Raw genomic sequence first — 72,089 nt, forward strand, 5'->3', positions numbered from 1 at the left:
CAGTAAGTTCTTCTCCCAGTCTGTGCTCCTGTCTGGGATTGCCCTGACCCAGGTCAGCACCCTGCACTTGGCCTTGTTGAACCTCATGAGGTTCACGTGGAGCCACTTCTCCAGCTTGCCCAGGTGCCTCTGGATGGCATCCCTTCCTTCTGGTGTATCAACTGCACCACCCGGCTTGGTGTCATCTGAGGGACACCACTCATCACCAGTCTCCACCTGGAGACCATTGACCACCACTCCCCAGGTGCGGCCATCAGGCAAATTCCTTATCCACTGGGTGGTCCACCCTTCAAATCCACACCTCTGATTTTGGGATTAGGATGTCGTGTGGGGCTGTGCCAAAGAGACGGACAGACAGACGGCGTCCCATTAGTGCTGCAGCCCTTGGTGCCGCAGTGCAGTGCTCCGCACCAACCCCCAGCAGCCTCTCCAGCTGTCCTGCTGCCAGCGCTGCCTCCTGCTGTCACCAGCCAGCCCCGGGAGGAACCCGCCCTGGTGTCCTGAGTGCCATCGGTCTGAAACCAGCCAGTGCGCCTCTGGAAAAGCGATGCATTCAGGTACAGAGCTGTACGTGGTGGCATTTGGGATCTCAGGCCATGCTGCGTACAACTGCCGGGCCGTGGTTGCCTGTAGTGAGATGACTGGTGTGGGTGACATTGTGTTCCTGTCACCTGCTCTGTGCAGCCACACAGCGCTTAGTTTTAATCTCCTGGTTCCTTCCAGGTGGTACAATTTGTATTCTCCCACGTGCCTGGTGACAGGATGAGGGGGAATGGGCTAAAGTTGCTCCAGGGGAGGTTTAGGTTGGATATTAGGAGGAACTTCTGTACTGAAAGGGTTGTTAGTCACTGGAATAGGCTGCCCAGGGAAGTGGTTGAGTCACCATCCCTGGAGGTCTTTAAAAGACGTTTAGATGTAGAGCTTAGGGATATGGTTTAGTGGAGGACTTGTTAGTGTCAGGTCAGAGGTTGGACTCGGTGATCTTGGAGGTCTCTTCCAACCTAGGTGATTCTGTAATATCTAACGGATGTGAGGACTGTAACAGTTTTACACAGTGATAGAGACGAGAGGCAGAATTTTTTACTATGCTTGATGGCCGATGTGAACCTGCACCTACAAAAAGGAGCGTGCTCCCCGAGTACCATGGGGCCGCCTGCGGGTTACCTGGGCGCAGGCAACGATGCGTGCTCGTGGCACGGGCTGCTGCTTTGTTTTACTGTGATTTACCAACCGGGTGCCCCAGGAGCACAGCCACTCTCAGAGTACACTTGCCAAAATAACAAAAATAAATAAAAAAAGGATTAACTTAATTACCTTAGTAATGTAAGCATGTGCATTGCTGGGTGATGTTTTTGGAAGTTCACTGAGGGGGTGGCTGACTAATAACATATGGTTTGTATTATGCATTAATACATAGAATACTACCATTATATATGTATAGTTGGAGCAGTTAAATGCATACTGTGTGTATTTTATTATGTCTGTCTTCTCCATTGTAAGTCACTTCAGATGAAAGCTCCGCTCATTGCAACCACTGGGACAGGTGCTGGGGTCTTCAGTGAGCGTCAGGTCAGGAACTTTCAGTCACAAAGCACTGCCTTTTCAGCTTAACTCCAGGCTTCTCCTTGACGAGTAGCAACTTCTTGGTGGAAAGTAAACAAACAAACCAAAATAAAAACCCACCACCAATAAAGAAAATCAAACCAATGTTATACCATTTCCAGATCAGATGTGTTTTTAAAGCAAATTGTGAACAGTTGTGTCTTGTCTTGTGTTACAGTTAAAGCCCTTCTTAGGAAGAGTTTATGAGTGTAGCAGGGGTGCCAGAGGCGCCTCTTGCCGAGGTGCACATTACTCCTCAGTCAGCACTCTGAGTTTTCCGGAGGTTGTGAATTTTCTCAGCATAGTGACAGAACTTATTTGGTGCTGCATGGTCTACTCTGCTGGAAACTGTTGCAACAGGAGCCCAAGCACTGCAATTGTTGATGTGTAAATTAGCTCTTGCCTCTATTAAGTTATGGCTGGCTTTATTGGTTGATGCAGTGTCTCAAAACTGAGGGTTTCAAGCTCTGGATCCTTTTCAAGAGGTGAAGAATTGGAGGCTGAGTGCTAGAGACAATGATTATCGGCAGCTTGTTTGTGCTGTTTGTGGCAGGATCAGAGATCGGGGCTTAAATTGCTGTGACTTCAAAGCCATCCTCACGTGTGTGTGTTCCCATTTGGCTTCTCTCTCGCCATCATTTCCATTTGTGCCTTGGCTTCTCTTAGTCTGTGACGAGACAACTGGGGGGCAATCTGGCCTGACACCTTTAAAAATGCAGGGTGAACTGATGGCCTCTTACAGTCGATGGAAAGAAATGCAGTATTAGTGCAGCAAAACTCTCCAAGAGGGAGCGCTGCTCATGGCAAGGTCTGTCGTCTGCTCCTACGGTGGGTGCCCCCTCAGCCGCTGGGTCAGGTGGCCTGTGGATAGCTTCCAGGTGCCTGTGCTGCAAACTGTGTGTTGGGAGGGGTTGCTGTTTTGTTGTTCTTGGGGGTTTTAAAGTCTACAGGCCCGCGAGTAGCTTGCTGTCCTGGCTGAGAGGCGACTTCTCAAAGCCTCGAATGTCTGCCTGCCCTCTGGGCAGGGCTGCCTCTGCACAGGGTTTCGGCTTGTGAGCCCCCCACTGCAGACCCCTTGTGCTGGGTGTCCTGATGGAGCCTGGGAGGGAGAACGGGCAGCAGAGCTCGCAGCTCCTGTCAGAGGAGGCTCTGCCCCACGCGGGAGCTGCCCTCCTGGCCCCGAGCTGTGAAAGATGGAAGAACTGGTGAGTAAATTCCAACTTCCAAGGGTTACTTTCTTCCCTCCCACTTGCTCTTCTCCTGAAGCATCTAGGAATCCCTGGCTATTTCTGATTTATGCGCCTCATAAAAATTAAAATAAAAGTTAGTGGCTCTAGGTTTAGTTTCTGCAACATTTCAGGAGTAATTGTATGAAAATTTGCCCAAGTTCCTTGGGTTTGGCTCCTGCAGCCATTTTTCTGTGTTGGGTTCCTCTCTGGTTTGGGTGGTTTGCTGCGTGCAATGGCATCAGCTGCATCGCTGCCATGCCCTGGGCTTGTGGCACAAACAGCCCGTGCAAATGAAGCTCAGGCTGAAGTCTTACTGCTGGCTCATAAGGCTATGAGAGCTGTAATTGTGCAATACTGGGGGAAGAGCTTGTCAAGTTCAGTGCTCTAGCTGATGTTTTCTCCCAGACTCTTCTCCTTTTGTGCAATTAGCTATTTGGGCTTTTTTCCCCAAGGGCTAGTGATTTGGTTTTTAATATTCATAGGTGCTCCGTTGATTATTTTGAAAGTTGCTGCTTCTAAGCACTCTTTAATTAGTGAAATTGGTTATTTAGTATTGTCCTTACCATTGTTCTCTTTTTAAATAAACTATTTATGGATATTATAACACTTGATAATAATGAAAAATCTTTTACAGAGCAGTTTCATCTCTAGGATGCAGAAGGTGCATGTTCACGGGGGGGCACCTTGGGACTCAACCTACTTGTTTTACCGATGGCACTGATGTGCCACGATGCCCAGGATGTGTCTCCTGCAGAAGATACAAATTTGTGATTTATATATTTTTAATTACTCTCAAGTGCAATGATCTCTTCATGGCAAAACTGAGTAAAAAGATTTCAAGGGGATCATACAAGCAGGATCCAGAAGGGCTTTAGCCACATAAACCAGACCAAAATGGATCTGGCGCCTCAAAATTTCAGTCCTAATGCGCCGCTGCTGCACCTGCCTTTTGTCCCCACCTCTGTCCCTTGTGTGCTGCGGGCCGGGCACCTCCAGAACTGTTTCCACCCTGGTGGTGCGGGGTCGCTCTGGTGCTCCTCAGGCTGAGGAGCCTCAGGCAAGCCCGATGCGGGCCAAAGCGCTGCAGGAGCAGCATCGTGCAACCAACGCAGGGGCCGGGTGCTCACCAGCTCATCCCCAGCTGCAGGAAACCAGCAGGGTGGCAAGGGGAGCCGCATGTCAGCCAGGAGCTGAAGAGCTCTTTCTGGCAATAGATGAAGTGGCAGTGCCTGCTGTTAGTGTGCCTGGAACAGTTCGTGGCTCCTGGCAGGTAGGTGGCCATCAGGCTGACTTACTTACAAATCAGGCAATTAATTTTTAATTAACTGCAGTCAGACTTGTTCAGGTTGGAAAGGACCCCTAAGATCATGAAGTCCACCTTAAATGAACACAGTCAGCTCCCTTACTTTCCTCTTCGAGACCATCTTTTCAGGTCTGTCTGTCTGCCCACCAGCCACCATCGCAGTGATCTTGACCCACGTGAGGTACCTGCACACTCACCAGGAGTGACAGACCCTTTCCTGCAGCTAACACGCCCGTCGTCTCGCTAACCCAGCTTTGCCAGACCAGCACCCAGGCAGCTCGTGCCTCCCAGTACTGGTCCTTCCTTTGAGGAGTTCTTGGCACCTCTGGACCTCACTCTCCCAGATGAATACCCTCACCAAGCCGCCTGTCCTGGCCTTAACTTCCACTCTTGCTCATCAAAGTGTTGCGTTCTTTTCCTAATCCCCCATGCCCAATTCCAGCACACACAGGAACAAGGCAGGGCCACCCATTGATATCTGTGGCAGCATCAGAGAAGGGCTACGAGGCTGGTGAAGGGCCTGGAGCATGAGTCCTGTGAGGAGCGGCTGAGGGAACTGGGGTTGTTTAGTCTGGAGAAGAGAAGGCTCAGGGGAGACCTTACTGGTCTCTACAGCTACCTGATAGGAAGGTGTGGGGAGCTGGGGGTCAGCCTCTTCTCACAGGTAACTAGTGACAGGACTAGAGGCAATGGCCTCAAGCTGCATGGGGGAGGTTCAGGTTGGAAATGAGACATTTCTTCTTAGAAAGAGCAGTCAGGCAGTGGGAGGGCTTGCCCAGGGAGGTGGTGGAGTCCCTGGGGGTGTTTATGGGAAGGTTGGACCTGGCGCTTAAGGATGTGGTATAATGGCTGACATTGGTGGCAGGGGGATGGTTGGACCAAATGAACATGGAGGTCTTTTCCAACCCTAATGATTCTATGATCACCCAGCCCAACAGCCAGAATCTAACAAAGCTGCTCTGAACAGCAGGCAGGCAGCCGCCTTCAAGGACAGGAGGCTCTTGCACAAGCCTTGTGACAGTGTCCGTGTGTACCTGGGGAGGTACCTCAGAAAGTATAGCAAGCATAGTCCCAGAAAGTAACGAGGTGCTTGCAACGAAGCTCTCACCCGAGGTAGGACATTGCGTGCTAGGTTTCCCAGGGCCTGTTTCTGCCAAGCTGTTTGCTCAGTGCTCCCAGCAGGCGTGTGGGACAGGTTTGAGTCCTGGCCTCGCCTGGCAAGAACCAGTGCCTGGAGTCACCACTGCGGCACCTCAGTACACAAACGTTTTGCCACATGCATTTATTTCTCTTGAGCTCGCAGCATTTTCAGGCAGACAAGGCAGGGTGAAGGCAGGCTAATTGAAAACAAAGAGGATGGAAGAGAAGGGGGAGCCCAGACAACACAAACAAGATTAAGTATGCACAGGTATAGAAGTAATAGCAATTAATTCTGCCTTCTGAATTAAACCACTTGAGCCAGAATCATTGAAGACCAAACACAGACGACTGCCAGCTTCGTGAAAAGAATTTATTAGAAAATGTTAAGCACTACACAAAACTAATTCTTAGAGTATTTTTTTCAGTAGACAGCACTCCAGCCTTCTGCTACAAACACCATACTGTGGGCTTCGGACAGCCACTGTGCTCCTAAGACACATCTTTAGGATGAGACATTAAAGCAGCATGCACAGTGAAACAGTGGAAGGAGTGCAAGGAAAATCCTTATAATTTGCATAAGTTCACAGAAAGTATACAGTTTTGTCATTATTACCTCAAGGCAATTTGGATCAAATGAATTACTGATACCCCAGGGGCAGCAGGTGCGCTGCACATTCCCATCACTTGCCTTCAGTACTAGTGCATGTAGTACAAGGAGTTTCAATAAATAGAAATACAGCTCTCACACTATTTTAACAAAAACATGACTACAAGGTTAAAGGACTTCTCGGGCAGCCACACCAGAGACCATACTGCTCTTCAGGAAAAATAGGAGAGTCTATGTATTAAGGCAATGCATTTTTTCATTTTTTTAATTCAGCATAGAAATTGAAATGAACTGCATATTTTATGGTATGTCTGAAGTATTTCAGTGACTTTATTTTTTACAATGATCACATTCTAATCTATCCCATATTCTTCATCAATGTTCTGAAATACAGTGGAGCATCACTACAGTCACTGCCCCAACAACACGGCAGCAAGCGACAGCTGATCAGCCAGGCAGGAGCAGCTCTCCCAGTTTACATGCTCCACCATTCCTTCCCACCCAAATTCCACCTCTCCTTTAAAAGTAAAACGAGACATGAACACTTATCCGGCTCCTGAAAGGAGCTTTATAGCAAGGCTCAACTGTATAGAGTAAAAAGATATAAAAAGTCATTAAAAATCCAAAAATTCGGAGAAGTAAAATGTAATAAAAATAAGTACGCACGGCGTGATAAACCAGGATAGACATAGCAATTTGCTACATTTTTCAAAAAGTGCTAACCAATTTTAGCTTAAAATAGTTCAAGAGATCATACAAATTGCTACCACAGTGTAAAACTGAATTATTTTGAAAAATCTAAAGCCTGTCTTGACTGTAGAAAATGTATTATAGCATTCTCTAGTTTACATAGCATTTTCGTTTAGGCACACAAAAATAAATATAGACAGTCAGATGCTTCGTTAAGTCTGCAGAAAGTTACAGTTAAAACCAAGTGATCAACTGCTGTGACAAACACCACATTTTTACAGATATCTCTCTATATAACCACGTCTGTGTACATGGGTGTCTATCCCTTAGCACATCCTCAGGCTTCTGTAGAAGCTGCTTAGCAGGTAAGACTGAGTTTTCTGTCTCAAAAAGTTAACTTGGGGAACTACGGGCTACTAGGAGAAAAAATATCAAAAAAACTCTATCAATACTTTGTGTCCCGATGTTTATTCATGCTTTTGGGCCAGGAGACCTTTGGCTGGGGCAGATGCCAGGCTGAGCCAACACCAAAGGTTGTTACCATGCAGCAGGACTGAGGGAGGAGCGCTGAAGTTTTCACAGCACCCTCAGAGAAAGGAAGCATCTTCCTATCCCAGAGTAAATCTCAAAGAACGGTTTCTTCCTTACTCAAGAGCTGGAAGGGTCCCAAGCTATTTTTCTCAAGAGGGGCTTGTATTTGTCTCAGTATTTCAGCAACTTCCCTGCTGTGATCTCAGTAGAACATGTTCTACATTAGGTGTAAGCATTCCTCTAGCACTTCTGATAACCCCGGATCTGCTTTTAAAATGCTTGTGGTACCTCTATGAACCTCTCTGTAGAAAAGTGGTTGGAGAAATATAAAAGCTGCTGCACTTGACTTCAGATTGTGCATTTTCAGTGACAGCAGTTTGGCAATCCACACTACGGTCCCTAGCCTACAAAGGCAAGTATTACGCAGCCAAGCCTGGCACAACTGTCAGCCTCTGATCAACTGGGAACCTGGAGACAAATTCCAGCTTCCTTGATCTTACGTGAAGTAACAAGAAACTAGTTTGTGCATCTGAACATCCAACACAGAGCAATTCCCTACACTGTTTCACTAGCTACGGGCAGGATTAGATAGGAACTGGGGTTGTCAGTGAGTAGTGACTGAGGGTCTTCAGCACATAAAAACTGATCAAGTTCATCCCCACTACCTTGAAACAAATTGAAAAACGTCACAAACAAAACCAAGCAGCATAACTTTTATTTGGTGTTACAACAGATGGCACAGTGCCCATGATTTTGGGCACTGAATTTTACTGTTTATGATTTTTCTTTTAAAAATCTAAACAGTTCTTCTGTTCGGAGAACTCCATGTGCCTTTTCATATACACATAGTGACCCCTGCATTCAGCCTGTCCAGTTAACGCTAGAAGTATTTGTCAAGGCAATACATTATTTTATCTTTGATATAATTAGGGAGAAATCAAAAGAAAAAAATTAATCTGACTGATTACATGTACTGTACATACCTGTTCCAAAACCAATGTACTTAAGACAGAAGTTTCTAATTTAATGCACTGTTATTCAAGTCAAAATGCTGTACACCTAAGTATCCACACAATCGTACATTCCTAATGATTCTTCTTTACACCTTTTACTTTTTTAGACATCTGTTTTTAAAAAGGAATAAAGAAGTTGCCCTGTAGGTCTATATCTCTTTAAACAAAACATTATATACTACATTGAAAAATAATTTTATCAAAAGCAGATTTAAATCACTGTCATGTACAAATTTCAGTTAACGGTTCATGTTGAAATTGCACTTTGCAGATAGAATAACGTTAAAAACTGAAAACGTGTTCTATTTCCTGTCACAGGAGACTGCCTCTTCTGGATTTTTCTTCCGAGAATGTTTGTATTTGTCTACATACGCTTTCACTAGATTGGCCACTTTTGCAGAATTAACTTCTCCGCTCTTGCTATGACAAACCTACAAGTTTTAAAGAAAAATATGGTTGAAATCTGTTGATTTGCTGTTGCTTCATATTTATGTTCCCAATACCCCAGGTTTCTACATTTCAGAGTAACTTTGAAAATCATCAAAACTTCCCAAATACTTCCCAATTCCCATTCAACTCTTTTCAACAATCAACTACTCAACAAGCTGGAAGAGCTCTTGTGGATGAAGACAGACAAAGGTATTTTTGCTTTTCCTGTTCCCCCTCCCAGCAACTACCAGTAGTTCCCACGTGGTCAGAAAACCCACCCCAAGTCTACCTCAATTGAAACATACACATTTCAGATTTTGTTAATAGATCAACTTACTTTATCTACAGCTTTCCGCACAATTTCTTTATACTCTTCCTTAGTGATGTCTTTATTTTGGTAGAAAGGCTTAATAGCTAGTTTGACCTCTTGTGCTGCTTTTTCTTGAATTAACAATTTCTGATAAAGAAAAACAAAACTGGAGTATTATTTTTAATGCCTGCGTAAGTAATCTTACCACCAATCACAAATTAAAACTTAACAGATAAAAATCACTATAGAAGGCTAGAAAACTATGCTCCCCTTTCTCAAATTCCAGCACTTGTGAGAGCTGCCATTAAGAACGTAATGCTGTCCCACAGCAATTACAGTAATATTCGTAACAGTTCTGCTTTAAGAACTACTACATTAAAAAGATGCAATTGCCAGTTTGTTATAGCCTGGAGCTGTCACAGAGATGACAGCATTACAGGATACACACAGAAGAGGTACTTTTTAGTATCTCAAAATGTGTGTGTGGGGACACTCTCAACTTTGAACTTGCCTGGTCCTTCTTTGAGCTATCTGCGCTGGCTTCCACTGTCACACTTGCTTTGTTTTCTCCTGGTTTTACAGGTGGATTAGAGCTTTTGACATGACTCGAAGACGTTGCATTACCAGAAGTTGGTCCCTGAACCATTCCCACGTTTCCCAGGACTGCTGTTGGAGCAGGCAAGGCTGGAGCACTCATGTTATTACTCACATGAGCAGCATTTTGCATACCCTGTTTTAAAAAGTTATCAGGAGTTAATATATTGGCCTTCAGTATGACAAGATATCTTTCTACATGTTTCAGCAGCTACTGAAAAAGCACCAATGCTACACGCTTGGGTTCGTCAACTCGTTTCCACGCCGTTCCTTATTACGGAATATATGCACATGATACCACATCTGCTCATAGGGGGAAAAAAAGTGTGAGAAGTAAGGCATCCACCATGTTTTCACTGTGGTTGCTGGATTCTGGCTCTGACGGGGATCCCAGCGATACGGTACTCTGCAAGCAGACGTGGAAGGTGTTAGCACATGGGTGAAGGAACATTATGACTGCAGAACCTTTTTGGCACAGGAGAGAACAGGAGGCCCATAGTTATAAATCAGTTTAACACCAAAACATAAAAGTCACTACCTAAACAACCATACAAAAAACCCCTAACACACACCTGCATTCATGTCTTATAATTACACTGCTTCGAAAAAAAACATTCATTGTCATGTTTGTAACTGGCTTGAACTTCCACGTGAATTTCAAACATGTAAACACCTATGGCCTAACTCAAGAGAGGTAAAATGCTAGTTGAAGCACCAGGGTCTGTTCTTAAGGAAAAGCCATTTACTACACATTTCCAAACATCACCAAAGGGTACCATGAGCACTGTTGATACTTCAGAAATTAAGAACTGAAGTAGCTCTAAGCAAGTCAGATGGAGACGTTTTTTTAGCAAAAGCCAAGACTGTTTCTGGCAGGCTACCCTAAATGCTTCTCCCCTGTCCCACCCCAAGGAATCAGCATTACTTTTTTCAGGTCTGCATATATCCAGACGAAAAATGATTGAAATCATTGCAAAAGTGAAAGATAATCAAACGGTTATAATCAGCACACTAAAGCTTGCCAGTGCTTCCTCTTTGTCTTCCTTTGAAGAAGGCAGGACAGGCTGGAGCCCTGAAGCATTCGTTAATTTGTATCGTGCTACCACCAAGGACTTGCTCAATGCAAGCTCAAAGAAAAAGCAGCAGGAGCTCCCACTAACATTCAGGTTCATGGATACCAGCCCACAAAAGGTAACAGCAACAGATATGCCAGGGGCTTTCTTAACAAATACCTGTATTTTGGAGCAATACACAGTTCCTATAGAATCATACCTATTGCTGCACTAAATGGTAAATTTTGCAGAGGTTCACAGCCTGCACTCTGGCTTCTTACATTTTAGAAATAAAATGTACTGTATTTCCAACTGTGAAAATATTTTAATTACAGACAGGAGGCATAAGAGAAATCAACAAGGAATCTACAACCATTTTAACTCAAAGAGTACCTTACTGTTTTACTTTCACTATTAAAGTACATCACATGGCCTGTAAACCCCCTCAGTATTTCCCATGGTACTTAGTTTTTTTTTTTGTTTGTTCCATTGTGGGTACAAACAGTCAACAGCAGTTGAGAGTGAAAAGAATGTTATGTTAGCCATTTATCAATCCATTTCCTTTTTTTTTTTCCAGAGACGGTGCATAAAACAGAGGTTTAGAACCTGTTGTTCTAGAATATCTCTTTTTTAATTTGGAAGGCGGGGGAAAGCATTTCAGGTTAGAGCAGGAGGCCTACAACAGAAGAAAAGCACAAACCTCAGTCAAGCCCTTAAGAACCCTTTGTACATCACAGATATGGCATTACATCTTTCATGGTCGTGTATTCTCTTGGAAGTCGTTCATTTTCCTTTCCCTGATATATAAACTCAATATAAACAGCTGGGTACAGGAGGAGCTCACATACACAAAGGCTGTTTTAAGCTGTCTTGGAAGGCACAAAGAGTTGGTGTGGTCTGCCCCAAGCACAGCCGAGTTTTTGGAACTGGAGAAATGAAGCAAGAGTTAGGTCTCAAACAAGGCATACAAAACCAGGAGAACTGGGCAAGAAGGAGCAAGAAAAAGGTACCAAAGAAAACTTGGAAGTTATTAACAAAAAGGCTCAAAAGATTAAACAACAGACAATGTGGCAGTGGGGGTGGTAGTAGTGGAGCTGCTGAGACAGTGACAGCTGGAGAATGGAAGTGCGGAACAAACCAATGCCATGCAGGACTTGATGATGATTTACTCTGCCCAAACAACATCCCAATGGATGAGAACTGCAACAAGGAGGCTGAGGTCACCTCCTACACGCTTCTGATAGAGGATTCAAGAACTTTCTACAGCAAAACCCTGATTTTGAAGGGGAAAGCTTGAAATTAACTTTTTCTCCTTAGTTCTGGAAACAGGGCAAGGGACAGTACTGAATAAATTTTTCAGTGTTCCATTACCAGCTGGAACATCTCATAACCACAAAACCAAACAAAATCAGTTGTGGTGTTATGTATTATTTAAAAGCGATAGCCCCCCAGACATCTCATATCCTCATGGATCCTTCCACTTAAAATTTGATGTGGGGTGGGAGAAAACAGGCAAGAGAGAAAGAAACTGCAAGTATAAGTTTATCAAGTATATTGAATTAAATTTAAGAAACCCTTAACTCATGTGTTGCTTCATTGCTGCTCTTGCCAAGGCTTCTGATAAAGCATACCTGCAATTGTTTTCCATCTTGCTGTGAAGCAATGTAGTTGACTTGTTGAGATGGTGGGGGTGGAGGTGGAGGCGGAGGTAATCCCTGAGACAAATTTGTGGGAGCAGCTACCTGAACGAGAGGCACTCCGGCGTGGAGATGCATGGGCATCGGAGGGTGGATGTTGAAAGGACTGCGTTGCATGTTCATCATGGGAGGATGCACACCCACGGGGTATGGAAACATATTCATAGGCTGGTGCTGTGCGTTCACCTGCGGCATTACATTCATTTGCTGCTGCATCATATTTACCGGTAACTGAGAACCATCACTTTGCTGGTTGCCTTGGTCTTTGAGGTTTGGATCTGTCCAAAGAAAAAACAGACTGTATGTAAAACAAAATATGTATTTTATTAAGCAGAAAGTGGAACCAGTTGTCTAAACTCTTCATGGAGTATAGAGTATCAAAGAGATTTCTCTATTTGATTATTTTAAAGATACTGCACCACATCAGTCACCACACAGCACTCATCACCAGACAAATACTAGTTTCTGAGTTCAAAAAGGTCAGCTTACTGTGGAAGCCTGCATTTTGAATTTCCATTTTTTCTACTTGTTCCACAGCACACCTAATAAATTGTTCCATTACAATGAAACAGAATTTCTCCCAAAGAACAGCAAGACACCTTAACTTACCCAGCTCCAGCAATTGCAGTTTAGTCTTATGTTATCACATACACTATTTTCTGCTCCTCTTTGCTCAGTTTCTACACACTCACTGTAGCCATTTCTGATCTACAGAAATACTCTGCTGTGTATTTTCACTGAATAATAAATCACTCTCAACAAACTTCAAAGACGCTCATACTCAGAATGAGTTGTTCAAGAACTTTGCAATGGTACAACAGATATAGCCTGGAAGTAAAAATAACCTCATGGGATGGCACTTCTTTTAAAAACATGATTTTACTCTACTCTACCTTCAACAGAAGCTAAAATTTAAGATGTAGGTATAAACGGCGAGCATTCCAAAGAGTCAAGAAACTAGTTCTGAGAAATGGTTAATAGGTTATAGTTCAGATGCATTTCCCTTCCCTCAGAATCCCTCCTGCGAGGGCCCTCTCACCTAATTCAAAGGGATCAGGATTTAAAGTCTTATTCTGCACCCCAAGTCACTGTTTTTTAAAATTATTTTTTCCCCCCACCTATCCTGTTTTCTCCAGTTTTGAGAGAACACTGTAATGCTCTCATCTGAATTTCAGGTTCCAAAAGTTAGAATGACCATTACCAAACTACAAAACATGTCACAAAACGCACAGTACTTGCAATTAAAGATTTGATAAATTATCCTGCAACGAACTGAAGGTTGACAAAGCTTCCTCAAAACTAAGGAGCCTTTGATGCAGTTACCTTTGAAAAGCAGAATACATAAAATGAAAGACAAAGCAAGATGACAATGTTGCTTTCAGAACTGGATTTTATGATTTTTAAATACAATTCACACCTGCCATTTACTTCAGAGCATTAATAATCTGTTGATGTCATCTTAGCTATTTAGAATCTGTCTCAACTACAGTCAACTAATTTTCTACCAAAAAGTTTATTTCTATTAGGGAGTTACCTTTTAGTCATAAAATACTCAAAAATAAAAACCACCCCCTCCCCCCCCCACTAGACTGACATTTGGACTTTAGAGGAATTTTAATGCTAAAGTAGTTTTGCATTTAAACCCTCTTATTTTTTTTCAATTTAAAGAGGAAAAAGCTTATTTAGAAGCAAGAAGTACAAATCTATGTTGTGGGTCTGCACAGCCAACTGCAAATCTCATTGAAAAAAACACCTTTTTTTTTTTTTAAAGGTGGGCAGACGCTATACGTACCATACATATTGCAAAGTGACCACGAATTCACCCCAACTTATTTTGGAGAACTAAACAACTATGAGGACAACATGACTAGAATTTTACTCATCTACTGAATCTGCAACTAACCTTTATTTTACATCTATGAATACCTTGTTCAGGTGTCTCCTCTTCTTGTCTCATTCCCCATCCAGACTGTGGGCTTGGTGAATTTCGTCCTCTTCTTGAATAATAATTCTGCACATCAGCAGGTAAAGTCTTTCTCACAGCCCAGCTGGAGGCAGATGTCCACCCAGATCTATCAGCAGGTGTATCAAAAGAATAATCCTGCTCATTCTTATGTTTGTATGGCTGATGTTCTGAGAACCTTGTAGTTTCATTCCCAGAACCATTTGAGTTCCCTGAGAGAGGTTTTCTATTTTGCCACTGATTTTCACTCTGGTCTCCATACATGAAACCGCCTCTGCCACGTCCACCTCTGCCACGGTGACCTCTCCCTCGATTTGGGATCCAACCTGAACCAAAGTTTTTATTCCAACCGTGTCCTGAATTATCATGTCTGTTGTCTTCCCAATGTGGTTTGTCTCTCTCTCTGTTCCTGCCCTCAGGAACAGAATTTATCCTTTCCATTACCCAGTCTGGACAATCATTCCTCCGCTTGTCTGAAGAACACTGATCATCACTGTTTTTTTCTGTGTTGTCCTTCTCTTTAAGATTTTCGTTCTGTTTCTCTTGATCACTTCTTCTGTATCGATCATTTCCTCTGGGACTCCTCCAACTGTCATTTGCCCATCTCTCTTTCCAACGAGGTGAATGACCATCCCTCTCATTTCTAGAGAACGAAAAACCTTTATTTCTTGTCCTAGATCGTGATCTTGACCTAGATCGTGACCGAGACCTAGACCATCTCCTATTTCTTCTCTCTCTATCACGATCTCTTCTTTGACTATCTCTATCACTGCTTCGAGATCTAGATTTTTGCCTTGGAGATGAATCCCTAGTTCTTGACCGAGAAGATGATCTCCTGCTTTCCCTGACAGTCTCCCTCTTTGGAGACCGAGATGGCGCTTTTTTCTCATCTTTGTGTCTCTCTCTTTTTGGAGACCGAGATAAAGATCTTCTTCCCTCCCTAACAGTTTCCTTCTTTGGTGATCGGGAGCTCCTGTCTACGGTTATCTCCCTTTTAGGGGATGGTGATTGAGATTTCCTGCCCTCTCTTCTAGAAGGCGACCAAGTTGTTGATGGAGAGTGAAATCTAGACCTTCTTGTTCGAGTCTTTTTGTCTTTTTTGAGTTCTGACTGACACTCTTTTTCTTGAGAAATAGTTTCATCTTTTTCATCAGAAGGCCCTGAAACTGATGTACAGTTTCCTGCATCACACCCTATAGAGTCCATTTCTCCCTGCTCTGTAGTTTCAGCCGGTGGCAACTGTTCAATCTGAGGCTCATTCTGGTCACTGCAAAATGAGTCGCAATCCATTGGTATCATTTCATTGTTATCTTCTCCAAAATGTTTATGTTCAGCATTTACCTGAGGTGACTCTGAAATTCTACTCTCTTCACCTTCTGGCACGGTGTTCTCTTTTAAGGATTGTTCTGATGTACTGTCTGTAGAAGTATTGCTTATTAATGTATCTGGTTCTTTGTCTTGAACAGTTTTAAAGCTTTCAGTATTTGTACTTGCACAGTCTTCTACTGTTTTTTCTTCTGCCCCAGAATCATCTATTTCTACAGCCTCTGTACGTTCTTGCAATTTACTTTTGGGGCTCTCTAATGGCTGTTCTTGTTCCAAAGGTTTAGGATACTCCAGCAATTCATTTTCTGGACTAGCTATTGACTGTTGTACTTTAGTCAAAGTATCTATGTTCTCCAATGATTCATTTTGAGGACTACACAATATCTGATCTGATTTTTCAGATATTGCATGGTCACATACCTCATCTCTGGGACTAGCTGTTGTTTCCATTTGTTCAATAGTGTTTTTACAAATGTCCTGATTCTTAAGATCTACATTTTTTTCAGTAAGACCTTTTACTTCAAATTCCTGACTTTCTCCCCCTGAAGTTAGTACTGGAGATTCTTGGACTGAAAAACTTGTATCTGCATTGCCTGAAGGGTCTTCATCTTTGCCATGTTCTCTTGTAGTTTCCTCAGTTTCTGTATGTTCATTACAGCTTTCTAATCCATTGGCAGATTCTGTTTCTGCATCATTTTTCTGTGGAAGGCTTGCACTACTGCTTTCGTTATCTGACTGCTGGTCTTTATCTACTGTTTGAACTGCTTCAGACTCAGCAGTGTCATCATCATCTACTGAATCACTGGATGACTTTTCAGAACGTGCAGAACTTCTCAGTTTCTTTTTAGCCAGAGGTGTTTGTTGTTTAACTATTCTTTTAGACTTTCGTTTTGGAAGAGCTTTCTCTGATTCTAAAGAAGATTTATTCAGAGACGGGTTGTTGCCATCAGGGGCACTGCATCCAGAACTGCTTGACCGAGGTGAGCTCCGAGATTGACCCAGAGTCTCATTTTTGGTGTTCCGTGCAGACCTTCTTCTAGGAGTAGTATTAACTGACTTCCTTCTAGCTCCCCTAGTGCCTGATGAACCTGAAGCTTGCTTTTTCTCTTCTCCTTCTTGGGTACATGCAACAGCATACCCTTTGCCTAAAGATAAAGCAAAATACATTATAGTTTAATAATAATCATTTACATAAACACAGTTAAGAACATAGAATTATGTTCTCCCATTAAACAGATACCCTCAAATAATACAATGTAAGAGTACGAGATGCCATCAGAGCTCAAGTAGCTAAAACCAGGTGTCCCCCCCAAACCCTAGTGCAGGCTGACTCTCTTTAAAGAACAGAATCAAACTAACAAAGTGACATGTTAGATATCTGAAGGTACATTCAGAAGCAGAGATGGATACATGGACAGCATCTGCAATCACAATTAAACTACTATTGATATAACAATATTGATATTCAAAGACAGTCAGCATTTAAACCATTAGAAAAGCAACAAATTAAACACCTGACATTGCTAACATACAGCAATTCCTGTCTTCCTAACATTCAGGCCCTGTTGGCAGTCAACTGGCAATACTACGTAAGTGATGCTCGATACTCCAGTAAGATTTCCAAATGGCCATTGTCAGTTAAGGACTGCATGTTGATCAGAAGTCCCAGTGTCAACATAACTTTCTACATGGTCTGAAATCCGATTTTGTAAATTCAGTTGCAAGTTTTAAGAAAGGCTCTGCACATTCCATGGCAAAATGGACAAACTCTGCTGCAAGGCAGAGTCTAAATTTAAGATTAATCATAATAGAAAAATATACTTAAATTTAATACTGATTTTGGAACTGTATTATTTTGAGATGTCCATTAATTTGTTTTTATACTTGGCATAGACTTCAGAAAGCATCAAGAATTTGCTGTTTAAATTCCTTCTCTTGGCAGCTTCACTTTTATACACAAATAGTATAAACTTACTTAGATTATTTTCTATAGATTTTGCAATGAATTTATCACATAACACAAACCCACTCTAAAATCTTTGTTTTATATATTCTTAAATAGTTTATATAAAAAGATAGGAGTAAGACAGAACAGCACAAAAGCCTCTTTCTACAACTTACTACTTTGTTAGCAAAATCAAAAACAAAACTGTCTATAAATATAAATACAATTTAATTCTCTTAAAATGATCAACTCCACATGCACCTCACTAGCCTTTAAAAGGCTAGAAAAGAACATAGTACTGTAATCATCTCTTCTTCGTCCTGTGTTTACACAGGAACTCAGATTCCCCACAATAATTTGCCTGAACATGAAAAACATATCTATATAATTCGGATTTTTGGATGTCTACTGCTCAGATTAACATTTAAGATAATGAGAAGCACTATTGATTGTATAGGAGGTATCTTGTATTTAAAAGCAAACGAGTAGTAGAGAACTCCCAAAGTAGTTTTAGATAACTGTCACTATTAAAGCATCTACTATGACAGCCTCCCCAGTAATTATACTAGGAAGTGACTACACTATGGTTAATCAGCAGTTACTCATCCACATGTGGCAGTCTCAAACTATGTCTTCAATCCTATTATGATCACTATGAAAACAAATCAGATATTAAATATTTGTAATGTCACTTAACATCTGCAATAATTTTCTTCAAGGGAGAAGAAATCAACTTGCAAGAATGAAAAAATCAGAACAGAAATGGAACATGGAAATCTTGACAGAACTAAAAGGCAAATTATTATTGTAGCACGTTCAAAGTCTACTTGCAAAATACAAGCAGCTTTTTAGCATACCTTGCTACTTGTAAAATTTTAAACAAGATTCACAAGCTTTGCTCTTGGACAAATTGTTTCAGATCAATGAATCTTTATTTTAAAATATTTTAATCATGCAAAAGAACTGTCTAATATTGGCCTAAGTCATAACAGAGTTTATAGATTCAGTAATGATTTTTTAGGTCAAATTACTAAACAGGGTATTTACATGCTAAGTGCATGTAAAAAACTAGAGCATCTACAAAGATGATCCAGGCCGTAGCATTATGACCAGTGATACTTGTATGCCTCCTTGGACAACTTTGTAAGCAACTACCCACTGCTACTCTGATGCAAAAATGCCTATTTTAGATGTAACTAAGAGATGAAGGGAATGTAAACAAACAAACAAACCCCATACTACCATTTTCCATGCACAGTTTATTAAGAATCAAAAGATTATCTTTTCCTTTTTTTTTTTTTCCATGTGTCTATTTTCTTCATTTCTCTCCAGCTTTTCACTTTTGCAGAAAGTCTCAGTGTTACCTGTGTTAGCTCCATCTTCTGCCTTTTTCTTTCCATCTCACGTATTTCCTGTAAAAGGAGAGCTTGCTCCCTTCTCCTTTACATATTTGCTATACATCTCTTACCAGTGTTCAGGTTACTTTTCTCCTTGCTTTTGTCCTTAGCATTTGTTGTGTATCTTTATCCTCTCACTGAATGGGGAAGGAACACTCACTCACAGAATGTGACCAAATCCTCAAGGGACATCTTCACATCAATATCCACTAGTTTCACTAGGAAATTTGAAGACTCTGTATACTCTTTATTAGGTGGAAAGTCTTCAAGTCAAATCTGAAGATGACTTAAAATTATAGTGTGCACATATTTTAGCGTGTCTTTCGCTTCATCCACAGTATAAGTAATATATTATATTAAATATCTGACCTCTAGTTCAGATGTGGCAAAAGTGTATGGAAATATACAAAGATAACTTATTTGCTTTGTCTTTTTAGCGTGGTAATTTTACATTTCAAAAATCACACCTATAAAAGACAAAATGGAATGCTTATTTTAGAAGTATCTAAGTTCTAACCAGGACAAATGAGGAAATAATTTCAATTTATATTTAAAATATTTTTCTTTTCTTTCCCTGGAAAGATTCAGATTCAAAATCTCCTCCTTCCTCTCAAAAGACAACGTAAGGGATTTATTTTCATGTTCTGCATTAGAAGTTGACAACGTTATCACTATTTGCACATCAATTACAGAAGTTATCAATGGCAATTAATTATATGTTCTAAATAGTCTAACATTGAAAACTAATTTAGAGTTAATTTAAATACTCTTCATCTAGTAAGATTTTTTTTTTCTGCTTCCGCTACATATTAACAAAGAAGCTTGACTGGATAAGTGAAAAGGGGAAAGGAAAATCAACAGAGAGGAGCTAGCATATACACTCATTACTACTAAAACCAGAAACAGTTAAGCATCAGTAAATTGCACTGCCAAAACTCAGAGGCCTGAGGAAGTTACCTATCCATTTTTCACTGGGAAATAGGGAAGTGAAACAAGTACCTTTAAGAAGAATGCAGAATATGAACTAATAAAGCATCTTTTCCATCATCCTTCTACTTAATTCTTTCCCATAATTCACATCCTCAATTCAAGTAGGCCAAAAGAGACCCATCTCTCCTGTCTCTTATACTACTATCAGTTTACTAGCAGGCAAACTCCGAATTCAAAGAAGGCATTATCTCTAGCCTTAAAAAACAGCACTCCTTTGTTTCCGCTTTGAATTTGTGGAGCCAGTGGGAAGAGAAGCTACATTCTTGATGAGTACTGAGAGACAGGCAGTTAAAGCTAGTGGAGGAAGCTAATTCTTTCTGTATCTTGTCTTCCGCTAAATTCCTGCCAGATCCTGGAGCTTGAGCACCTTTGCATGTTTTTGCCCTATAAAGCTTTTAGGTATACTGAAAGAGATGCATATACTGCAGCTTCCTGACTATTCTTATCCATCAGGAAATAGTTTGTTCCTTACACTGCACAATATACCACTAAAATATGTCAAGGAACTCAAAGTATCAAAATGTAATTTATCCTTAATAGGAAGAGTTGTAACATGAAAGGAAAATTTGAATTTAGGAACAGAACTAAGTTACACAAAATAGTTGTTTTGGAGTGGTTGGTTCACGTTCTATATTCCAATTTCAGAAATAAGTCTGCTGGTTTTGAAATACCATCAAACTGCATCAAGACATTTTTTTTTCCCTTTTTAACTACATGCTTTGACTTCTGAGCATCATGTTGTAACACTCCTCCACATTAGCTATAAGTAAAACTTACAAAAAAAAAGTTTACCAAAGTTTTCCAAAGGCCTGATATTTGCTGGAAGAATTGTCCCCGCCACTGCAGTAGAAGTAATAAGAAAGGTCTCAGCTTCAGCTCCGTAAGACATTAAAGGAATTCTGGAAAATAAAATCAGTAATATTAGTTGTTTTAGTTGTTTGTAGGAAGTTTTAGAAACAATGCACAAAACCATTACACAAACATGACACTTCCTGCTCCATTACAGTTGAAGAGAAAGGCAAAGCCAATAGAGAACAGAACTTTCCTTCTTTCAAGCTTACATTAAGACCTAATCTACTCACACAGTTTGAAGTATGCATGCTATGTCAAAGGGACATACATTTGGCTTTCTTCAAAGTCAAACAGAACCGTAACAAGCAACCTACTCCAAATCGGTAGGCTATACTACTGGAAATAAAATCCTGAACACCGATCTAGCACTTCAATGGAAGAACTGCCTTTTCTGCAGAAATAAAAGAGAAACAGTCTACACATAACATCAATTTAGTCACTTTTCTTTCTTTTTAAGCACGCTAAATAAATGTGTTTATTCAGACTCCCACACCAGAAGAGCAAACCTGGGGGAAAAAAAAAAAAATATTACCACTAAGTTGGAATGGAACTTCCCATAAGGAAAAACGTATGTAAAAAATTCACTCATTATTTAAATACTACATGCAGCTTTTAATTTTAATTAAAAATCCCCTTTACTTACTCAATTTTCTTTAGTCTGTTTTATGCCAGAGACATTTAGAGGTATGTAACGAAATTAATACCACTGACTGAAACATATAATTTTTACGTTATTTTTATGCTTTTGTTTTATATTCATGAAAAAACCCTTAGAATACGTTTTAACACTCATTTGCTCTCTGACAAAAAAAAATATGTTCTGTTTCATTTGATAAAATTCTTCTTAAAGAAAAGTGTCAAAACCAACCCATGAAGGAAGTCTGGGGGCAAAGGGGAATCAGAATCCATCTTCAAATAATGCAAATGTAGTCTGATTTCTAATGATAGAAATAATTTAAAGAACACATTTACAGTACCTCCTAAGTAGCAGAAAATACATTTAAGCTCTCATTTTTGTGCAAAAGTGCTAAAGATGCATAAGTAAATTGAGTTACTATGCTCATCATAAGTATTAAAAAAGCACAACAATATACAGAAACTATTTACATAAAAATAGCATGCAGCAAATATAAAAGGATTAGCAACTTACACACAAGCATAGTTTAGTTTTATGATCAAATGATATTCTACCTGAAAAGCAATTTGAATTTAATCAAATTCCAAATTTGAAGTAATACATTAAGATCCATTGCACTATGAATACAAAACTTGTACCTTTCAACTCTAGTAAGCACAGATGAGCAGGACAATTCCAGTTCTTGTCTCTTCTGCCTGATCACTGAATTGACTTCTGTGAATTCTGTACTAAAATATAAATTTCATGCCATTTAAGATAACCTTGTCTTACTCTGTATTTCAATAAATGCTTCTATCAGTTGCTAATTTTTAAATTTAACTGTTATTTCAACAGTTATAATGAAAATATACAAGTATATGGTTTAGAAGGGAAAAGTAAACATAAGAGAAGTCCTAAATAAACTTTTAGGGAGAGTGAATGCAAAACAGGAGATGAAATGTGTCTTCGGGGAGGGGGGGGAAGAGGGGGGGCGGAATTTGAAAGATGGAAAAACTTTGTATCCCTGACAAATTAATACTGTCATGTGCATGGCAAAAAGGATTTTTCATTTATAGACTGTTGAAAACCCACAGACAGTAATTTTTTCTATGAGTCTGTATTATCCAAATAATGTTATTGTAGACCATTCTTCATCTGTTCTTTTTCTTCTACCTTCTCAATCATAAACATTTGTCATGCTCCATCTTAAGTACTAGGTTCATTAAGCAAAATTACTTCATGTACATTTGAAGTGGTCCTTTTGGAGTCATGGACCAACAACAGAAACAGTTGTTTCTGTTACAGTACAGGAGGTTTACTGTTAACAATTTTACTAACCACTGTTTTAATACCAGGACTAACATTTCAATTCAAGGCTTCAGTTTTGCAAGGACTTTAAATATCAGCTATATTCCTATTAAATCAGTGAGATTAAAAGCACATGCTTAATTATTTTACCTGAACACACAACAGACATTGGGATGTTGATTTAACTGTACCAATTTTGAAGTGTTTGTGTTTATCTTTTAAATTCTGGTTTTCCATGATATAAAAGCAGTTGAACTTCAAAATATTTCAAGGCAGTAATATACAGATAGAAGCAGAAAGAACTATAGTATCTACAACATAGTAACTCATCACTTCATATTGCATGCTGGTATACACTAACCAGTCACTTCTACAGCTAAGAAAGGATTCTTCATTGCTACCACCGGCCGGGAGTGTACTATAGAAATTAGTCCTGAAGCACTCATTCCAGCAGGTCTTTCTTCTAGGCTATAATTAAAAACATACAAAATGAAATAATTAGCATTTAGTGCATAAAGATGCATTGAAATTAAATGTCAGCTAGGCTTTAGCTCACATGAAGTTGGCACTATAGTAGCCCCATAGTTTTATGCTGAGATTTGCCATTACATCAAACAAGTTTGCTCTACTCAGTCTCTAAATTTTCAACACCTGCTCTTTGCAGATAAACTTCACTTTTTTAATAGTCTTTCCACAGCAAAATCTTTAATGCTTCATAAAGAAATTACACATAAAGAAGCCCAATCTTTACTATTTCACAATTCCCCTTTCTGTTACATAATGAACCACAGTAAGTACAATGCTAGCACCCTCAGACAGACCCCTTCAGAGCAGTTCATTGCATGTTTGGTTTCAGACTAACAAGAAAACCTGATATAAGAGCTGGGATTCTTCTTTGCCTTCAGGTAGAATTAGAAAATTCAAGGTTGACTGGTGTGTCTGTTTACTGCACCCTCACACAAAGAGACAATACTCGGAATCAGCTTCATATTTCAACAGATACCACTTTCTATTTCAGTTGCTAACAATGCCTAACAAAGACATTGTATGCTAGTGCATTGCCTTTTCATTGTATTCAGAAAACAGCTTGACTCTGTTACTATTTGCTGTGTGCCGGGCAGGCTGCAATAGAAATAATTCTGAACAATAATCCTCCAGACGCTGTTTCCAGACTACCAAACTGACACACTTATCTACAGTGACCTGTTTTTGCCACTTGTATCATATCACCTAAAGGGCTAATGTCAACCTGAATTTGTCTGAAACATTCCTGTTCCCTCCCTACCAGTCGTATTTTAAGATGGAAACTCACATTCACTCTGAAGAAAAATAAGCTTTGTAATAAGACATATGCAAATGTGCACTCAAGCATGTAGTCATTTTCTACATGCTCTATCAAACTTCAAACTTTGGCACAGAAAACTGCTTTTGACAGGACCACGTCCTATTTCATCACTCTAATAGTTAAGTTCCTCCTAAAATGCTGTTTTCAAAAATGCTTTATTTTAAAGATATTCTGAATTTTAACATTATCATTTCTTCCTCCATCAAAAAAGGATATCCAAGTGTCCTGTAAATACATTTATGAAGTGGCTGTTAGTAAATCAGTGCTTTCTTTCAAATTTTGAAGATACAGTGTATAATCGAGCTCTGTACCTCCTCCCAAAGGTTTGTGGGATTTATCTCTACTTTTGTTCATGTACGTTTTCTGTAACAGGTATTGTTTGAGATATTGATGCTATTTGCCTGTATAATAAATCACTGAAACAAGATATGAAAGCTTTCATCAATCTAGAAGCTAAATTAGTGCTCGATCTACCACTCAGCCCTATTTTTCCAGTTCAAAACCTCTTGAAATCAATGACAGCTTTAGCTTTACATGGTGACAGAACCAAAATTTCTAAATACCTGACCTAGAAGAGGAAGGCTAGAGTTAAAGGTAGCCCTAAGAACTATGGTGTATAAGCACTGAATAAACATGACCACTCAGGCTACCGGCTACTGGAAGTCAGCTGACAAAGTATGTGCTCATAATACTACATGAAACAAGGCAGCAGGCAAAATAAGGACTTGAACACAGACTTTCCTTCTTTTCAAACTTAGGTAAGACAAAATAACGAACAGCAACTTTTATACTTAAAAGTGAAATCAAATACTTACAACTATTTCATGCAAATATATTTACAGGTATAACTATATACAGGTAATACAGGTATAATTTTCCTGTGATCAGGAAATCATTAATCACCGATTTGTGTCATGGAGACCTGAAATAATTCTGAAAGGAGGGAAAACAAATTAAACAGAGCCTTTATAGCTCCTTACTTATTCTAAGTGGAATTTATGTTATAGGTTAAAATTTATGAAGAAAACAAGAAGCCTGGGAATGCAAACATTCCTAAAGCAATCTCCCATTAAAAACCACCTTGGTGCAAACTAGAATGTCTATGGCTTATTGGACAAATAATATTAACCAAATTACATGGTTAATTACAATAAGCATTTTCATAAAATGAAAACTTTCATATCCTTTGTATAACAACAATTAGGTTAACAGCTCGCAGCTGATCCCACTGTCATGTGATGAAGAAAGATGAAAAGAGGTTACAGAGTCTTATAACAACCTAATCTAAATGAAAATACATACCACTACAAAAATATCTGGGAGAGAACCTCATAAAACCTAGCACTATATTCTAAGGGCTTTCTTCAAGACAAAACAAGACAAACTAAGAAGGTTTGGATAATACTAGAACTAATGAATAGAAAAAGTTAACTAAAAATAAGCAGAAAGGTAGTTTGAAAAAATGCTTTTATGAAAAAAAATGTTTACAAATGTCTCATCATCAGAACCAACCTTGTTTATCTTCACAGACAAAGCTTTCCTGTTTCGTTTCTCATACAAAATATTACCTGTGAGAAATAAGAAGCAAAACTTTTGATCTTAACTTAAATATATTAGTTCTTAATAGTTTATCAAAATCATTAATGAAATGAGATGGTAATGAAAATGTATCTGAAGTTTATTTACAATGTATTTACACATAAATTCAGTAAAATTAAGATGTACACACCTTCACAATAGCTTTTTATAACATCGACCAGTTTTTTCCTCTTCAGATACTGGCTTAACTTCAGGAGTTATGAACACACTCAGAACACAATACCCATCAACCAACCCTCTCAAAATCTTACCCCCAAAATACTGACAAGTGCTTCTTGTTCCTGAACCCTCAGCAAAATCTTCTGTTTCTTTGCTTATCGTTAGCTGTGCATTAACTATCTGTCACATAAAATGATTTACACTGAAACCAAATCCAATGCACTTGTGACTGAACTTGAAGAGGTAGTCTTGCCAGTAAAACGAGTATAGTAATACCAGATACTGCAACTTTATTCTCTTAAGCTCCAAGCTTCCATTCCTTGACATTTAGTTTACAAGTGCAAATGTAAACAATAACAACACAAAAAATTAGTCCATCAAAAAAGTACTTCTAGAGATCCATAATAAAAAGCAGCTTTTCCAGCAAATGGAGAAAAAAAATAAGGACTTACTGTATTTTTTCTTCACAACTTTGCTCAATTTTGCTGTAAAAGGCCCTCTGTTTGGACATAGAGCTCTTCTGTGAGATTAACAAAAGATATTACAAAAGCAGCAACATCTATGGGCACACCTTAATTATGAGTATATACAGCCAAACAAAAACAGTTCCTGTTTTAAGGAATTTTTATTTTATGCTCACAAACCAACATTCTGACTGCTATTAAAACCTGAACTTGTATCCTGTATATCACCTTCCATGACTTAAGTGCCTCAAAAAGCTTGAGGATGAAAAAGATCCATGTACACAACAGAATTTAATTTCCTGTATTAAATCTGAGTGCTTAATTTTGCTTTTTTTCATGGCAACTTGTGACAAGTGTCACAAACTGCTTACATAAGTATTAAAAGAACATTGAAGTCAATGGTGATTCAGAGAGTTGCTAAGATCAATCTTATTTATTTTCTAATAATAGCCAAAAAATGGTAATTTACTTCCAGTTATCTTTTCTGTAGTGATGTGTGCTTCAAATTTAACCTCAAGGACTCTGCATACATCATATATTCAATTAAATGCTGGCTTAAGGTTATCACTATTTAGTGAAATTTATCTGTGTAATCCCAAAATTTATTTTATGCAATGCAAATGTGACAACAAAATCTTTCAGAACATGAATGGCATTTCCATACTTCCATCTCAAACTGAAAGCTGAAAGCTGTAGTTGACTACAGCTGTTTTATGCTAAAACTTGGAACACTACCACTATTTACTGTAACATGCAAGAAAAAAAACAGTTGTCTCTTTAGATAATTGAAGACTGGTATTATTAAGCCATGTCCTAGCCACAAACATATTAAGAGTAAGAAATTTGTCAGATGCACTTGATAAAAATGCTACTCCCAGGTCTGAATGCAAGAAATACGTTGCTCCTTACTTCTTGCTTGCTAGAATATTTGTTGGAAATAGATCAGTGATAAAAGTAGAAGCTCAACTACTGCTACTGGAATATAGCTTATTTTAAAATAAACTTTATTAAAAAAAAATCCAGGGTATAAAATTTGTAAGATTTCAACTTATATTTTGGATATTCCAAATTAGAATATTTTACATTAAGTGCACTACCAACCTCAGGGAACTTCTCATCTTCGTATGGCTATATTTTTCCTTATTACAGGCACAGTTTTCCTCTTCTTCCTTCTTCCTTTGCTGTTGTTTTACCTGAACCTGAATTGAAAAATAAAGTTGACCCAGCCTAGAATCTCAACAAACATGGGCTTTAAATACATTCTTAATATATCTTAAGATCTACATATATCTTAAGATCTTATATATCTTAAGGTCTACAGAAAAATAAGCTCAAGCAGAAGGACTTGAAACTCTCAAATCATAGACTCCTTAATCACTCAATTCATAGATTTCAAAAAAACAAAACATGCACCTTGATACATACAACTCCAGAACTCCCCAAACATTGAGCCTGCCATCATGGCAAGTATCTCAAAGCTATGCATTTTCATTGATAGTTTGGTAGCTGAAAATTTTTAAATTAAGTTGGTTGACCTGAATACCTAATGGTCAGCTTTACAAAATGCTGAACTAACATTCAATTTCAAATGCATCCTCATCACTTAAAAAAAATCCAATTATTCTCTAAAGTAACATAAATTACAGATTTCATATAACATTCCCTCTCTGATTTTCAAAATTCTGAGAACATAACACAATCTTTATTACACACTATGAAGTTACTTTAGTGATTAGTTTCATTAAACATTTTATATTTCCTTATTCCAGAATCTTGACTTTATATGTAATTTCTGAAGCTATTAGCATTCTCATTATGAATATCACAATGGATAAGCTGTCTATGTGCTGATATTGCCCCTGCTAACATTGACCACTGTGCCAATGTTGCTCTATCCCTACTGCCACTTTTGAGATCAGGACCCTTGTTCTTTGTCTACTTTTTATAGCGTACTTCTGTAAACAAAGAACCCTTCAAACTAAGTTTTGATATGGCCTTGAAACTCTTCCAAATGAAAGCTTTAGTTTATCTGGTTTCAGCTGCTTCTGTGATTCTTTAGAGCAGAATATACTATTTTTGGTTTTCCCTGAGAAGGAAATACCTGTGGCTGCCAGTCTGATTGCTTTGCAGCTGACTACCTGGGGCTTCTTATTCTGGAAGAACAAGAAATGGCTATAGAGAGCCAGTTTGCTAAACACGGCAAAATTCAAAGCCAAAAGCTCAGGAATTACTTATAACTACAACTTTGCCATAGAGCCTCAGAGCTCAGTACAGCAACATTAGCATTTTTCTATACATATTTTCATAATCATCTATCATAATTTTTATTTTCCTAATCAATAACCTGCTCTCCACAGCAGTGTTATTCAGAAGAACTGAAAGGTGAAAAGATTCAAAATTTACATTCACCAAGGCTTAGCATTGTTTCCTCTTGCTTTAACTAGTTTTTCTTCTATGAATTGAATACTATGAACATACAAGATTGCATGGTAATTAATATAGCAATTTCTTACAAAACCTAATTAAAAAAAATACTTAGAGACCAATTACTAAACTTCTATTCCTGGATATATCAGGAATGCTCAAAGATACTATATAAAACCAATAGCAACAGTATTCCTATATCACTGTTACTTCTTGTTACTATTATTATACTGTAACTTTTATACAATATTACATATGTTTTGTTTGAAAAAACAATTAAGAATAATTCCTAGCTTCAAATATATCATACAAACATTAAAGCTACGATTATTTTATTAGGAAACCTTATTAAGCACAGACATATGAATAAAATCTTGCAGCATATCTGTGCTATTCAAGAAAATAAGTCTAAAACTTACCTTCATCTGATCTTCTAATGCATTAACCCTACATACTGCTTGAAATGGTCTGCGATCAATAGGACATGAAGCCTGCGTCTGAAAAATGATTTTTCCTATTACAACATTTATAGTAAACTGAAAAATCTCAATTTTCTGTACTTTCATTCAATATTTTAGTAGCTTACAGAAATACCATTTGTAACTTGTAAAGTTTACAACTTGTTCACGTTAAGAACATATTTGTACAACCTATGCATACAATCCAGTATTTTGTTTCATATAAGTACATTTCTCCTTATGGGAAAACTCAAAAGGAAACAAGAATGTAATTGAGAACTGCATTAAAAAATATCATTTAACATGAAGTTTACATTAAATATTTTACATGAAGGCTTGTATTTTTTTTTAATCCTTGTTAAGTAGTGCTGGTTTTATACCAATACACAAATGTCTTATTTTTTTATTTCTTAACGTCAAACAGACAAAACACTAGCACACAGTATCAAAAAAAACAGTTACTTGACATAGGTGGGGACAGATGCCATACAGAGCAGTTTCACTTCTCCATTTCAGAGTTCTGACAACTGTGGTAGAACTCACTGGCACATCTCAATGTCTCAGCTACTAACCTTTTAAATTCACCAATGACTTTTTTGACAGAAATCAAACATGGGACTCCCTACAAGTCAGTACTGCTTTAATCCCTGCTCCAACTTCTCAATCTTTCTTCCTCTCTACCACCAATGTATTGTTTTCACAGTTCTCTGCTACCTACTAGCAGGTAAAAGAAAAGCCTTTTCATATTTACCCTTTGACTTCCACCACACTGTAGCTCTTCCAATATTGACCCAGAAGCATCAACACAGCCAGTTTCCAAATACAGCCAAAATCCCAATGCACTGCTTGTCTGTTGTGAGTTACCAGAAAACATTCTGGCATTTTTGCTGTATGCAGATCCAACAAGTAATTACAATTTTTCTGCTTACCAGCTTTTCCCTCAAGTCTAACAAACAAGAGTGCAAACTGACATTCTATTATTAACAAGTAACAGCATTGGCAACAACATAAAACCAAAAAAAAAAACCCACAACAAACAACTCACCAACCAACCAACCACCCAAAAACCCACAAGAAGGGAGGCAAAGGAGCAGAAAGAACTCAAGCTAAACCCAGAGTTCCCTCCCACCCCCCTCCTTTAACACTGCAGAACTGTGCGGATCAACAACCAACACGGTAACACCTTCCCTCCCCTGACACATCTATTTGAATATATACACTTCTCTTCTTTGCAGTCAGTAGAGCAAATAGCCTCCCACATTTAAGACAGCTGAAGTTTTACAACGCACTTTGCAAGAGAATGAAATTAAAGGTCATCTTACTCTACAGTCTGATGGAAATACAGATTTACTTTTTTCCCCCCTCTTTTTAAAAAATCTAGCCACCTGAATGCCCACTTGTTTAAGCTGTACCACATCAGAATACACAAACACATAAGAATAAGACATTAACAGCCACAGCTCCAACTAAAGCTCTATCCAGCAGGGTGATGGAATCAACTTCCAGGGAAATCCATAGGAAACCCAACGCTAGTTTTTGCTGCTATACACTTATTCATTTTAATTCCATAAATGTCTGTTGGTCCTGTCCCCCCCTTCACTTCATTGGTTCAGTTTAGAAGTCTTTTTAAAAATAAAAAACACAACACACAATAGACACACAAAAACAAGACATCAAAACCCCACACCCAGCTTCTAATTCACCCACTGTAAAGAACCAGTATATGAAGTGTATTATTTCTGCCCTTAAGACAACTATCAGGGAATTAGATTTATTATTTATGCAAGCAGGATGTAGTGTTAGAATTGCATGAACAGCTATGAAAAACTTGTATATGAACTCTGCCCTAAAATTCAACGATGAACTTAATTCTTGTCTTTTCATTAGGACTTTTTGTTTTCCATTTGATTCTGTTCCTATCTCAATTTCAAAGAGTGCCCAACCTTCTCATTCATCCACTCAGCCCCAAACCTTGGGCAATACTTCAATTGAAATCAGAAGCTTCAGGAACAAGAAACAGAGCAGAGCTGTACTGATTTATAAACCAAACAAAACTAACAGTACTTGCATGAACAAGTTGTTGAACAGTAAAGGTAGAGGCATCACCCCTCCTTTTGAAGCTCTAGTATTTTACCTCGACTAAAAGCTTAGCCCTAGTGGAGGATTTCTGTTTGTTCCCTGAGGTGTCATGGCCTGTGTTAAAATAAGCCTACTGGGCAGTTAAGCCAGTTCCCTAGAGGCTCAGATTATTTAGACAGCTGTTGTCCTACAGTCAACACACAGCTACCCTACAGCAACATAGCAAGGTGTTCAACCACCGTATTTGATGCTATGAAATGCACTGTAATTGTTGAACCAGCTGCAAACTTCCAGGTAAGTACTTCGATTTGCAGATACATCAAACTGTCAAAGAGAGGAGGAAGCATAATTTACCTTGTAATTCTCACTCCCAATTCAGGATTTGGCTTAACTGAAAGCTAAGCTCTTCCAAGATAATCTGTTTCTACATTAAAATTACACGTGAATATTATGCTCCCAAATTTAAATCCAGTATGTTTTTATTCATAGCAGTGACATATTATAGAATACTAAGTGTTACTAGCAGCAATTCAAGTGACAAGCGTTTTACTTCATTAGGAAAATATTCACATTAACTTGTCCAGTTCATCTGGAAAAGCATTTAAGCATTACATATACAGTTATACATGGCAGAGGGGAAAACAATGTAGAAGAATCAAAAGCTACAGCTAGGTTTGGGTATGTTGCTGCTATTAAGACCAGGTGATATTTCTACTCCTAAGTCACTTTCCATAACTCTAGCATTATCTTATCATTTGTAACAAATCTCAGGAGAAATTCTAGTAAAGACAGGACAATCTCATGTGCATCCCTGCCCCATGACCTCTGCTATAGTACAATTGCTGGGCACCCTTGAGGACAGCTAGCGGTTACTGTGTCTGTACTATACTTCATCTAAACATGCATAAGTAGAAATGGAAGAAAATTCCCCTGCCTCTTTTCCCAACAGGGAGACTGAATTTGGAAGGAGTGGGAGTAAAAAAATGCTGTCTACAGTTTTACAATAAAGACACATGAAGTGTGGTGGCCTTCTGCTCATCTCTTTCATCTTTTTCGAGGAGATGGTTCAGTAACCAAAGAAGGTGTCAAGTCTTCTTTCATTGAAGGCAAATTAACAGGTTCTCTCTGCTGAAGCTTCTATCCGGAAAACATTAAAAGTAATACTGAATGTACACAGTCCTTTTGTGAAAAAAAAAAAGTTATTTAAAACAAGAAAAAAGCCACTGATGAGTCCACAGAGCAGCTATTGCTTTTACTGTGCATAACAGAGCATGCATGTGTCACAGCCTTGGAAGAGTTACAGCTCCATACAATATCTTCATTTAACATAGCTATCTAAAAATCAGAACATCAGATCATTTAACATAATGATCAAAATCATTAGAACTCCACGGCTGATATTTAAGATGTTTTTCTTCTCAATACCACCCTTCTTGGAGGGAGAAACAAGTAAAGACACAGAATCGCTATTTTTAGGTCTATTTAAAATAATAAAAACAAAACAAACCCACGAGATAAGCACAAAGTTTTTGTAGTTGTGCTTTAGGAAAGCTATTTCTGACAAGAAAAGCTAGTTTATTTTTCTAGAAACATAATAGCTGGATAATAAAGATACAGAACACAGAAGAACAGATTTTAGTCTCAACATGTAATCAACAAACTAATTAGTTAGAATTTGAACAACTGTTTCCTCTCTACCTACAACATTCAGGTTAGGTAGCTTTCACTTCTTATCCAAAATAGCCATCTGTTGCTTCTATATCTCATAAAGCATTGACACATTCTATTGGAATAGTGTCTGTCTTTAGGAAAGCATGAAATAATGTATTACCTGTAAGGATTTTTGAAATATGCTAAGGAAGCTACTGCACGTGTCACTGTACTTCTCTTGATACACTCTTATTGGCAAAACTTGGACCCAAGACTTGAACCCAAGCTCAAAAAACATTCACACCGAGTTTTACTTCCCTAACATAGATTTGTAAGCTGTTGCATGAATGCACTTCACTTGATAAATATGGCAAGAAAAACTGTATACCACAGAACATGTAATTTGAAAAAAAATGAATCTAAAGTCTAGGTTTTCTAAAAGACTTTGATTTAAAACAGCTCTCCTGTGCAGCAGTTCTCGGGTGCATTGCCTATGTATGCATTACCTTGGTCAAGAAGATTTTTTGTTGTATTTTAGTTTTAAAGTTTAGGGTTTCTCTGAACACCTTGCATATTTGGTTCATGAATGTAACCCTAATTCAGCCTGCAGTGCTTTGTATTGCAGCAGATTGCTGTGGAACTTGTTGCAACATAAGCTACTTCCTTCCTCTATCCTTTAGGACAAAAGAAAAGCAGATCAGAAAGAAGAATACAAATTAAGAATTCCAGTTACCATGCAGAACTCCATACCCACAGAAAAAATATACATGTGCAGTATATTCTACATAGTCAATGATCCAAACATTACTCCAGCACAAAGGTAATGACTGCTGGAAGATCAGAACACCTACTAGAAATGTAACACAAGGCGGCTCTTTGTGCCAGTTGCTTACTTTTATTAAGTCAGTCACTGGTACTGCACAGAGCCTGCCTGAATGTGCCCCAGTGCTTCGGAGAATTTACAGTTAAAGGTACTCTGCTTTCAAGTCCTCCAGATGAGGAAAAATGAATAAGGGAGACCAGGTACAAAGATTAGGAGAGACAGGTTTAGTAGGGAAGGGTCGTTAAAATCAGAATTATTATGCAAGAAATGATGAAACAGACAGTGTGCTCAATCTTTTCTTCACCACTCTTTTCCTCTTGTTATGGTTCATAAGAGGAATTGCTAGAAGAACAAAGACAGAGTTCTCTGGTGTATTTATTGGCACTCAAAAACAGAAGGGAAGTTAAGAAGTTAAAATGACTGTAGTAGAGAAGAATAAATGTTTTATCTCCTCTAACTCAAGATTGTCATTTTTGACAACAAAATAGTAGTTTTCCTCTAATGCATGCAGACAAGACATTTGCTGCTGGGGCAGTCATCTTAGCTGAGGTTTTTTAGGCTACTCTTCGTATCTGGTTCTCATAAAGTCAACCTCTTAAGCTTAAATGCTTTCAGACCTGCTCATAACAAACTAGAACAGGTGTGCTTCCCAGTTCAAACATGAAATACAAGCTTACCATTTACAGTTTTGACCTGTTACATGAGAAACACATGTAACTACTTCCCTGGATACAACACTACAGTACTGAAGGTGTTTGAAGACTCCAGAGCAGTTTTTGCACCAAGCAATTGCCAAAGCTCCCTCTTTATTCTGCCCACACAGCAATGTTATTACACACACGTTCTTTATATCGAAGGTAGCCCTTCCGCTTCCCCTCAGCGCTCTCACTGAAGGCAGTGTCCAATAGTCTTAGCTCCAGATTTAGACAGTGTTCCTCACTGTTCATGATCTTCCTAACATACCCTTCCTGAAATACAAAGTCTCAAGCGTGGAAGCTTACATTATGAAGTTACACAATGTCAGCTTACAGAGGTGGATGACAGCTAGCACAAGATGAATCCCATTCATGCTGATCTCACTGAAAACATTCCCTGTCCTTTTGCCTGCCCAGGAGTTCTCGGGAGAACACAGGTTAGCATGGCCAAAGGCACACAAGATGAAAGTCTAATAGCACAGGAGAGCTTAATAGCATAGGCAACAGAAACCTACTGCACAGCAGTACTCTCAGATGCCACAATTAACTACAGTAAACATAGTTGTGGAGGACAGAACAGTTCAGGCAACATTTTAAAATAAGAAAGTTAATTTGAAGACTGGCTTCTTAGTGGGGATTCTCATCTTCCCTTCATTTCTTCTTTAGAAAATGGATACCTTTTCTCAAAAGGAAAGAAAATACAGCACTAATTCAACTGTAATTCTACTACGTTCTGAAACTAAGTGTTCAGATTCAGTCATTGGGACCAAATGTATCTAATGCAACATGGCAAATTCCCTATTTTTACCCCTTCAAGGGGTCAATCAGCAGACACTCACTTAAAAGCAACATATATATATATGTAGAAATATATAGAAACATATATATATATATCTTTACAAAAGAAGATCTTTGGAGTGCTACTGCTGCTGGTTGCGTAAAGAAAACCTGTGGGTACAGGACACCTCCCTGTAATAGTAATATTAGAGGTCTTCCATTGCCAGAAAAGGGAGCAAAATGGCAAACACATTTACCATCTACCTAAACTACCCAGGTTTTAATTAGGACATACACAGTTACACATAAGAGCCATAAGCTCTCAGAAAAACAATGATTATGTACAAGTTAAAAACCACAATTTAGATAAATGGTTGATCCTGTATATTTTTAATCCTGGATGCAACACAGGATAGAAGAAATGCCCAACTTGAACATAGATTGGGGGCAAATCCTCTGAGTATATGAAGCACAACTGTAGTTATGCAACACAGCTCATCACAGAATGCAAATGGTCAAAATCTTTAGGAATAAAACATCTAGAGTCTTATCCTCAGTCCAACACCTACAGAAACAGGAAAATGTTTTAAAAAACAATTTATTTATACCCAAGAAAGAAAGAATACTTGAACAAAAACATTTACTTACTAAATACTAACAGTGGACACAAAAATACATGGCAATAGTGTGCTTCATATAGCCACATGTTTGTAATGTTTCTATCAGTCCAAGCTGTAAAACCTCATCTGTTTCTCAGAGCTGAAACCTCTTAACAACTTAGACAGCTTTCAAAACAATAAAAAAATAATTAAGCTATGAGATCAGGCAATAGTTTCATGCACTGAACAGGTCCAGCCATAAAGCACTCTCACAAGAGGAAAGATGAGTGGTTTTACCCATCAGATGTCACTAATGGAAAGAAGCCTTGAGAAGCCTTAAAAACAACCCCCCACTATTTTTATGGCATCACATTTAGTTCACTTGTAAACTCTTAAGAGGAGAATTTATTTTATTCTATTTGTATAGCGTTTCATGCCGAAATAAATTTGACATGACAAAAAAATTAAAGAGTTTGTAAGTGAATGATATGAAGTTTTCCTTTCCTCTTTGGGCTTAAAAGCATCTGTTAGACAATGTGAACAAGTTTAAATCCAGCAGCAAGCCTTCGGTCAACTGTACTACTTTATTTCCCTGTGCACATTACTATTTATTGCCTTTCAGCTGCCATAATAACAACCAACTAAGGAAGTCAGGATAAAGTTCAGGATGAGAGTTTCTCGTTCACTGCTGAATAAAAGCATCATAATCATTTGCAGAACAGAAAATCTGGCAATAGGAGATTTAGTTTATTATCTGTTTTGTAAACATAAATTAAGTTTCATCTGATAACCTTTAACACTCTCTGAAGATTTCTTGTGGGCTTCAGAGATTTGTCTTACTGCCTATCTTCGGTAACAAAAGAACACAAAAATTAAGGTTAAAAACAAGCAAAAAGTACATAAGCGTATTGTACATGTATATACGCACACACAAATGATACCAACCTTCTCAAGGAAATACTGAAACCAAAATAACAACTTCAAAGGAAACTTATCATAAAGAAACCACGGAGCAATCTCTCTTATTGATTCTGTAATAAACAACCTATTCAAATGCACAGAAGCAGGACAAAAAACAGCACCTCATTAGAGCAAGTGTTGTGTCCCCCACCACAACATAGCATAAAGTAATTCTAATTTGGTGTTTTATATTGACAATTCAAACTGCTACAGGAAAGTTAAAGATCTTAAAGACTCAATGCAGTGACTACAGGACATGTGAAGAAAAGGGGATTAAACAGAACAATAAATAATAATTAGTTCAACAAGTCATTTTCCTTTAAGGTTCTAGCACTATCTACAAAGGTATGGTTATTATGCGATACATGCCAATAGCTATAATTAAAAAACCCAGGGTTTTATCAGACTCGCTTTGTAAACTAACATGAAAACCAATTGGTCTCAGTCCTAAAAGTTCACAGGTGAGAAACAGCATAGAAGATAAGTAAGATTAAGTTAATGATACTGCAGTATTATGACATACAAAATACTGTCTGATCTTCTGAACTGCCATCACCATTTTTTAATGATCCCTAAACTCTAGTAACCATTAAAAAGGCAGGATGGTTAGTGAAATTAAACACAAAGGTACTTCGTTACACTAATGAGAAGGTTTTGCATGACCTATATATAAAAGTGTTTATATCGAGTTATATCAGCTTATATCAAGTCAGAAAGTGCAACTTATTTTCTTATGCTTAATAAAAGAAAAAATAAAAGAAAAACATACTTGGGTTCTCAGTCTTACCTCAGCCCATTTGAGAATACAAGTCATGCAGAAGGTATGACTGCAGTTCTCAGGAACGCCGATCTCTTGTTCTAGAACATTCAGACAGATGGGGCACGTGCCACTGTCATATAATAAAGTAGAACAGGAACAGCTGTCTTCCTTTTCTTCACCTGGTATTAAGAACATTGACACTTATAATTTTTGACAGTTTTTGAAACAAAGTCCTTGTAGATTTGAATAATAAGGCAATAAAATACATTTTTCTGTAGTTAGAAGCAGATTAATCAAGTTTTTGGATCTAATACAGTCAAGATCCTGGCCAGAGAAATAGTTCCAAGCATATACTTCAGGTGAAAAATACTGTGCAACATATTCCATAGAACACTGTCTCACGATTTGCTGTTAAAGGAAATCTAGCTCTAGTGCTATTGATGTCTATTAGCTCTAGTGTTAAATATGGAAAGCATCACACAGTATTTCCTACTACCCATGGAGTCATTTACTCATTGCTCTTCTGAAATCATCTAATTCCACTCTCTCCACGCGATAATTAGCTCACCATATCCTATACTCATTATCTTCATATATACACAGTCTACTTATATTCTAGTTTTCCAGTCTCAGAACTATTTTAATTTGACCATCCTCAAATATTTACTTAATCAAGTACATTTAACAAAATGGAGAGCATTTTTGCATAATGAAAACAGATTCCAATTCAAACAAGAGGAGATGAGCTTTTCTTCAACAAATTTTACTTTAAATTAATTATTTTTCTGAAGAGCAATTGCCATTTCCATTTTTGTTCTGCTAGCAGAAGTCAACAAGTCAAAAACAGAATTCATGGGAAAGGATACAGGGCCTCCACAGGACAAAGAAAAATATTATGATGAGATAGTTATGTTTACGCAACTTCTTTCAAAACAAGCAGCATACTAATTGAGAGAACAAATGTAAAATCTGACCTTTCGCAGCTCGAACCTGAGTAATATACTTGAATGTTTTTTTTTTTTTTTTTTTTACACACAGACTTTACCTTCCATGCCTTCATGCTTCTGACCCTCTGTGTCTTGAATACACTGCTTTCTGTTCCTCATCTTCTTACAAAATGTAGTCTGGAAAACATAGAAATAGTTTACACAGTTCATTTGTATTGCAACTTGAAGATAAAACTGACCACTATGGGACTTAATGAGTGTTCTCCAGCGCTCTCCATTTCATTATACCTTTGTAGAGTAGAAACACATGACGTTAGGAGTCAGATACAGATCTTGTACAGTCTGTTTGCAAGTTATGGGTAACATTAATGCTGTCTAGCAACTGATACTTCCAACTCAAAAATTGTCTTTGTTCAACAAATGCAAAGTTTTTGCAGTGTTTTAAGACCACCAGCGGTGCTTTAACTTTTAAAAGTTGAATGCATTGCTAAGTTTCTATGCAAACCACCCCATTTAACACTGCAGTAACTAACCTCTTGTGAATTGCTCTTCACAAATGGTTGAAGCAACAAAATTAAACACACAAGAACCAGAAGAGTTAGTTGCTTTCCACTCCTAGCATCACAATGGTAGTGGAAACCAAAAGAAAATGAAAGCAACTTATATTTGCTTGCTTCTTGCTTTTGCCATACAATTAGAACTATCAACACCCAGGAGAGAACAAGGGGGAAGCTGCAATATCAATCAAGAGAGCACTTCACCCATGCATTTTAGTGAAGTATAAACAATGGAGAGGATGCACCTTTTAAGTGTTATCCAAGGGAATTGTATGGGATAAGAATAGCAAGGATAGAGAATATCCTTGGGATCAACACCAAACAGGTTGAAAGGCCTTGGTATCGTGTAATAAACAGCAAGAATATGTTTGGATGGCTCACTCACAACATGCAGAATGAAATATGTTTGGAAAAGCATCCACACCTCGGTCTGAATTTCTTGCATTTCAGCTTGCTGTGTTCACACCAGATATCCCATAAACACCTAAAGCTCCAAGCCAACAGCCCTAGAGAAACCAGCACTTTTGTTCTGAACTCTATAAGCTTTTTAAACTGTTATTGCTTGAAAGAACCAATTAAAACTTCACAAGGGATTTAATGAATGAGAAATTACTAAGATTTACTACGTAAGAATCCAGACCTGAACCAAGCTGACTGAGGTTTCAAGCCCTTACTCTTTAATGGCTTTACTAGAAAAAGTAACAAGAGCCCAGAACACCACAATCATGCTTGTCAGCTAAACTTCCTTTATTTCACTTGAAAACTACATTGTTTTTTCTTTACTATCTGGATATCCAGGAGGGTGGGAGAGGCAGAATTTCCCTCCTAAAGCTTTTTTTTTTTCTTCTGATCAAATCTTTACTGCTTGATCTTGGCAGTAGCAAGTGTTTCAATGATCACTTCTTTTTACTGGGAAAAGAAACACTCCTGCAGATACCCATCACACAGCACCCAAGAAGCAGGGCTCCGAGCTGTGCCCCAAAAGAAGTTCATTAAAGAAGTGGTCAAAACTGTGAAACTAAGTAGAATTCTGTATTAGAATTCTAAAGTGCATCAGTGTTCCCATTAGAAGCTGCTTTTCAAACACACACACCACCCTCTGTGAAGGAACACATACATCAAGTCAGCTGGAGGAAGGAAGGAAAGACCCCAGGTGGAAGGAAATCCCACCTTTTGGTAACCTAGAGCAGTTACCAACACTAATACTAATACAGGCTGTGCTACAGTCAATGCCACTAAGTTGCACACAAGCACTGTTAAGAGCAGCTACTGACAAACCACCAAGAAATAACCTTCACAGGCTAGGCAAGGATGAAACTCAACAAAAGCAGAACTGCTACAGTAAAGCTTCATGTCTTGAACAAGTGAAATCTGCAAATCCGCATCAAATTAGGACAGGTAAGACCACGAAAAACATACCTGAACTTAAAATAAGAGATCAAGGCCTCTTGCTTTCTCTCTGATTTGCAACAGGACTTTTAAGTGGCTTTGGTTCCAAAAAGTTTAAATCGGGAGATGGCATGCAGTCTACATGTTTTATGTTTAAAGAGACATTCCTTTTGTAGGTAGTATTTGTTAACACAACCTCAGCAATGCTTTCACTGAAGCAGAAAAATCCACAAAAAATCCTCAGCCCTAAGAGCCTTAGGATGCATCACACAGACAAGAGGACAATTCCACACTGCACATGTATCCACAGAAAAAATTTTACGTAGACCCAGTTTGGATACCAAATTGTAACTTAAGGAGTAGCAGTGGAGTTCATGCTTATTGTAATGGAGGTCTTGAGATAACAAAGGCAGCCCGCAGAAATAGAACCCACAGAAGCTCTTTAGATTCCCCCCCCCCGGAAAGAGTAACCCTTCCTTTAGTGTACTCTTTCTAGACACAAAGACATCCCAGAAATTCTTGCACAGTGACAGTAATTAGCAAAACTCATCCTAGGATTTTGACAGAATATCAGTAATTCCGAAATGTGCAGTGACTGCAAACGTTTATGCTGTGTTGCACTGCTCTTCCCACAAATAACTAAACAGGTTCTGAGAGCCAATAAAGCATTTCACAGCTCAACTTTTTGCCAATTCGACACTGTGCATTTCTCATAATGCAGGAATTTAATACAAAATATTTCAGTAGTATTAATATATACTATCTTGTATTTATGAAGCATAAAGCTTCATTGAAATCTATACAGTATTTAACAAATGAACTTCAGAAAGACTTCTCTCCACTGTTTTAAGAGGGGCATCACAACCAGCAGAGTAGCAAGAGTTAATACTAAAGACCACTGTCATATTTATAAAATTAAAAAGAGTTACTGAAAGAGAACTTAGTGGTTTAAGAAGAACAGGCAGTGCAGAAAATAGTTATTTTTTTGTCCCCAGATGTGACATTCCTTTAGATTCTTTTAAATTTAAGCAAGATTTGGAAGTATTTCTCAGAATTTTTCATCACAGTTGCATGCCACATAAGAAATCTGTAGTCTTGGCTCAGGACAGACAGTGAAAGAGTTGAGATTAATTTTTATGTGAGATTCTCCCAGTTATCAAGTTGTACGATCTTACACAAAGATCCAGTCATATCCATGACCAATCATGTCCAATAAGGTTGATATATATTTGAATGTCAATAGCCAGAGTACTTACACCAAATTTCCTTCGCTTATGACCAACACGTTTTTAACTTAGTTACAGCTATTCAGTTGTTGATGTGCGATATTAGAAAATACCAAGACCTACACATGCAAGGCATTTAACAAGACAGAAACAGAAGCATAACAACAACAAAACAAACAAAAAACCACAACTCTAAAGAGAAATACTTCTTAAGAATGTGTAAAGACAGGACAGCATTATAGCCAAGATGGTATTTTTCTGGTCTTCAGTGGAATTACTTTGTAATGGAAACAGCTTATTTAATCTCACTAAATTTTATTTAATCTATTTAATTTGAGATAAAGACAAGAATACTCTGGTATATTAAAGTGAAAATAGTGAACAAGGACACTATCACAAGTACCTCCCTTCTCTCCCCATTATTTTGAGTTAAGCACTTAAGTTCCTAGGTTATTATTCATAGGAAATCCCAGTTCTTGTCTTCAAAGAAGGCGAACACCAAAGGCATTTCTCAACAGAAGTGCTTAAAGTTAATTGCTGACTTGTTACCATCAGCCTCAAGAACATGGCTTCGTGATATACTTGGACATCTCCTTGATGCAGACCAATAAGCCATTTACACACTCAATCTTCTATATCACAAAAATTTAAGTGTAACTTCACTGCTTATATTAACACAGACTACTACAGAGAACTCAAGCTAAAAATACAGATGTATTTCAACACTAATTCACTATGCATGCAGAAAAAAAAAAAAAAAAAAACTTGGTCTGTTCCAAGTCATGCAACTGCATGTCCCATTGAACTAAAACCTATCACATTAAAGTCTTAATTTTAGGTAGGCACAGAAAAATCATTGGACAAAAATGCAACAACTCAATATCCTCTTCCTCCAATACAGTAATGGTCCACAGACCTGTCTGCACAGAGGTACACTTGTTCATTTTAGAAAGGGGGATAAAAAAAATCAAAAGCATGCAACAAAGCCTCCAGTAAGCAAATACAAAATTATGTCCAATAGTGTTTTATTCTTGTTTCCTTATGGGACTTAAACATTTGTATACAACCTTCCAACTTAGACACGTGCTGCATCTGAATTTAAAGGAGTGATTTGTTTTGACTGTTCTGTTTCTACAAAAACATTTTCTGGTATTTTAAAAAGAGTATGGCATTCTACTGCTTGCATTTTTATTTCTTCGCTAACTCAAAACACAATCTGTTTCAAAACTGAAACAGTCAGCCATACATTCAGCATACAGAAATGTATTTGGTTAATAAAACTACAGCAACACCCTTTACTCCCATCAGTTCTTGGGGGCAGCAAAAAGTAGGGCTCTAACCTGCCCTATACATTTTGTTTATCGTTAATAAACCTTGGAAGGAGGTTTAAGACTCCCTCAGCAAGCATGTTTTTAAGGAAAACACATCTTGACAATTAGCTGTGTACAAAACCAAAGAGTTTTAGTAACTAATGAGAGAACACCGAGAATCCTCTAGAGCTCTCCATATGGGCTCACCATGACCGCTGGACCATTGAGACACATGTCCAACAGCTGATGAACATTTTGAGCACTTTTGCCAAAAGCCCTGTGCCGTTATAGAGATGGACCAAGGAAAAGGTATTTCCAGCAGCAGCTGAACATTTTAAAATATATTTTTTTACCTATTTGTACCACTTGTTCTAGCACAACACATATTCCAAGAAAAGGAAGAAACCACTGGGTATTTGCAAGTGTACATCAAGACCCCTCATAGTTCTTATTACTTGGAAAGACTTTTAAACTGTCTGAAGAGCCCAGAAGGTTGACTTGTTTCAAGTGACAACTCAGTAACGTTGTTTGCCCTTCAATAAATGAGGACTATACCGAGGATCTGGAAGCAGTTATCCTAGACTTGTTTTGTAGTGTAGAGGAATCTCGTGGCCCAGAACACCAGCAAGAATAGAATCAACTGGTGCACTCAAAGAAGACCTTTTAAAGAGGATCTTTACTCTTTGTACAGTTAACTTGCACCTTGTATGCATTCCCAAATGGAATGCCACAGAACCAACAAAGATGAAGAGAAAGAAAGAGACCAGTGCTAAGCTTTGGAGAATGAAGAAAAAACCTTCTATTGGTGGTTTAAGCCTATTCATGTGGATCCAGTGTCTCAGAAAGAATCGGTGCTATTCAGGCAAGGAGACACTGCTGATTTAAAGAGTCTTTGCAAACCCACTGAGGATGCAATTACCCAAGAGAGTTAATCTAATCTAACAGCTTGGTGCCACCAAAAGCAGACATATGCCAAAGAAATTACAAGTGAAAGAATGGGTGAGGGAAAAGATAGAACAAGATTATCCCTTTTGACAGCAGCAAGGTGTTGAAATAGCTAAGACTTTCTTGTCAAACTGCCTCCCCACCCCCCGACAAGGACATGCCAGTACCTACATTACCTGCCAACTCCTTGAAAATGCAAGGTAAAGCTTGAGGAACTGCTGTAATGGCTGGGATTATCGCATCTAGCAGCCTGACCATCAGAAGAGCCTTGAGTTTCAAGGCAGATTTAGAACCTCACAATGGACACACAGAGCAATCATTTCCTTCCTGCGTCAAGTTTGTAACACGAACTGGCATAAGACATACCAAACGGACCTTTCAAAGTCACGTTAAGGGAGCAGGCAGTATTCTTCACTGAAGTTTAACAGAAGAGCACCTGTAAGACACGGGCGAAACATAGCAAGGCCCACCATGGCTTTTACAGGTTGCTACGTGCTGGTACAGACCAGATTGAGTTCTAGCTCCTAGCACTTAAACCCCTTCAGTTTACTGGGCAGGATAAGAAGCGAGCCAAGCAGTGTCAGAACCACTATTTTATGTACAACTGTCCTGACAAGTCACACTCACCTACAAGTTCCTTCAGTGCTCTACGTTTCCTAACAGTAACGGGAGAATACTTTATTCATTATACGTTATTTATATGCGTAGCAGAGTGTAATCACGTTATAGGCCTACTTAGAAAAGTCACTATCCAAAAAGCTTCAGTACAACAGAGAACTAAACCAGGCATACTGCCAACTTCAAAAAAAAAGGGCAACATTTATATCATAAGACCCGCATTTTACCGTTAATACCTGCATCAACAGCATGATGCCAACTTAATTCTTATTTAAGAGCATTATCAAAGCTAAAAGAAACACCAAATGCAACAGCTTTACACACATCCAGACTGACAATAGCAAAGTTAGCATCACCAACAGGAACAACTCTTATCTCCTGTATTGGGAAACTTGTGCACAGCCCAAGCAGTCCTTCATGCCAGAATCCCAGCCATGCTGCTGGCCACCTGATCTACCAGCCTTTGCATTCCTCTCCTCGCAGTTACCAGATCTCATCAGTTTGTATCTTTCACACTGGAACAGGCTCCCCAGGGCACCGGTCATGGCACTGAGCCTGTTGGAGTTCCTTGAAGTGTTTGGACAATGGTCTCAGATACATGGTCTGGTTTTAGGTGGTCCTGGGTGGAGCCAGGAGTTGGACTCAATGATCTTTAGGGGTCTCTTCCAACTCAGGACATTCTGTGATTCTAATAAAGAGAAGTAGGTAGGTAGGCTACAGAAGAAATGAAATATTAGTACCGAGGAACAAGAGATAACAAGAGGACAAAGTCAAAGGTCTAGTGCTAAACATCAGTTGATAAATATCAGAGTTTCTGGCAAAACTCCAAATACCACCCCCAAGAAGCCATCTCAGGCTTAACTATGCAACTTAGGGGAACATGAGCACTAAGACTTGTTAAAGTGTTATACCCCTGTCCCCTCCAAAAAACAGAAATACACATGAGGGCTCTTTTGGTCTCTACTGATTTGCTCACCAGAGCCATAAAAATCTATACAAATACCGGGACAACCCACAGGAAGACTGGTATTTCTACAAGACAGGAAAGGTATCATGTTTGACCAGAAAGAGTTAAAACAAAGGGATATTCACTCTCTTTCAAATATCTTTGTAAAAAACGCACTGAAGAAAGTTGCCCGTATGCATCTGTCCTGACCGTTCTACCACACAAGGCTGAGACCCATTTCTAAGGAAGCTCGCAAAGAAGAGCTGGTAACAAGCTTGCACAGCAGTTAGCAGCTTTGAGACATGACAAATTTGAGCTGGGTACCAAACTAGTTACCTTCCTGGCACTAATGCGTAATTACCTACAGAAAGCAAATTTCATTTCTCATCTTTCTGCACCGCCAACCGTAACATACTTTGTTCCACTAGGGTAGGTGGCAGAAGTTTGGGCTGTGTCCTGAACCTACATTAAGCGTTCATAGCCAGTAAGCAGCAATGAGAAACACTGTCTCAGCAGATTCCCTCTACAAGCAATCTAAATCAATAACCCAGCATATCTGTGAGGTTAACTCAGACCACATGAATTTACATACATAAACTACAGAGAAATGACACCTCTGCACCACCAGTATGTTCGGTGTGACCACTGACAGCCGAGATGGCCAGCACTTAGGCACGTTTAGTTCAGACTAAGAACCAGATGAAGCTAAGCTTGTTAATCTGCAAGGAAAAAATGACTTTTAGGAGTTACAATGGTGAGGTCTCATTTAATTCAAAGTATGTATTCACAGCTGATATCTAACCTGCAACTCAAAGTCACACTCGTCTCCCTACTGCTTTTTTAGAGATTTCTCTTGTTTGTGAGCCAGAACAGAACCTTTCTGTTCTGACAGGAGACAAGCCTTACTCAAGCCTCTGTCAGCTCCGGAGGATGCAGAAGTGCTGGGGACAAAGCTGCATTGCTTACCTACGTGTTGAAGTAAGGCTACTTTGCAGGGTAGTTGCTCAGTAGGGCTGCCACTCGTAACGCTGCTTTCCAAAAGCATCCTGAATTACCGAAGACAAATCCCGGGCCTAGTCTGTACAGAAGTATATGGCTGGGCCCATGACAGCACTACGACAGAATGAACACTCAGTGTCATGGAGCCACTGCCCCCCCACAAAAGCCAGTTCATTTATACAGTGGCCAGGATGACCAGAAGCTTCTAAAAACTTATATAAGACAGCAAAATGTATATTCACAGAAATTAAAAGAGGACCTTATTTTGCTTTCCAAAGCAGTTATTTTCAATACAAGGCAAGAGGCACTGTACCTGTTGTGCTGTTCCATGCGTATGATAAGAAATCCCCAGAACTGTGCCACGGCTACCCCGACAGGGAGAACATGCAGGTGTGTCAGGGCTAAATCACGCTGCTCCATGCACTGCTGATAAACACGCAGGCATCACAGCCATTAACACCACACAAAGAAATACGCAATAGAAAACATACAACGTGACGTTCTCTCACAAAATGTACAATGCAGCACTTAGGTGTTTCTTTAAGTAGCCCATGACTGAGTTGTGTGAAATTGAGATTTGCAAACAACAGGAACTAACTGGGGATTAGATACTATTGTCATGGTGCACACGGTCCAGGCAACTAAACCAAGTCAGCATAAACTCATGACCCCGTCATCCGCTGCTGAGGGTCCTTAGTCACACGTATACTTTTGCAGCTGGAAGGGATAGCATTACATACCCAAGTCAGCAAAAATGGCTCAGCCATTTCCAAGAACAGTTAAAGCGTTTTTTTTTTTTTTTTTTTTTCTAGCCACTTGGAAGCAAGCACCAGTATTTTCATGCTTTCCACCCAAGAGCAGATACTTGGCAGGGGGTCACCGAGATCAAGAACATGCTTTCCACGCAAGTAACCCTTCCAGACCTAGCCAGGGCACAAATCTGAAATAACAATAAAAAAGTTTGCATTTACTCTGGAAAACTTTGCTAGCCGTTGCAGTTATTTTCTCCCCATAAATTAGATCTGTGCTCAGCATACACTAATAATTTCAAGTTCCTATCCCATTGCTACTCTGCACATGCAGCATTCCCACAAGATGAATGAGCATACTTCAGCCAGTGCTATGGCAACACAGCAGGGCTTGCTGCAATCACTTCTCTGATGCTAAAGAAACTCGGAAGACCATCTTTACGTCTCTTAATACCATCCTAAACATGCCCAAGTGGCGGGGCTTACACACCAGGGATGCAGGAGATGAACCAAGAACACCTTGCAAAGACAGTGAGAAGTAGAAAAGCTAAAGTCTTTTAACAGGGGAAGGAAAAAGGATGGCAAAACTGGTAGAGTAAGAGACAGAGTAAGACTGACCTCAAATGAAAAGCTCCAGGTCACAGCAATGGCAAGCATATTTAAGAAGTAATAAAATAAAAAATGTGGCAACAAAACCAGAGCGGTAGGTGATTAGAGTATTATACTCAGCCAAAAAAAAGAGAAAGGGCTGAATCTAGCAAAGGAAGCAATAACATGTAATTGTCCATTTACAGATTACCATTATTTTTTCTTCCACCTACATTATGGTGGTCTTACTGCTCAGCTTCTGAATCTTGAATTCCTGCAAACAATGGCATCCCTTGAATAGAATTGTGCACTCCGTAGGCTCCTGTATCATTTTCTGGATTTAAACTGAAAAATACACTCCAGAAGATCACACAGAACCATACCCACACTCTTGTTAAAAACATACTGAATTTGAGTCCTCTATTAAAAGCCTGCTGTTCTTTCATTTTACACATCAAATGAAGAGTTCAGTGATACAACATGCTCTTTTGGAACCTATGAAAACCATCTCCATGAGAAGCAATTTCAGCTTACATTCAAAATATACAGGCATTGATTTACAAACAAACAGGACAAAGAAAGTAGCATGGCCATTTATAAGTGTTTTGCCTCGCTGAGACATACTCTTAAAGAAGTACTAGATGAAAGCCATTATGTCAAAAACCACGGTTCTCGAGCTCCTTTTCCCTTTGAATAACAGTATTTTATAAGCTGAGGTCAAAGACCTACACTAACCACTTATAAATGTCAGACAAAAAGGGATGTATTTTTGGAAAGTGGTGTAAAAACCTATGCAAGCTCCGTATTTTATCATGACAATTGAAACAATCTTGAGCATCTTATTTTGCACAAAATCTCCTGCAGTAGTTGTAAAGCAATGCATTAGATGCCATTAGAGGAGTAGTAAATAGATGGGGAGTAAGCAGTTTCAACTACTGTTCGTCTTGCTTTCACAGTCCTTAATTACTCAGTGATCACTTTCAAGATGGCTAAAATAAAGCTAGACAGATATAGCCAGGAATGGAAGACAGGGATTAGAGAGAAGGTTTCCTTGACACCAACAGCAACAGACAAAAGGTGACACAAGCTATTAGCCATGAAAGGGGGAAAAAACAGACCTGAGCTTGAAAAGGCATCTCAAGTTTGACATTGTGACTTTTAGTAAAAATCTTTACCTTCAACTACTGAGGCCAGTCCACTAACAAGAAAACATGTAAATCACAACTTTGAGTTACTTTCACCCTAGCGATGGCATCAGGAAATCCCCTATAACAAAATAATACTTGGCTGTGAGCTCTTAAATAATCAACCTAGCTTTTGTTATAATTGATTACTGTATCCCATTGCAAAGCTTCCCAGAGAAGTTTCCCAAGTCACCAGTGCTAGAAGCTACTTACAGTGATGAACATCATCCTCTTTCAGAGTTTCTTGCCACAATAGCAACTACAAAACTACTGCTGGTGCCAATTGGCTTTTCTCGGAGTTGGACTAGGTGCCTTCTTGCTCAGCTGGGAAAGTGCATTAAAAAAAAAAAAAATCACAACTGCACTGGTATAGAGAGAAGGGTATATGTTACCTTCATTGCTACAGGAATCTTTACTTGGTAGCACCTCAAATGAAACTCTAATAAGTTCAAGGTACTAACAAGCTGCTTTTCTCCAACTGTTTCATAGTACTTGCAATTACTTCTTGTACACCTGTCCACAGGGGCCACTACCTCTTGTATCACAGGCAGCAAACTAAGAACATTTAAGACATGCAGAACTGCACAGAAGTGATTATTCAGTGGCATTACGGAAGGCAGAATATTTCATTGTCTCTCCTTCTTGTATCTTTAAAATCACTGAAGTAATTTGTTCTAGGCAGCGAACAGCCTAATTAACACTGCTCATCTGTCTTCAGATTCTACCTGAAAACACAAGAGTCAAGTATCATTATGGCTCAGTTTCATGTAAAATTCTCCATTTCAAAAGGCAGAAGTCTTCCCTGCTGCTGTTCTGTCCTGCGGTGCTATCAAAAGGTATGGACATCCATGAGGACTTCTATCCAGATGCTGATCTCAGGGATTTCCCACTCACTGTTACTGTTGGCAGCCTAATAAAAGCCAAGCAGCAAGAAGAGAGACACGTGTTAATGCATTTGACGTTTCCAGGCAATTTCATACTAGTTCGGAAAAGTTCCAAATGTTGAATGCGTCAGTCAGGTTTACTCACAGATAGTATCCTTGAAGGAAGATCACAGTTAGGCAGTGCTTACAGACCTAATAACAGATGAACAAAGACTGCATTTTAATGGGAGGTCACCAAACCTTAAATAACATCTGCGTTAAGACAGACATCATTATTAGCGTCTATTAGAAAAAGTGACCAGATACTGCTTTTTGCCACAGCATTAGGCTTTAGATAACAGCTTCTGAAAGACTTATTTCTTCAATATTCTGCTTGAGAGCAAAAAGCAACCTTTTTCTCCAGTTCTCCCTACATCCTCATTCGTAGATATTTTATTGTACATGTATATGTGTGAAAGAAACTGAAATAATCTCAGAAATTTAAGAATGCCACTGGCCACAGAATCAAATACAGTTGCTGTGATGATGGAATAAGCACGGGTTGCACACTGATTGTTCCACACACCAAACTCTGACCTAACGTATGGACCATTCACCAAGTTGTCCTTAACCCTCTTCAAACACAAATACACTGTGGTATTAAAAAAAAAAAAGCTTTATAGAAGATTGACAAATAATTTCTGATGAAAATAATCCAATATCTGGATTATCATTAATATCAGAACTCAAATTTTGCTTTTCCCGGGGAAAAAAAAAAAAAAAAAAAGAGTAATACTAGCGTTACATCAAGATAATTTATAGAAGTATTACTTAATAATAAAAAGTGGAGGGGTAAAAATATTAATTTCATCACCAGGTAGACAGATGTAACATGTAGATACACATATGCCTACACGTGTACATGTATCTGTTACCTTACTAAATGCATTTAATACAAGGTTTATTTTAATCTTGCTACTTAGTAGATAATCAAATGTGGTATTTTGATCATCCTTTGTCACATCAGTTAACAACTTTGCCAGCCCAGAAATGACAACTTTCACATTTGGTTAAGTTTAATTAGTTTTCCTTAAGCCTTTTAGTTGGAAAAACAATCAGAAGTGCCATAAAAATAAGCTGTAGTAAAGCAGTATGTTTTAAAAGCCTGTTGCTTGTAGAAACAACAAAATAAAACTGTCAAGGAAAAGCTGTTTGCTGAATCTAGTGTGGGCCACTGAAGTACAGATCATACATATTCAGCCTTTGAAAGTCCCTCCAACAATCACTCGGCCTTCAGCACACCATCAGACCTAGACCTAGGGATGTGATGGACAGCTGAACATTAAAAGAAATGCAACACGTTCACCTTCCACCAGCTGCAGCCCTTCATGTGTTATTTCATGACTGCACACCGCTAACTTCCTACCCAGGGGAATTGTCTGTGCTCATGTGGTTCAGGTACCAAAACCAAGCAACTCGCAGGCCCAGAAAGATGTTCACAGCTTCCAGCTTGCAAACTGTACCTATAACCTCACTTAACAACCTCACTGCTGGCTTAAAAAAAAGTCACTGCACTCATATCCTCTCAGATCAAGGTCACTCCCCTTCAGGGTACAGTGGACTAGTACACACGTGTGAAGTAAAATGTGCCTATGCTGCTGGAAAGCCACGAACTGGTCCTTGTTCTGAGGCACTCTACATAATGCACACGTTAGAAACCTCTGACATTTATGGCTAAACTTACACTTAACTTATACCTTAAAGCTAGTTCTGTCTCCAAGTTAGCAAAACAGGCAAAAAAAGAGTAAAGGAACCATGTTGAGACTTATAAAACCTACTTTAATCTCAAATGCATTTCAGAATTCAATCGTATGAGTTGTCAGCACTGAGGAATCTCCTTGTCAGTAGGAACTAGCCCGTGCTTCTGTTACTGTAACTGGAAGGACATTTCCTACCCCTCACCTCAGATAGCTGGCGAAAAAGAAAATCGCAGTGCTGAAGCAGTGGACTCAGCAGGCCAGGTTTCAGTAATTCTGGTACTGGTAGGACAAGTCAGCCCATCCAGCCTTTTCCAACAGTGTTCTGCCACTCCCCCCAACATACAACATTAACTGAAACAAACCACCCTTACGGTAACTACTGCATAAAGCAAACTTTAGCTAAATTAAGTTTTTGCACATTTTGTAACACTTAGGGCAATGGAAAACAGAATATTCAGCGAAGAATCTCTGTAACAGGTAAAAGCAGATGTTTGTAACCAGAGCAGAACCATTACATATCATGAGCAGAACCAACACAAGTTTTATAAAGCCAGAGGCTAAAACTCATGCATGAAGTGTGACTCAAACTACAGTCAGTCAAGAGCAAAAAGAAGCTCTTTATCACCTGCGTGGTTTAAAAGTGACAGCTGAGTAATTGTAAAACAACAAACTTACATCTCAATGTTGAGTCAAATTCAAGATCCTTCATGTATTGTGCTTGAGCTCTACGAATTAACGTTGAAAAAAACTCACCAAATTCCTGGAGAAGCATTCCCCACCTTAAAGTGATCCGAGCACAAGATAAGCTAGTGCCTCCAGTTTTACTGTTATTAGAGAAGGCCCAAAAAAACATTCTGTTTCAAGACCATTCGGATGAGAGAGAGAGATGATGCTTTTCTGAGGCCACAAAGTTCTTGTCCATTCTGCACATTCAGAAGCAATCTTTAAGTCACGTGGACCATAAAAGAAAAGTATAAAATAAAAGTGGTGTGTTTCTTACGTGGGCCACCTATCGCTCTGGAGGTCAACATATCAACAACTGTAAACTACTGAAATAAAACCTGTTGAAGTTTGACATTGTGACTTTTAGTAAAAACCTAACTAGTACCCCGCCCCCCCATTTCTCTTGTCTCCTCTAAGGAAAGCAAACAAAAGCCATTATATTCCTAAAAATTCTAAAGGAGACATTTGGAAGATGTTCTTGGGAACTTTTCCAAGCCTTCTCCATATGGCCAAAGAGGATGCACATCTCCCAGTACAGTGCATGTGCACTGCCAAATACAGCTTCCCAGTCAAAAAAAAACAACAAAAAAAGAGCCATGGTTGACCCTGTATGATCAGCCAAATAACAGAGGATTTTAGTCACAGACATTTCATTTAAGAAACCCACTGTTTACGTTAAGAAAGGAAGAAACCAATACAAACTGACTAGAGACTTCCCTCGTTCTTCTCCCATGCACAAGAAAGTTTAAATAGCCAAATAGTAAAAATCTAAGCCAAAATACAATTCACGTAAAGCTCTGACCCAACGGAGAGTTAACAGCTCGACACGTTAATGATACACAAGCACAACACCAGCCACTAGAGGTAGCTTGATTTCCCTGTGAGATTACTGAAGCCCTAAAAAAAGATATGTAAAGTCGCAATGATGGGGTTGTTCTGTAACAAGGGCATTCCGATCCACCACACGCTTACATTCGGGCTGCAACAGCCACAACAGTTTCTTCACATTTTTATAAAGCGATTCTTCGCCAACGGTAAGCTTGGCTGCGGATACCGGACATCACCAACACTTCGGGCTCTCTGTTACCCCGTTCCTCCCGAAAAGTTACTTCGCCGAGAACATCACGGGAGGACCGGGGTCAGTCTCACCGAACCGCGCTGCATCCAGGTGCCAAACGCGTTGCCAGAGCCGGCCAGGCTGGGGCCGGTCTCCCGGCACCCCGCACACCCTGAGGAGCCCCCGGACGGGCAGCGCTGCGGAGCACAGCGGCGGCGCCCCGGCGGCCTGCCAGCCCCTGCCAGCCCCGCTCGGTGTGGGGCAGCCCGGGACGGGCTCCGGAGCCGCCCCGTTTTGGGAGCCGCCCGGCGGGGGCAGGCGGGCCGGGAGCAGCCGCACCGCCGGGCCCTGAGGGAGGGGAAGGCCCCGCCGGGCCCGGGCCGCCCCCCGGGTGCTCCCCATCCCCGCCGCCGCGTTACCTGGCGCCGTCCCCACCATGGAGCGGAGCCTCCGGTTGTCCCCAACGTCTCCGCCGCCGCTGCTTCGGGGCTTCCTCCAGCGGCTCGCCGCCTGCCTCCGGGGCCGCGCGGCGGAGCGGGCTCAGCGGCCGCCGGGCCACATGTCCGCCGGGACGGGACGGGGCTGCGCGCTGCCGGCGGGGCCCGCGGGGGGGCGCTGCGCGGGGAGGGAGGGGAGGAGGCGGCGTGGCGGCCGCCAGCGAGACGCCTCCTAAACCGCCCCGCCCGCGGGGGCATTGTGGGAAAGGTCCTCCCGGGGGCGGGGGGCGGCACGGGGCGTGGAGGCGGGGCGGGGGCGGGGAGCACGTGACCCGCCGCCGGTTGGCGGGGCGGGGCGGGGCGGCGGATGGGGGCCGGGCGGGGAGGCGCGGGGCGGGCACGGGCGCCCCCTGCTGGCGGCGAGGCGGAGGGGCGCGGCCCGGCCCGGGCGGCGGTGGCGTCATCACAGCGCGACGGGGGGTGGGGGTGGTCACCCCCTTTCTTCCTTCACACCCCTCCCCCCTTCGTTATTTTAATGAACTTAACCCACGTAGACCCCGTATTTTAATAAACTGAACCCAAAGCAGCCTCCGTCTGTTCGTTATTCGAGTACGGTGTGACCTGTGTTGGAGCAGGGCGATGAGCACGGCCCTGCTCTCACTGGGGGCGATGGCCATGGCCATGGCGGGTGAGGGTCCGGGGGGCTGCGGGGGGATGGCCGCCCACCCTACGAGGCTGCCCGGCCAGGAGGTGGGGGGGGGCTGGGGCTTGGTGCAGTGTGGCGGTGTGTCTGTTGGGGCACGGCGGGGTAAGGTGCGTGTCGGAGTCTGTCCGGCGAGAGTGGTGGCACCTCGTTAGGGAGAATATTAATTTAGGATTAAGTCAGGAGAGCTTGAATTAAGTAAGAGCAGCCTGTAGGGACGGCGTGCGAGAAGAGCCAGAGGAAGAAGGAAAGGACTGGCTTCATTAGCAGGCTGCAGGGAAATGTAATAAGCAAGTCGCTAGCCATAGGTAGGAAAGCACAGACAGAAGAAGGATGATGAAATGTGTAAGGTAAGTCTGACTTTAGGAGCTATTAAGGTTAATGAACTCCATCATCTGAAGAAAGGAATGAGCTGTTTTGAAGGATGAGATTAAAGAAAGCCCTGTTGCAGACTAAGATGAATGACTTTCAGTGCTGCATCTTGAGTAGACTGAAATCTTGAATAACCCTCAAACCAGACACTGAAGCAATTAAGAAAGGGGGAACAACAGCAGTGTGTTTGACTATCCAGCCACAGAGGTAAGGAGGCCATGCTACACAGAACTGCTGTGTGTTTTTACTTACTACTGAGTCTCTTAGTTAAAATGACTCCTAAGTCACTTGAGACTCAGAGATGTAGAGGAAGGTTCGGTGTTCTCTGTTTCTGTCACCAGTCATGAAGACGTTACTGTCATCTCCTCATGCTGCACAGATCATGTTGCGCAGAGGAGCCAGGGAAGCTGACGGGAGGTTTCTGTGACAGAGAGGAACACAAGGAGAAACACTCATCACATTTGAGGCGCTGTCTGTACTTTTGTTTGATCCTCTGATGGCGTATCTTACATGAGTAATAGAGAGGCATCCTTATCCTTTCCAGCACTGACCTTTACACCTACTCATATGTCTTCAAAAGTATGCTGTATTAGCAGAACTGCTTTGGCCCTTTCTCATCCACCTTTGGAGATGAGCACGTGTTGTACCCTGTTTACAGCTGAGAGAAAAACCTGGGACTTCACTGCTGTCAGCATCTGAACTTTCCTGTGTGCCCACAAAGTTCCTGCCCTCGGAGGTTTCAAGTCCTACCTGGGCTGAAGAGATTTCAATAATAATATGATAGATCAAGGGGAGGTGGTGGATGAAAAAGCAATGATGAGGCAGGGCGTGGTAGAGTGGAACTCCTGGAGGACAAAGTGGTAGCTACCCATGAGTGCAGAAATGAGGATTAGCATAGAGTGCAGAGGGGAAAAAGGAAATACTTGTGTTTTGGTGTTGTAAATTTGAATTCTTAACTTTGAAGTATCCTTAACCATTGTAATGATTCTGTGCCACTTATCTGCAAACGAGGGCAAACAAGGGATGGGCAAAACTGACCTTATGATTATTACTTTCTCAATGTAATAAACCCAAATGAACCTGAAGGAGTATTTTTGTAGTCTTGAAGCTGCCAGTACTACATTGTGTCTCTGAAAGAGATAGGGTGAAAAAAAATTAAATTACCAAGCTGTTCTTCCTATAGTGACGTTTTAGGGATTGATTGATTAAAGCTACCAAAATATTCAATATCCAGGGAACAGAAGAACCATTGATGACATGATGTTTTTGCTCTCAGTTTTTAGATGCTCATTTGAGCAATGAATGTTTCACCTCCGTGGCTCTTGTATTCTAAGCTTTTGAAGAATGCAAGTATATTCAAATGACATTGAAAAAACTCTGAAGTGGACTCAGAGTTGATTCAGAACTCATTCAACCTCTTTGCCCCCATGTAGGACCAGTCGTGTATCTGTTACTCTTTTGTTCAGTTTGTGCTTCAAGGCCTCTGGAGGTGGACTGACTCTTCCAAAGCCTCCTCAGGCAAGCTATTTCTCTGGGTTTAAAAGTTCTGCTTTTGTTAAGCTGCTCTTAATCCGTAACCTGGATTCTTCCTGTTGCATCAGAAGCCCATAGTTTAGTCCTGTCCACCAGTGGCACAGAGAACAGATTGTTTCCTTTCTCTTTGCAACATATTTTTATCTGGTCTTAACTTTTAAAAAGTTAATCTCAGCCTTCTTTTTTAGGCTAAACAGAATTGAAAGGCCTACTAAAATCAAGTGCATCAGTGTCTACATGACTGTCTCTCCTGTCCAAAGGGCATGTTACTCTGGTATAAAATGAATTGTGATTGGTATGACATCATTTTGTCTTTGAGGTACTTACAAGGGGGTTGCTTCATCACTTTTTTTTTTTACTTTTTTTTTTTTTTTTTTCTAGAAGTTTTCTGGGATTCTATTTCTTCCCCTTTCCAGCAATGAGTTTTGATCTTTGCTTTCAGTTCAGATTCAACATTGGTTTGTGTTTAGATATGATGAAAAAAAAAAAAAGACAAAGCAGCAACAACAACATAAAAAAACTTGGAAATAAACTAGGTGGGTTATCTCATTTTTCTAATAAGGTAGCAGTCTGAACTCCCTGTCTTTAGTACTTGCTTCTTAGGGAATTTTTAATTTGGAAGTTCTGGAGCATATGTCTATATATCCAAGTAAGTAGGTTGTGTATTCTCTGTGTCAAGATGCCTTGGATACTTGGCCGCACTAACAAAGCTATTTCAGTGTTAGAGTTTTTCATTCTTTAGTAGTTCTAAAAGTCTGATTGAGATATTGTGTTTTTTATTTACAGGCAACATGGCTTTGCTTGTAAGCTACATTGTTTGGAAATACAGCATAATATTATTAAATAAAAGTAAGCAGAATGAGTCAACAGATACTAATGAGGAATTACAGACTTCTGCTTTTTAGACTAAGAGAATGCAAAAGGCTGGTCTGCAAAAGTTCGGTCTAAAACCTGAAAAAATCTGTTTTGGGAGTGTAGCAAATTTAGATAACATTCTTTTCCTTGTATTTGTTTTAATAAATTCTAAGGGCCACGTTGGAAACTTTTTACAATTGTCAGAGTTATCAAACATCTGCCTTGGTTCACTGCCCATTAAAAGCCTTCTCCCATCTCATACAACGTACCAACGCACTCATCCCTTTCAGACATCGATACTTGACTTGTTTTGCCCAGCCACAAAAGACAGCGAAGACTGTAGTCTTTTTATTATTATTATTATTATTATTAATATAATTCATTAGTCAGCCACTGTTGATTCTATTATTGGTATTTGAACCAACCATTTAGTAAACTAAATATAGAAACTCTGTTGGCTTCATCTTTGACAATATTCAGCTCCAGAAGGATCTGATGGGTGTGATCAGATAAGATAAGACTTGGCAACACACATATAGTCACAATATTTCCATATCCAGGAACCACGCATCAGCTCCTGAGAGTTTCCTGTTCAATTAAAGCATGCTCTGGCTCTAAAGCTGGAGGGGAGGATCTTGGATAAAACCCTAGAAAACAAGACTCTCTCAGTTCTTTTTGGATAGCACCAGTCCTTTTATATAGGATCAGAGGAATTTTATAATGCTCTTGGCCAGAATTTTCTTCTCCGTATGCTGTTAGTGGTCACACTTTGACTGTGCTCCATGGAGATGGATTGGAATCCTCTGGAATAAATCCCACTGTAGAAATGAAAGATGTTATTAACAGCAAGATTGAATATCGTGAAGAAGAAAAGGTTTCTTGTGTTTAGAGTTATGAGGAAACAGGATGTGAGATAATTAGCCATAACTTATAATATATAACCATATTGTTTCCTTGGGAAGGAATTGGGATGGGTGTTATCCTGTCATGGAGACACCATTCTTTAATTATTCCAAGAGTTCCCATGGGCATTTTACAAATATTCTAGCAGTGAGCTGTGACAAACCACATTCTTTCGCAGCCTTGAAACAGAAAATGCTTGGAGCTTTTGACACCAGCGTATATTATGTACATACCTTGCAAATCCTAACGCAAAACCAACAGTGCACTCCTTAGGAAAAATAGCTTGCATTCTTTTCCTCTTTCAAATAATGTTTTCTGACTTGTGGGATGTTGACTCCTCTAGCTAAGCTAGCACTCTGGACTTAAGCTGAACCCCATTATGCAATGGTCCTCTCTGCCATCCTCAAATACTTACTGGTTGCATTCAAACTTGCCCAAACAGGTTGTGATAAATATTATTGAAAGCCGTGGGTGTAACTACCGCCCTTCTCTTGGAAGAGCCATAGGAGATAGCTAAGCAGAAGCCAAGTTAAACTCAAATCAAAGGCATCCACAGATTTGAACTCTTTGGGTGGAGAGGTTTTGCTGTGCTCTGTGTTGAACTGATCCCTGAGTGTGTGTGTGACAGAGCGAGAGGGAGGATGAGGGGGAGCGGAGTTAATCAGTAATGCCAAGGAAAAGCTGACAGTTCAGCTTAAGTATTTAGGGAAGTAGCGTCTTTCACATTTATGCAAATAAACAGCATAAGCCAAAACGTGACACAGCATTCCTTACTCCCCTATCAGCCTCTCCTCACATGGAGTTGTAAGAGCTCACACTGTTATCCACCCACTTCCATCGAATGGTGCAACAGCGCATAACGTGTGAATCAACCACAAATGTGCTTCAGGAAAGCTTGTGACAAATGCAGCATGAAACACACCAGCAAGCTGTACGTTTTGAAGCTACAATGTTTACAAGGAGCTGGTGGTACTACCAGCTACAGCAGCGCATTGCACCTTCCAGGCTGTAAGTGTGATTATGATTACTTTCAGATATAGCCCAGGGATGTGCTATATGATTGCAGTTGCGTAGGTCACTCCTTCAGAAACCTTGCACTCTCAGAAGACTGAGGAATGACAAAAAAAAACAACCACCATTTCTGTTTTTTTATTATTATTATTTATTTTTTTCATTCTCCCCTTTCTAAAAGCATTGCTTTTGCTTTATATTTCTAGTTTCTTGATTTTTTTTTTTTTTTGCATTAATCTCTGCATATTATTTACTTAAACAGTGGCTGATTGGTGCTTTTAAGATTGATCGGCACTCTCTATCATTTAATACTATTTAAATACACAGCTTGGCAAGGGTTGGCTTTTGATACCTCCTTCTCACCCAGCACTGAAAGTGTTTCTCAACCCATATCTGCTGTAGATTGAGCTTTGTCTTTGGGAAACTCTTTGCTGTAATTGTCTTGATACAGAAAACATATAAATTAAAATAATTCGTACTTCTCCCATGTGGCAGTAGAAAAAGGTACATTTAAAACTACATGCTGAATTTTAAATGACTGATTCTTAATATATTTCATGTAAGGTCTTGTCTTTTCTTTCCTTTTGACATAGGAACATATCCATTAATGTTCTTGATTAATGAGGGGATGGGTAAACTGCACCCTTCTGGTATATTTTACAGTTCTTCAGCTACATAAAGCATTTGTTAAGTGCAAATTCATCAGTTTGACTTCTTCAGCTCATGTCTTTATTACAAATGGGTAACAAATTAGGCATATCTAGGTGTTACTGGGGAAGTGAAGGAACCCTATGAAATTAAATGTCTCTGAGGCTTGTCACATGGTAGGATTGATTGGTATTTTGTTATTTGCATGTTGACTCCTAACGTTTACCATGCAGCTGCAGTCCATAGACAGATGCGTTGCCCCCACTGGATAGAAACACTCTCTTACATCTGAAACAATAGATAGTGAAAACAATGTTCCTTCACTATCTTTTTTTCTTCTTGTGTACCCTAAGGGATGAAAACATCTCATCTATCAAGAGCTTATGCAGTCTGAACCATTACTGGAGAATATTATAACAATGGAATTTAATAGCCTTGTTTTACTTGAATCAATATTTTTATATTCATATGAATATCAAGAGGATTTTATTTTTTAAACAGATGCAAAAGGGTCAATAGTTGATTTTTTACATCATGAGTAAGGGCAGGCTGATTTGTCTGTTCTTTTTCCTTGTATTAGCCTCAGGATGTTAGGAACACTCTTCTGGCCTTTGGTGGTCCTACTGCAGAAGAGCCCCACGTACTTTATTTAAAATGCTGAATATTTAGCACAGACATTTTCTCTGAAGTATTGATTAACTACTGCATTTCAAAGGTGCTCATAAAAAAAAAAAAATCTGGCTTGAAATCCTTTTCCTCCTCAGTTGTCCAGTGTTTTGAGTATTGCAGTGCCATTTGCCCTTTCTTGAGATTTTGAATACACCAGACTTCTCAAAATTTCCTGCTGCTGCAGTTCCCCCATTGAGGAAATCTGTGTCTTTAATTCCATTGTTTAGCAACAGCAGTAACTGGAGAGTGAAGAAGAGTCTCTGAAATTCAACCTGCAAGGCCAGCCAGATCTGATCTAAAAGAAGTTAGAGAAACTGATGCAGAACAGCGTCTCCACAAAATATGTCTGTTCATACCAAGAGAAGTTACCTTGAGTTCCTGTCTAAGCTGTTCATCTTCCTAGGGATTCAATGTCAGAAAAATCCAACAAACAGACTAACAAATCTCAAACTGATTAGTGTTTTACATTAATAAACAGGGTGAAGCACAGATTCTGCTGACTGTTATGGGACAGTAACCATCAGCAAAAGAGAAGAGCAGATAACTACAGGTGGTAATACCCTCTTTGATTGCTCCACATGAGTTGTCCAGCCTTGTCTGGAGATTCATGGAAGAGGCAGGAGACGGTCCACATTCGCTTTTGGTAATGCTAGTAGAGTTAGTAAAGCAGTAACAAGGAAAGAAGATTCTACTAGACTGTTTCTCTTCGGAGATGGCTCGTTTCATGGTTTTGATAAGTCTGTCTCTTTGTAGACAGTTTGTGGATTCCCTTTGTTAATTGAATGGGTCTGTCACTGAGAAGGCAGAAAACAAATCTAGTGCAATATCACAGAACTGGAAAGAGTAGCTGTTCTGAGGTAGTGGCTCTCAGAGGACTAACAAAACATTTCTTCCGTTAACTTCTAATAACTGGCTTTAAAGTGGTGCGTGTTTCTTTAATTCATTCTTTAAATGCATTCCCCAGATGTCAAGTCCTAAGCACAACAGGCAATAATCCAAATTACTAAATTAAGAACAAAACTTGGCCATAACTTTAGGAAAAAAAAATCAGACCTCAGATTATTTGCAAACAGCTCACATGAATGCATCAATGCCAAAACCACCATCATCACCTTTTCCAAACAGCCATTTAGCTTTGTATTATTATCAAATACTTTATGTTGATAACTTAATTTGGACTTCAGTGATTTACTGCACCAAATGTGGGCTATGTTATTGCAGTCCCTAGGCAATAAAATCCAGCTGATCACCCAGAAACAGTGGTAGAGTCACCCATGAGGTTGCTAGCTAATGGTCTGACACAAACTGAAGTGCTGTTAGCTACCTAATAAACACATTTTTCATAGCAGATTTACTAATAAGGACACCACTAAAAAGAACATCTCTTAATCCTATATAATACCACTGATGTATTTTTAGTGCAAAATAAACAATCTTTTTACCCAAAACAAAAATTAAGTATCCACTCAACTAAAAGTACAACCCATTTAATACACTCTAAGAATAATAGTACAGTATGTTCAAAAGTCTGTTGAAATAAATAATTTCTGGCACTTCCCCCAAAATAACACTTCAGCGAGCCTGTGCTTGTTGGCAGCTGCTTGCATTGACATTATGGAAAAAGGCAGCTAGGTGGAGGAGTTGTTAATGTTATAGCGTTCGAGGTAACGCAGCCACCGTCCTGGGTGGAAGAAGTCCTTACCTTTATGCTCTGCGAAGAGCTTTGTTGAATCACTGAGATTACTCACGGGATATAAAGTTGAACACCTAAGTAATTATTTGTAAGTCCATCATCACATGCCTCGGGTTTTTCTAGGCTGTTCTGTTTTTCTCCTATGGTAACAGTCAACAATGATTTTCAGCAGTTAAGCTAGGATTTTTTGTTCCTGTGTTTTTTTTTCCACTAGAATTATCTTAGTCTTAGAGATCTTACCAAATCTGTAAGCACCCTTACACTTGTAACTAATAGCTAAAAGTAGTAAAATACCCTTTCTAACAGTGCATCAGTAAGTTGGGCACTTTCTGATGCCCCCCTCTGCTGCAATCTTGGGGGCCCCCTGGCCACAGCAATCCCTTAGTGAACCATTGCCCTTCGTGGTCTGTGTGTAATTATCACACTGAAAATATTCTTCTGACCCACACAGAATTGTTGTGTATCCTTTTGTTTCTCAGAAAAAAATCCCAGAACCACAGGCTGGCTGAGGCTGGCAGGCCCTCAGCATCCCACCTGCCCCAGCCCCTGCCCAAGCAGGGTCACCCAGAGCAGGCTGCCCAGGACCATGTCCAGGTGGGTTTTGAAGATCTCCAAGCCTCTCCTCAAGGGAGAGGTGCTCCAGTCCATCATCTCACAGCCCTTCATGGACTCCCCCCAGTATGTCCATGTCTCTCTTGTAATGGGGAGCGCAGAAGTGGACACAGCACTGCAGGTGAGGCCTCACCAGCGCTGGGCAGAGATGAAGGATCATCGCCCTCAGTGTGCTGGCGATACTTTGCCTAATGCAGCCCAGAACACCATTAGCCTTCTGGGCAGCAAGGACACACTGCTGGCTCATGTTCACCAGGACCCTCAGGTCCTTTTCTGCTTTTAACAAGTACAGGAAGAAAATAAAAGAAAATGCTATCAAATTAGATGAGCTTCTTTATAGATTTCCAAATTGATAGGCTGGAGAGCTAAGCAGATCGTATAAATGCCATCCTTGCAGGTTAGTGAGAAGGAAATGTTACAAAGTTTTAATAACAGAAAGCCACGTTTCTGCTGAGGGAGCACATTATACATTTTGTGGCTGTTAATAACACTAAGCTGCTATGGGGAGTCAGTAGGGACTTGCTCAATCTGGCATTAAATGTGTGGCAGGGTCCATACCCTAGGTGTGACAGACCTTGTGTTTCAAGTGCTGGAGCACGCTGCTCAAAGGGAACGTTTTAAGCACGTAGTGTAAGGGTGATTATTTTTGCCTACCAATCTCTTCCAGCTGCTTTAAAGCCCCTAATGGAAGTGCTAAAGAGACTCCAAATACAGTTTTGTACCTTTTTAACAAAAATGAGATCCAGCACCAAGACTGCACGTCTCCAGCAGAGGCAGGCTGGCCGCTCTGTGTTCAGCCCACTCCTCCAGAATAAGTCAGATAGTTTGAAAATTTTCTAGCCCTGTAAGAGCAATGTTTCCTTGATGTTATCTCCCTGTCACAGCATCGACATGCCAGCCCACGTGGGAGGCTGGTGGCATGGTGGCTTGGAGGGCACTGCTGCCTGTGGGAGCAATTAATCTCTTGCTGAGATTGAGTCCCTTTCCAAAAGGACTTCAGGAACGGATGAGGAACCACTTTAGGGGTGGTATAAATTTATCAGAAGGCAGCTGTTTGCTGCTGGGTGCTTTTTTTGTGGGGGGAGAGATGTGCAGTGCTGCAGCTGCCAAGCCATGCCACTTGCTCCTTGGAGAGGCTGTCCCCGACGTGGCTCTGGGGCTGGCTGAGCCCTTGGGCTTGCGAGCGCCAGGAGGATGGCTCCGGGCAGCCAGCTTGCAAGCAGCCACACCGGCTCTGGGGAATGCTGCCTGGAGTGGCAGCGTGTGGGGATTTCTAAATTAGCTTTAGCAAAGCAGATTTATGATCTTTAGAGGGAAAACACGGATTTTTCAATAGTCTATGGACTGGCGAATAATTATTGAAAATTTTAAATAGAAACAAAAGCTGTTTGCATTCTAGCCACAATTGCCCATATTTCCCCAAGCTTTAATTGCTTAGATAATTGTGGGAAAAGATGAGAAATCCTCTTTGGACAGGGCCTTTTCTCCAAATGAGTGTCAGGATGAGCGCTTGGAAACCCCCTTCAGTCAACCTTTCTGGGGCAGCTCCTGCAAAGCAGTCACCGAGCCGAAGCTAACTGCATGACTTGCATTACAGCAGCTGCAAAGTAACTGAGCTAGCCACATGGTGGAGCCAGTTTTGGGGAGGGGAAGGTCAAAACATCCCAAAAGGTGCTGCTGGCTTTAGGAGAAGAGATGTTTCCCCCCAGGCTGCTTGTGCTCTCCCAGACAGAAGTGAGCAGAAGGCCTCCACACGGAGAGCAGGCCCGGTCCTCAGCAGCGGAGGGATTTAGGTGGCTGCTTAGCAAAGGTAAGTAGGAGGGCTTGGATGCCAGCGGGCATGGAACCCCAACTACAGACCCAACTGCTATAACAAAACCATAAGATTTGTTAACTTTTTTTCATTTTCTTGGTGCATGAACACCGTGGTTAATTTCTGCCTGTAAAAGTATTTCCACAGGACTTAAGAGACAGAGCGAGGAGGTGCTTGTGACAGTTTCTACGACCACCACCCTCTGTGACCACGAAGCATCTGGCTCTCAGCATCACCTGCTCCCGGCAGGAGAGGATGGCTGCAGCAGCTCTTTTGGGGTAACTTCCACCTTGTCTGGGGGAAAATCCTCCCAAGGCTGCTGGTTCTCAGGCAAGCAGTACGGAGCCGCCGTTTGGAGGCTGGGCCCGCAGGTGGCAGCACGGCACCTTCATAGCATCGCAGAGTCATAGAAGGAGGGCTCGGGTTGGAAGGGACCTTAAAGACCATCTCTTTCCAAGCCCCTGCCATGGGCAGGGATGCCACCCACCACATCAGGTTGCCCAGGGCCTCATCCAACCTGGCCTTGAACACCTCCAGTGCTGCAGGCACCACGCTCCCTTCTGCAGGTCATAAACTGCCCATCTCTGTCTTTCCCCTCGAGGTAACCACGCATTCACATACCTTCCTCTCCTCCCCCCAGACACTTCATTTTAAGGGAGCAACATCGTTTTTGCTGGAGTCTCATTCCAGTTATCCTTTTTTTTTTTTTTTTTTCTTTTTTTCTTTTTTTCTTTTTTTTTAGAGAGAGGTTTAAAGGGCTGCGAGCCGTGAGTGAGCACAATGAGCATCCCTTAGGGAAAGGGAGTAGCGGAGATGTTGTTAGTTCCTATTGAGGGGCGATGCCAAAACTTCACAGGATCAGGCTTTATATGACCGGACATATTTAGTGTTTCAGCAGCACTGTAAATGAGGATGTGCGTTTCCTGTGATTGTCAGCCTTTGATGGAACTCTTGGTATGTGGTGAATAATATTACAATACTGTACTTTCTTAAACATAGAAGACATAATAAAGTCCCACCCACAAAGGTCAGATGCATCTGACTCGCTGTTGTTAAGAGTTAAGAGACTTCCATTTATTCTAACAATACCTTGTTTAAAATATGAAGTCAATGAATTTCTTGCCTTTGTGGAAGTTGTCATTTTACTATGGCAGGAACAATGCAGAGTTCTGGAGTCAAGCTAAAAACAGAGGACAGATACTATTGGATCAGGTGGTCATTTAAGATAAATTAAAGCCACTTTGATGAAAACAGTGAAATATTACTTACATTTACTAATCGTCTATTTACTAGCTGCCCCATATATTTAGAAACAGAAATATGTCTTTAAAGTATGCTTGCTAATAACCAATAATCTTAGAGATTACATGAAGCAATAACATCATTAAAATTCAGTACTGTTAGATATTTTGCTTTCTCATTTTATTACAGTGAATCACCTTAGACAAAAATTACAGTTCTCATTTTTATATCACTTTTACTCTCTGGAGCTCCTGGAGAAGCACAGTATAGGTCCACTGTATTTGTATCTAGCACTGCATTGGAACATTTATGGGGATCCCATGAGGAGAAAAAGAGCTTGAACCATAATCACAAATAGCAATGAAATTATTATTAATGAAAGATACTAGCAAAAAGCAATCTCTATTTTTTTAACTGATAACTCTATGCATTTGAAAGCCCTTTGTATGTAATTAGTTTTCCAGTTTTACTGATATGGTCACTTAGACCCAGATCTTCATAGAATCATCAAAGTTGAAATGATCATCAAGCCTAACCTTCATGATCATCAAGCCTAACCATCAACCTGACCTGAGGCCCATCGCTAAACCATATCCCGTAATGCTGTGTGCACACATCTCTTGCATTTCAGTTTTGAAATCTAGGGCAAGTCTATGTTTGTTATTAAGTACCTAAATATCTTTTTGGAGTCAGACATTCATCTCCTGATAATACAAACTCATTAATCTGTACCTAACCCTGTTACAGTGAAAAGTCTGTTTGTCAATCTGTAAAAGAAAAAGCAATGAAAAGCAAAACTCCTTTCTCGCTCTTTAAATAACAGAAGTGGGCAGAAAGCTTACATCCAGCAGTGCAAAAGATATCAGCCAAGTCCAGATTGATTTATCACTGAACAGCCTGTGAGTAGATTTAAGAATCAGCTGGGACTGCGTGTGTGTATTATATGACTTTTCTTTCATGCTCGCGTGAGAGAACCATATCAGCTCACATTACTCTATGTGGTACTGATGAAAGTGCTGCATAACTGAAGCAAAAGATTTCAGCAGCATCTGGCAGTTAACAGTAAAGCTCAAAAAAAGTAGGAAGAACAATGCCTGAAAGTGAGTTCCCAAATTATTTTTCAGATCTCTGCCATTTTTTCTTCTCAAGCTGTAGGGGAGAGGGCAGGGTTCAATACAACATCAGAATGAGTCTAAATCTTGTTCATGATTGATTTTGCTGTCTTACTTACATAACCCACCTAATCCTGCCACTCAGCTCTGTAAATCACAGCCCACAGCCTTCTCCTTAGGCATCAACCCCAAGGATCATGATGGAAAGAAAATCTCATTACTGATCAGCAGAGCAAGTGATAAAGAATGGAAAGTAAAGAGAATTATAACTTTGCCACCTAGATTGAATCAATTTAATCTTCATTCTTGTCCCATGTTTATTCTTACACACACAAAAACATAGTGCCAGAGAGAAGGGGAATGAAGCAGAACTGGGATACAGTGACTGGAGGAGCTGGAGGCCTGGACACCATGCTTATTCCTGTATCCCCAGTTAAACCCACAAATAAATAGAGAGGATTTACAAAGAGATATTAAAGACTCCAAAAAGAGAGGTCTCATGGGCATATCCTGGCCAGTAATAGCAACGTGAGGCACTTCTAAAAAATCTACTCTTACTTATTAGACCTAAGTAGAAGCTGAGCTCTTCTGACAATTTATCCCTAATTGGGAGACTGAGCATCTGGGAAATCTGACCCTGCACACCCTCCCTTGGCATCTGGGAGGTGTGGTTTTGTCTTCGACTCTTTGTGTGGAAAGCAAGGGCAGTGCTGAAAATATTCACAGAGGGCAGGGACAGGCCTTGATTCAGTCACCCCTGCACTGAAAATGGTTGGGGTTTTACGCAAGGAAATTCAGTCTTGCTTCTTCAGACAGTTGCTTTCTGAAGGTAAATTTGCTCTGCACTGAGAGTGCAAGGAGAGGTGGTGACTGAGCGTGTGGGGAGGAAGAAGGAAGCCCAAGCGGAAGGCAGCTGGTGGTTCGCAGGAGCCTCTCAGGGTGTTTGGGGAAGTGGTGCTAACTACATGTCTGCTGTCCTCTGGCCACCTGCACCCAGAGAACAGCTTCCCTGGGGGAATGGCTGAGCCAGAGGCTCAAACCAGCCCCTGCAAACTTCAGGGGCGAAGGAGAGTCTCCTAGTGGTGGAGCACCATCCTGCCTACACCGTCCATCACTGTAGAATTTGATCCAGCCCCTGGCAGAGCAGGGGCCTGGGACTGTTGTTCCAGCTGGATGGAGGCAATGCCATTAGAGCACGCATGACCCCATCTCTCTTCGACCAGCTCTGATTAGGAACCTAGTGTTTTGCAGCAGTAGCAGAACAAATGCAATCAGGAAGGCCACGTGAAATCAATTTCTGTTTAATTATTCATTGCCTATCTCTGTGCTGTACTGAGGAAATCATTCAAAACCCTGTAATACCCAGCTACTTTCAGCTGCCTTCCTGAAGGTAAGCATGTGACTCTGCTTTCAATTGCTACTGTAAATATACAATTATTTATAAACTACCTCACAGGGACCATATGGTCCTCTTTTGAATAAAAATGCACAGACAGAACCGAAAAAATCTGTGAAAGAGAGGCATAGTAAATTGATACGTAGCATACCATCTGCTTCCATGTGCGAATGATGTTATAACAAACTGCAGGAGGCACAGCTAAGGCAACTGGAGAGAGCCAACTTCTTTACGGTGTTTGCAGATCTTCTGACGGTCTTCTGCCTAGTATCAGTTTTGTGTTGTCATTTGCAGTGGCACTATACCAAGAAAGCCATATTGGCTAACTTCTGCATGCTTAGGACTGACACCCATCTGTGGCTTCCCCTGATTAGCTGGTGAGCACCCTGGAGTTTGATTCCGATGGCTTTGATTTTTATGAGGTTTATAAAACACACTGGGTATTACCAATCAACCAAGCTAAAGTTTAAAATACTTCTGACAATGTTTATTCTCTAAAATATCAAGAAAACGGATGTAGGACTTCTCATTTGTTGCAATATTTTCCATACATAACTGAAACTTATGATGGATTTGCTCAGATGCTGTTAGAATCACATTTGTGTTAGATCTCACCTATGCCAAAGGACTCACGAAGGCTGCACATCTCTGTTTTATATTATCACTGTTTTAATATCAGGATGCCAGAGGTGCACATATCAAATGGAAGCATTTGAGCAGAGCCTACGCCATAGCTGTTGTTCTTGATGCCATGCAGGTTGTGGTGTGTGACCTTGCGTGAGTTGCTGGTGACATAGGTAGGGGGCAGCTCAGCAGAAGCAAAAGGGCAGCACGGGTGGCTATGGATGTGAACACCTTGCCTCTGTACTTTGTTTGCTGTTACAGGAGCCAAACTGTTGGCACGAAGGAAACGGCTGAAAAATGATGGCTTTATTATGGCATGAAAAGAGTGGGGTGGATGACCAGCAGGACAGCTCGCCCTAGCACCAGCACTGTGTGCCTGGCCATGGTTTGGTGAGCTGGCCTGGCACATGCAGTGCATTACTTCTGCTCTCGCATGGGTCAGGAGCTGGGCTGGGGGATGAGGAGCCAGCCCTGCCCATCCCGTCTGCTGTGAGATTTGGCCCCTGCACGTGGCCCTGGCTGGTGCTGCCCCAGCAGGAATCCATCTGTGGTCACACCAGCCTGGGGTGGGGAGAAGTGCATAAATTATTTTGTAAAAGCTCAGAAAATAATAATTTTCAATAAAAAGGTGGAGGGAATTAACATTTTAAGAATAAACGCAATGCACATTACCTGAGTTATTACAGTATTATTCATAATAAAATTATTATTATCACTAATATTATTAAAATGCATTCAAATTGTTCAGGTTTTGACACTGAAATTCCAACCACAGGGCAGACGTTGAGTCAGACAGAAAATGACAAAAGTGTTAAAAAGAGAGATATAAATAACTGAGTTATCTTACACTCTTCCTCTGCCTTCCTCTGGGCGCCCAAATGCAGAGCAGCAGCTTCCCTTGCCTGGCCAGCTCTGAGGAAGTGCTGGGTCTCCCATCTGCACTTTCTTCTTTTGCAGCCTTTGTGCCTCTCTGCAGAATACACTTGGGCAGAGACTTCACCATCTCTGCTGCCTGTGCATTGGAGGCACTTTGAGATTCTGTGCTGAGAAATAACGGTATGAAATGCTGAGATAAAAGGGTAACACATTACTGAAAATGAAAGCATGACTCATCAAAGGACTTATATTTTAATGCAAAACTTTCTGACCCTCTGTCAATCTGGCCTTCCTTCAGCCAGTGTAAAGGCTATGTGTGCAAGGACCATTTTCCTCTTGCTCCTCTTCTAGGTTTCCCAGGTGACACACAGCTCAATGGAGCATCTCTTTACAGGGTCTACCAAACTCCTTTGTCTCTAAAGCAGCCAAGATGGAAGGCAGTCCTTCTAAAAGCACCATCTGCTGACTTGAAACAGAAAAAACAGGAGGCACCCACTGTCTTGCAGACTTGGCAAGGCCATAACAAGTTACAGGAGCAGGGCTGCTAAATGACAAGCACATATGAGAGTTGTAGTATGACTATTTTTTTCAGCTGTCAAAGCAAAATACTCAGTATCTATCCCAAACCTAACACCATGGAAAATGCTGAGAGTAGGATTGCACTAGCCTCTGGTTTCCTTCCTGGTAAGGTGGTTTTGTTCTACAGGTCCGCAGGAACTTGTACGCTGCAGCTTCTGCATGTTTAGATTCAAAATGACAGTGCAGGAAGAAATACTTCTGGTGACCTAGTTTAACCAGTGTTAAGAGCAGATGCATTTTCTATAGCATGCAGTGTTGCTGCAAAGCCTACGGGGGTAGTGCTGAAATGCTGGTGTCCATGCTGATTTGCCTCTCGCTTGGATGAGAGTAAGTAATTTGTGTCAGGGATTAGCCTGCATGTGTAGCCCACAAGAAGAAAGTCATACAGCTGACGATATTCTTCTACAGCTGATAGAATATCTTGAGTTGGAAGGGAACTACAAGGATCATTGAGTCCAACTCCTGGGTCCCCAGAGGACCACCCAAAAATCAGACCGTATGTCTGAGAGTGTTGTCCAAATGTTTCTTGAACGCCTGCAGGCTCAGTGCCATGACCACTGCCCTGGGCAGCCTGTCCCAGTGCCCAACCATCTTCTGGGTGCAGAACCTTTCCCTAACACCCAGCGTGACCCTCCCCTGTCCCAGCTCCATGCCGTTCCCTCAGGTCCTGTCGCTGTCCCCAGAGAGCAGAGCTCAGTGCCTGCCCCTCTGCTCCCCTTGTGAGGGAGCTGCAGGCCGCCATGAGGCCTCCCCTCAGCCTGCTCTGCTCTGGGATGAACAAACCAAGGGACCTCAGCTGCTCCTCACACATCTTGCCCTCCCGATCCTTCACCATCTCTGTAGCCCTCCTTTAGACACTCTCTGATAGTTTTATCTCCTTCTTACACTGTGGTGCCAAAAACTGCACACGGTGCCTGAAGTGAGGCTGTACCAGGGCAAAGCAGAGGTGTGCCAGTCCCTTCCCTTGACCAGCTAGCAATGCAGTGCTTGATGCACTCCAGGATATGGTTGGCCCTCCTGGCCTGTTCAGCTTGCTGTTGACCAAAACCCCCAGATCCCTTTCTGCAGTACTGATATCTCGTCCCCCAGTCTGTACATATATCAGGGTTACCCCTTCCCAGGTGCAGAATCCAGCACTTGCTCTTGTTAAACTCCATTTTGTTGGTGATTGCCCAACCCTCCAACCTGTCTAGAGCTCTCTGCAAGGCCTCACCACCCTCAATGGAGTCAACAGCTCCACACAATTTGGTATCATCTGTGAGCTCCTGGAGCTCCTACAATGCCATTGTGGTGGTTTTCATTCCTTCCAATGTTCTCCTCAGCAGTGCAACTTGGGCATCCTTTGCTATTTGTTATCCTGCCTGTTGGTTGATTATCCACATCTTTTACAGAGTCACTTTGGATAATATTTTTCATTTCATACCAAGGTCAGAATCAATAAAATACAAATCCTACAGCAGCAATAAAAGATACAAAGTCTTAAAACCTACCTAACATTCCTATCAATCCTCCTCAAAGCAATTGACATATAACTTAGTAGAGAAGCTTTAAGGAAGTTCTTCAGATTGTGCAAATCTAAAGCATTTAGCCTGATTGTGTAAAACTAAGGATGATTCCACTGAGCACAGTGAACTTCAACCAGTTTGCAGCGGGCTGTGAACCTTGGAAAGTCTGTTGAAGTGATGTCTGGAAGTAATGTTTTGTGTATGTAATCAGTAAATTAGTCTGGTCCCTTTTAGTAGCGTTCTTACCACTTTGTGGTGG

General features: G+C 40.4%; 1 protein-coding gene across 4 annotated transcripts; it reads right to left on the reverse strand.

The window, feature by feature from the left end:
• Positions 1-5,630: 5,630 nt before the first annotated feature.
• Positions 5,631-53,685, reverse strand: SCAF11 (SR-related CTD associated factor 11). Of its 4 annotated transcripts, none has more exons than XM_035331439.1 (15): positions 53,667-53,685; positions 38,432-38,510; positions 37,414-37,565; positions 29,005-29,082; positions 27,263-27,360; positions 26,150-26,217; positions 25,452-25,507; positions 22,956-23,062; positions 21,946-22,035; positions 20,611-20,717; positions 14,124-16,631; positions 12,132-12,475; positions 9,366-9,584; positions 8,882-9,001; positions 5,631-8,546 (listed from the first exon to the last, which is right to left on the reverse strand). In XM_035331439.1, the coding sequence occupies exons 2-15, from the start codon at positions 38,490-38,492 to the stop codon at positions 8,418-8,420; spliced, it is 4,137 nt and encodes a 1,378-aa protein (XP_035187330.1). In that variant the 5' UTR covers positions 38,493-38,510; positions 53,667-53,685; the 3' UTR covers positions 5,631-8,417. The 4 variants fall into 4 exon arrangements, with proteins under 4 accessions (XP_035187330.1, XP_035187349.1, XP_035187320.1 ...); XM_035331458.1 differs by lacking the exon at positions 53,667-53,685 and adding an exon at positions 52,796-52,837 and having other exon boundaries at positions 12,243-12,475; XM_035331429.1 differs by lacking the exon at positions 53,667-53,685 and adding an exon at positions 52,796-52,830.
• Positions 53,686-72,089: the final 18,404 nt, after the last annotated feature.

The sequence above is a fragment of the Oxyura jamaicensis genome, chromosome 1 (assembly GCF_011077185.1).
Source record: "Oxyura jamaicensis isolate SHBP4307 breed ruddy duck chromosome 1, BPBGC_Ojam_1.0, whole genome shotgun sequence".
Taxonomy (NCBI): Eukaryota; Metazoa; Chordata; class Aves; order Anseriformes; family Anatidae; genus Oxyura; species Oxyura jamaicensis.

Bases quoted from the DNA above. Each gene is read 5' to 3' on its own strand.
- SCAF11 (XM_035331439.1), bottom strand. From the start codon at position 38,492: ATGAGGAACAGAAAGCAGTGTATTCAAGACACAGAGGGTCAGAAGCAT. The intron at 23,063-25,451 runs GTTGGTTCTGAT...TTTTAATTATAG, and splicing joins TGTCTGTGAAGATAAACAAG to CCTAGAAGAAAGACCTGCTG. The intron at 16,632-20,610 runs GTAAACTTTTTT...CTTTATCTTTAG, and splicing joins CAGGCCTTTGGAAAACTTTG to GCAAAGGGTATGCTGTTGCA.